Genomic DNA, 72,089 nt, shown 5'->3' with positions numbered 1-72,089 from the left:
TTTTTTGAGAGAGAGTGCGAATGAGGAAGAGGGGCAAAGGAGAGAGAGAGAGATAGAGAGAGAGAGAGAGAGAGGGAGAGAGAGAATCCCAAGCAGACTCCATGCCCAGTTCATAGCCTGACCTGGGGCTTGATCTCATGACCCTGAGATCATAACCTAAGCCAAAATCAAGAGTCAGATGCTTAACTGCCTGAACCACCCAGGTGCCCCTCTGTGAGTTTTTTGAAACTGTAGTTTAGTATCTGTCATTAATTTGGGGAAGTTTTAAATCATTATTTTTTCAAATATTCCTTTTGCCCCATTTTCTTTCTGTTCTTTCTGCTATTCCAGTTATGTGTATGTCACACTTAGTGATATTTTCCACAGTTCTAGTAAGTTTTTTTGGTTATTTACATTTGTGTTACCATTTCTGGTTTCCATTGACATATCTTCAAGTTCACTGATTTTTTTCTTCAGCTGTGTTGAGTCTAATGATGAATCTGTCAAAGGTATTCTTCATGTCTATCATTGTGTTTTTGATTCTGAGCATTTCCTTCTGATTTTTATAGTTTTTATCTCTCTGCTACCATTGCCTTCTGATTGTTGCATGCTGTCTTCTTTCCATTGATAGCTTTGCCATATTGATCATACTTATTTTAAATCCCTTATGTGATAATTCCAAGATCTGTGTTATATCTGAGTTTGATTTTCATGATTGCTTTGTGTCATCACACTATGTTTATATTTGCTTATGGGCATGTCTTTTAATATTTGTAGAAATCCAGACATATTTTATAGGGTGATAGATAAACTCCTTTCATATGAGAATTTATGTTACTTTATCAGTTGGGCTGTATTTAATATTTGATGTAGCTATAGGTATCAGAGGCTTCAAATTTCTATAGTGAAATTTTTTTAATTCCCTCTTATCTTTTGGGCTTCCCTTTGTACGGTCCTTAGAGAGTGTGTGTCTTGCAGTTCTTTAAACTGTAATCCATTGTTATTAATATATCGTTTGTTTCATCTTAGGATAAATGGGAGGAGGACATTCTCTAATATTCTAATTAAATGTCAGTCTTTTAGTGGGCCTGTGACTCAGGAATGTTGCCTTTAGAAGTGTTTTAGAACTGTCCCTCTTTGATATGTCAAACATTGCCCTTCCTCCAACCACTGTTCTCTTTTCTGATTCCAGCATTCCTGGTCTATTCCTTTAAGCACCTTCCTCTATTGGTGATGCAGTGTGTGTGTGTGTGTGTGTGTGTGTGTGTGTGTAAGAGAGAGAGAAAGAGAGAGACAAAGATAGAAACAGAGACAGAGACAGAGAGAGGAACGTTGGAGAAGCCCGGAGTAGGGCAGATGTCCCTTCTACTAACAAGGATAAGGCTTCAGAATTGCTTGTTGTTTGGGAGAAGGGTTTGTAAGGGTTTCAAGATATCTGCTCATCCCCTTCTCCTGTCAGGGCAGTGTTGGGAATTTTCCTGGATCACTTCAATGAGAATCTGGTGGAGTTTCTAGAGGAAAATTCTACAAAAGGATGGAAGTTCTTATTATGATTGCAGTCCCCAACAAATCCCCTTTTCAGCCTCTAACAAATCATCAAAATTATTATGTGAGTGTTCCTGCTGGCTTAGGGCATCCAGTGATTTCTTCTTCAGGAAAGCAAATCTTGACAGCTGTATATCTATGGATGCATCAGACTCTCCTGATCTTGTGATGATGTTTTGGTCTGCAATTTTAATTCCCAGATAGGTTCAAGAAAAGTCAACAGTTTTTTGTTTGTCCAGCTTTTTCTTACTGTAAGGAAAACCTCCAAGTGCTTTACATGTCTGAGTTGAATTGGAAAGATTTTGCTTTTTATAACACTCTACTCTGCTGACTTTCTTCCACTTACTCAGGCCATTATTTTCCAGCAATCACTTTTTTTTTTCACCTTAGCTTTTTTGGAGCCATGTGAAAGCTGTTATTCCTCCAGGTCCTGGCACTGGATCTCATCTTTATAGATAAGATCTATTTGGCCCAATATATTCACCTCCATGACTTCATCCACAACATATTGCAAAAAACTACTAAATTCCTATTTTCAACCCTGTCTGCCTTCCTCAACTCCAGACACATTGTTTCAGATTCATCTCAGCATCTTCATATTCCAAACTGAAGTTGTAATGTTACCCCCACTCCTCAGTCCCCCAAACACTTCTTCTTATATTTATTCCCTTAGTTTGCACCAAATATCTCCTACTCAGTTATCAAAATTGTACACAAGTCAATCTTCACATTTGAGCCCATATACCAAGTCAGTGGCCACACCCCAATCCATCACCACTACTGTTTCTCAGTAGATTTTACTCCAGGCCAAGGCAATAGTACGATGATATGCTTTTCTCACTAGTCTCCACCCCTCCTGCCTCGGCTCTGTAGTTATCTCACAATTCTACAATTTAGCTTATGTTCTTCTCCATAGTTATATTCTTCAGGCCTTCCTGTTGTCTTCCAAGATAATCTCTTTTATGAGGTTCTCCATTATCTGGCCTCCACTGCCCTGTTCCTCCCAAACACAGCTTCACATGCCCCTTATGGTCTGGTCTCATCAAGCTTCTGAAGCAGGGTATTTTCTTAAGCTTTTTACCTGCTTTACCCTCATCTGGTCAGCATCCTTCTCTCAAGGTAATGGCTACTAGTACTATTTCCTCAAGATTCAGCTGTCAAGTGGCTTCTTTATGAAAGTCTTCAGTGGCTTGTATCAGAAGACCCTCTTCTGTGCTCACAAATCACATAAGTGATATTCCTATTTATGCCCTCAGTAGTCTTTGAACATACTGAGGGCAGGGCCTGTCTGCTGGGCCCCAGAGTACATGCTCAATAAATATTTGCAGAATTAATGAAAAGGATGAATGAAAGAAAAAACTGTCATTGAAATCTCTTCCTCTGAAGGACCCAGGAAAGCAGCCCTCAAGTGAGATAGTGATGACAATGTGCTTGTAGCTTGGTCTACCACTTGCTCCCTTGGGCACCTTGTCTGTTGCCTTGGATGTGATCACAGCTCTGAAGCTTACTGTATAGCTAGGGATGCATTGACAGATGAATGATGAAGTTTAGTCTGATTTCCTAACTCTGAGGCCATAATCATGTGAATTCATTAGCTCTGTGCCACATCTGTGAACTGGGAAGGATGATAGTGATAACAGATTTCACAGCCATTCTTTTGATCTGGATAATAACAGGACATTTCCACAGAGTACTCACCCTATCCCTTTATGTGAAACATATGGAGAATGTCACCTAAAACTTGGACAAAGGAGAAATACTTTGATGGGTACATGCTCAGTACTTCCTGGGGTCATGTTAATTAACATTAATCAGAATGCCAGATTATAATACCAAAAATGGTCATTGTCTAAATGCTACAGGGAGAACTTTTGTAAGGAAAAAAAAAAAACACTTGATATCCAGGCACTGGTTGTATCTGAATAATAATAATTATGCAGAAAATTGTGGAGGGCAGGCAAAGGGAGGAAGAGGGTAAGATCAGGCTGCTGTGAGGTGAATGACCAGGTGTTCTGAGAAAGTGGTACCAGCTAAATATAAGAGAAAAAAACTGTTTAGATAGCACCCAAACATAACTATTTTGAGAGTCTATATGGAAATTTTGTGTTGGAAATGTTACTATATTTTAGGGAAGCAGAATAGCATACAGGTATTTTACAATATATTTATATACAGTGTTATGCTATATGCTTTGAAAGCATAGATTTGGGGTTCTCATTTGGACTTAATTCAGTCCTTACCATTGAGCAAGGTATTTAATGTCCCTGAGCCTCAGCTACTTGTGAAATGGAGATAATAACAATACCCACCTGATATGGTTATTATGAAGACTAAATTAGGTAACCCTTGTAAAGTTCTTAGAACAGTGCTTGTACATGTTATGCACATTAGAATCTTAAGTATTTACATCATCAACATCACCATCTTTATTTATTTGTCTTCAAACAAAAACCATCCTAATAAGTTTCATTCCTTTTTATAGGTCTGCATTGGGAGCTGAATATTGCGAATTTAATGCATCATATTAGGACATCTAATGTCCAAGTTTCACTTTGTAACCTACTCTAAGTTATACATTTTCCATTAATACTAATGCCTTAAGAAGAAAAAAAATTACTTATTTTATTCTTGCCGTCCATTTCCTATCATCTGTGGTATTGTCAAATATTTTTCTTCTTATAAGATTCATTATATGGAAAGAAAAATCTGGCACTCCAATTCTTGACAGCCATACTTTCTATGAAGAATATATGTTTGGTTTGTACACTTTTTGGCGGATATTAACTTTAGACATTTGTGATGAAGTTGAGGTTGTACCAAGCACCCTTAAGTCTCTACTACATAGCACGTCTAAGGCTAGATGAGAGAGCCAAGAATGATATGTTGTCGTTTTATACTTCATGGAGAGATGGTCCTATTCCTCTTTTGAACATATTGATTAAGAAAGAGAATAAGGGGTGCTGGGCTGGTTCAGTCAGTAGAGCATGTGACTCTTGATCTCAGGATCATGAGTTCAAGTCCCATGTTGGGCAAAGAGCCTACTTAAAAAGAATAAATAAATATATATTTTTTAAGAGAAAGAGAATAAGGGGTGATTTGAAATTTAGTGAGAAAATTTCTAGTGAGTTTTAGGTACACTAGTAGTCTCTTAATTCAAGGGCAAGTAATTCTTTTCAAAAGTATAATCTTTCTTCTGTAGCTGACTCTTACCTATCTTAAGAAATCTGCTTGATACTCTCTGTGTAATCCCTCCTTGGTATTAATGTTGTAGGATAGAGCACATAAGGTGCTGGTTGGGCTGTTTTGTACTTTTTTCTGGATATGATGCATGCTGTAAATTCTCTTCCTTTTAGAGGTGAATCAGACTGATCATTCTTTTTAGAGTATCTTTTGACAAGGTTGAGAGTCAAAGCACAAGCACACAAGCCTGGTGATGTGTGTGGATGCTCCTGTTATGAACATTGTCAGTCCTGTTACTTGACAGCTTATAGATAGAAAGACAGTTTTAGTTGAGTCTCATCAAGTCACTGCACTTGCTGATATTTCTGTTGTTATAGTTAATGGCAGTTTCATGGATTTTTGAATTTAAAAATGTTTTATATAAACATATAGACAAGAAGAGTAAAAATAATTGCTGTATATTCCCAGAAATACACTTTCTGAAGTCTTAACTTTTTAAATAAAATCATGTTAAGGAATTCCCATAGGGTAACTGAAAAATCCTGATACAAGCAGAACATAGTTTTAAATCAAATTTGATTTATAGTAGATAATAGAAACCAATACATGTACCAGGAAAGGAGACGTGCTGAGGAAGCAGTTCAGTCTTTTTTTTTTTCTCTCTCTCTCAAGGTATCTCATTTGATTGTGCTATTTTCAGAATGACATTCTGCTTAGAGCAGAGGAATTCAGATGAACCCAGATATAAGGCCTCATTCGGTGTGGCATGATACCCCTCTTCTTCACTTCATCACCTTGCAGCTATTGACAACCTTATCTTCTCTGTGGAAGGTAGTTATTTGTCAGAGAATGCCTAGTTCCTGATCTCCCTCTATACACTAATTTAAGAGATTATGACCACGAAATTCTTGTGAAAATTTTCAAGAGCTTTGGGGTGTTAAAGCTTAATTTAATCTCTTGATTCATTTCATTGAGTAAAAGTCGAGTACTATCCCATGGGTACACATTAGAATCAACTGGGGAGCTTTTAGAAAATATACATGGATTCACATCCCCACTTGAGGCATTCTAAGTCAGGGCCCAGACATCAATAGTTAATTTAAAAACAAAAAAACAAACAGCAACAACAACAACAAAACCTAAAACACCTCATCCAGGAGATTCTACTATAGTGTCAACATTGAGAACTCTGTAAGCTCAGAAGAGACATATGTACAACAGAGTTTTTAATGATGCCTTTCTAATTCCTAGACTTTGGCCCTATATAGTTCTTGAATCTGAGCATTTATTAAATATTTAAAATATTTAAATATAGAGTCCTTAAAAGTGCTTTTGCACAAAACTGTAGTCTCCAGAATGTGCTACATCTAAATAACCTCAAGGAATTATCTTAGAAACAATATCCTACAAAAATCAAGATGTACTTCCATGGTTACCAAATACTAAAAAATAAGAGATAAAGTGATCTGTTTAATTAGTTAAGATGATTTTCCTTTAAAACACTTTACATGAGATGAAGGATGATGTTTTTACTAGTTTTCTGAGAACAGATGTAAGCATGCAATATTCTGAGATTCAGATAGAACTGCACCTCCCAGGCTACCAAGAAATATCTTAAATCTAGAGATCTATTTCAGAGAATTTTTCAAGCTAAATGCATTTTTGCTAATAATATGCAAAATACATTTTATGCCCACAAGTAATGTGTTTAGCTTACCTACTTTCTTCTGTCCTCAATCATCTTTGCAGGAGTCTAACCACTGAGAAGGTAGAGGAGCATGACAGGCACTTGGTGACCACACTGAGAGGATATGGGCTCTATGCATTATCTCACAACCCATAGCGTGGATAATAACCTAGGTCTCCCTGGAATAGGAGAGCAACAGCTGGGCTCTAGTTCAGGAGCAGCTCATGCAGCACTCGTGAAATAATTCATGGACAGCTACTATAAATGAAATAAAACATATACAGGCAGAATGAAAAATGAGGGAATTTCTGTCACCTTGTAGGTTTCTGGGGTGAAGGACAATAGCTTTGTTCAATGCAATAATCTTTTCTTGGCTCTCTGCTTAACAACTATACTGACCGGGTGATGAGAATAATAATGCCAAAGCACAATGGAAGAAGAAATGGAGTTGAGTATAATCTTTTGAAGAGCTAGGGAAAACATTTTCCTTTGTCATCCATCTTTGAGCTACCAAGGGAGGAAGACCTCTCCTCACTGCCTTTCCTCCCCTCACTCATGTGCCTGGGTATTTATTAGTAGTCGCTTTTATGGCTGTGCAAGAGTTTGGGCACACATGTGAGAGGGTTTAGTTCTTTCTGCACCTTGGCCTTCCTGCCATAATAAACAGAAGTTTATTTTGTGTAAACTCACTAACTTCTTTTTAATGTGACATATCTACACGAATTGCAACAGGAGTTTTTAAGCCCACTCCTACAATTTTAAATAGAAATAATATTCTTCCTCTTACCAAATATTCATTGAGAGCCTATTATACACATCATACTGTTCTAAATACCAAAAACATTTTGCCATATAGAAAACCAAAAATCAAAAAAAACAAAGCCTTATAATTACAGTTGACCCTTGAATAACACGGGGCTTAGGAGCACTGACCCTCCACACAGTCAAAAAATCTGTGTATACATTTTGACTCCTCAAAAAGTTAAATAGTACCTACTGTTGACTGTAAGTCTTACCAATAACATAAACAGCCAATTAACACATGCATATTCTATATGCTACATGTATTAAATACTGTATTCTTACACCAAACTAAGCTAGAGAAAAGAAAATGTTATTAAGAAAAACATGATAAAATAAATTTACAATATAGTACTTATCTTTAAAAAATTGTGTTTAAGTGGGTGGCTCAGTCATTTAAGCGTATGACTACAGCTCAGGTCATGATCTTGTGGTTAGTGAGTTCAAGCCCCGCATCGGGCTCTGTGCTGCCAGCTTGGAGCCTGGAACCTGCTTCAGATTCTGTCTCCCTCTCTTTCTGTTCCTCTCCACTCACACTCTGTCTCTCTCTGTCTCTCAAAAATGAATGAACATTAAAAATTCTTTTAATTGTGTATAAGTGAAACTATGCAGTTCAAATCCATGTTGTTCAAGGGTCAACAGTACATAAGATTTACTTCATGGTTTCATGAAGTATAAATTATGTTTTTTCTTTGTCGGCCTTGTCAAGGTTTCTAGCTTCCTCCACCCTATCTTATTTGAAGCTGTTCACTTGTTACGCCATTCCATATTGAGCAGTCTAATCAATCCTTCATCTTTGCACAGCTATTACCACTCGACTCTACTCTTCATTTCTAAGGTTTTTTTTTTTTTTATTATTCATTGTTGACTAGCATCTCTGAACTGACTTTACAACAGAGGCATAATAGATGACTTGTGTCTGCTTCCAGATCTGTATCCTCTTCATTCTGACTTGTGAATGACAGACCATCTCTCTGAAAAATACCGGAGCCCTTTACAGCCAAAACCATATTCATATGTGATTACATAAACACATTTGGTAGGAAAACATAAAATCGATTCTTCAAGCTAGGCGGGAACCAGTAAGAGTCTGTGCTGGGAGCATTAAAAGAATAGTAAAGGTCATTTAGTCCAGTGATTGTCCAATGTCTGAGTTCTACAGAGCTTCTAGGAGTGATCACCCAACTTTATTGATTTATTCAGTTCTGTGCTGTGATTTGAGGTCATTTCAACTAACTTTAGTGAATACAATAGAGAATAAAAGTGAAGAAGAAAATGTTTCTTATGTGACTTTTATTTGATCACTTACATACTCTGGTATTTCCTGCAATTGTGATGGTTACCATCAGTCTCCTGATAGGAAACAAGTGGCATAGTGAAGGAAACTTTAATGAAACATCTATTCACTCAACATGAACAGAGTTATAGAAGATGACAAAGAATGGCGACACACTTCAAGTCCAGCAACAGTAAGGACTCCAAATTTCCCAGAGGCCTGCAGGGGCCACTGGGGAGAGGGACCACTAAATCTTATAAAAGTAACTTTAGCTTTAAGAGAAAGCCACAGCACATAAACTCCCAGAAAAGTGAAGTAGCCACTGCCAACCCAGAAGCCCAGTATGGAGGAGTCTAGTGCCATGATGGCACTCTCTCCCCATTCCCCACTCTCTTCAGCTCATCAAGAAGCCAGAAGATGAGGGTGTCCACAGTAGCTCTCCATAAATCAGCACATCCTGGACATGGATGGATGCAGAAAGTTGAAGGTGGACCTAGAAAAGCAAAAACAGAAAACCAGCATCATCCTCCACTTTTCTGTATCAACATCCAGTTATTTCTATGTTTGTATGAAAAACAAGTATTCCAGTCAGAGGAAAACAGTCCCATTAGTTACAGGATCATCATGGGGAGATATCAGTTCAGTCACACACAGCTCAAGCCTACAGTACACTGAGCAGTACAGTTAACTTCCTTAACTGCACGTAGTTTCAAGGGCATATGGAGTGCCAGATGAACAGTCTCAGTTTTATGCCACCAGGGCTAGGTTCTCTAGTGGAAGCCTCTCTCTCTCTCTCTCTCTCTCTCTCTCTTTAACACATGTTTTTATTTCTGTTTGCCTCCCCCTAGATTTTATTTAAATACTAGTTACATAATATATAGTGTAATATTGGTTTCAGGAGTAAAATTTAGTGATTCATCGCTTGCATATAACACCCAGCGCTCATCACAAGTGCCTTCCTCAATATCTAGCACCCATTTAGCCCATCCCCTTTATGGTTTGCTTCCTTCTTTCTTTTTTTTCCCCTCCCCATATGTTCATCAGTTTTGTTTCTTAAATTCCACATATGAGTAAAATAATGTTCTATTTGTCTTTCTTTGACTTATTTCATTTAGCATAATACACTCTAGCTCCACTCATGTCATTGCAAATGGCAAGATTTCATTATTTTTTGATAACTGAATAATATTTCATTGTGTGTGTGTATATATATCACATATTCTTTATGCATTCATTAGTCGATGGACACTTGGGCTCTTTCCATAATTTGGTTACTGTTGATAATGCTGCTATAAACATTGGGGTACATGTATCCCTTCAAAACTGTATGTGTGTATCCTTTGGGTAAATACCTAATGGTGCAATTACTGGATCATAAGGTAGTTCTATTTTTAATTTTTTGAGCAACCTCCATACTGTTTTCCAAAGTAGCAGCATCAGTTTGCATTCACATCAACAGTGTTAGAGGGTTCCCCTTTCTCTGCATCCTTACCAACATCTCTTGTTTCTTGTATTGTTGATTTTAGCCATTCTGACAGGTGTAAGGTGATATCTCATCATGGCTTTGATTTGTATTTCCCTGTATCTGTTAGCCATCTGTATGTCTTCTTTGGAAAAATACCTGTTCATGTCTTCTTCCCATTTCTTAACTGGATTACTTATTTTGGGGATGTTGATATGGATAAGTAACTTATAGATTTTGGATACTAACCTTTTATCAGATATGTCATTTGCAAATATATTCTCCCATTCTGTAGGCTGTCTTTTAATTTTGTTGTTTCCTTTGCTAGGAAGCATCTGTCTTTTGATCACCAGATCCTCTAAACTTTTCAAGCCTAGGAAAGTAGGGATAGACACAACAACTCCTGATATGTGCTATTTGGGGCGAAACTGACATATTCTCCTGTGGGTATACATCCCACAGACAGGTTTAAAAAAAGCAATACTTTCTACCTAAGATAAACCAAAAACGTGTATAGTTCTTGTCTCAGAATAAATAAAACCATAAGAATTTCCTACCAGTTGCTGACTCTCTAACAAAAATAAATTCAATCTTCATATCTAATAACTGAATGTATCTGAAGATATGCCATGCTTTTATGGATACGGTAATCATGTGAGAAAATCACTCTTTCTTCATCATAAACAGATTAAGTGTAAACTCATTAACCTTGACAGTTTTGTAGAAGTTTTTCCAATTTGAATGCCTGCTATAATTTGACTTGCTGAGTCTTCTGAAGTCTGACTTTCTTGCACTCTTCAGGGAAATCTCTATTTGCTTTTCTAAATGCTTTTATATTACACTCTTCTTTTCACATGCCCCTGGACATCTCAGTGACCTGTCAGGTTTTTAAAATTTTGGACAACTAATTTCTCAGCCTTGGTTATTCTTGGACCTCACCAGGGTTGTTTATTACATTCTACTTTCAAGATCCATTTAGCATGATAACATCACTCACTATAATGAACTAGTGTGATGTTCTATGGATCATTAACATAATCAAGGTCTCTCCAAACAATATGTTGAAAGAAAATAAGAAAGCAAATATAGCCAGGGGTTAAAACAAACAAACCAAAAGGTGCATTGTTGTCCTTATCATGTGAAGCAAACTGCATGAAATAATTGTCTTTGCTGGTAAGATTTAGAATATTAATTCATTAGCTACATAGTAGGTTCCAGGTACTACAATGATTTACTCTAGTTAAAATATTATCCTGAGCAATATCATTATCCGAGTAAATATTCAATAGACCTTAGTCATTTTCTAAGATCCTTCCAATTTTTGCACAAGAAAACTAAATGAGATGTACTAAAACTCACAAACCCTTTATCTTTCAGAAGCTGTATAGTGCCATTAATCTCTGATATTGCCCCAGGAATATGGTTTTGCTTTGTTAAGTGACTTAGAGAACAAGCATTCTAGGGGCTTTCCTCTATCTGGATTTTCCTACCTAAATAAGCATTATATAAATCAGGAAGCCAATGTGGAGACTCTGCATGTTACTAAGTATAAGTATTCCTAGTTATATTCTAAGACTTAGAAAATTACTACAAAGTGTGTCCACATTACCACAAGATCCAATATGAATTGAATTCAAGCCAAGTACATTTCACTTATATTATATATGGTACACACTCCAAGTGATGGATCACAGTGGCTTTCCAGGGATCTTAGAGCTAGAATGTGAATGTTTTCCTTTCCTTAATAGGCAATGATTCTGGCAAATAACTCCAGTAAACTGGCAAATAACTCAGCATGACCTTCTGGGGAAGGCTTAGAAGAAGGTACACAGTACATACCTGGAGCTGTGTGGCCAGGTCCATCCTCAAAATGAACCAGCATACTCCTCAATCTAAGAACCTCAATTATGTGAACTGGCCTTAGGTCCAATCACTAAGAAGAAAAGTCTATAAGTCTCCATAAGGCAACTGGTGTCAGGTTTCTGCCCAGTAGGCTTAGAGTTTTTCTGCCTTGAAAATTTTTAATCAACATGGTAGTCTGTTTTATTTTTAAGAAATCCATGGTCAATTCAAATATCATATGATTTCACTCATATGAGAACTTTAAGATACAAAACTGATGAACATAAGGGAAGGGAAGCAAAAATAATATAAAAACAGGAAGGGGGACAAAACATAAGAGACTCTTAAATATGGAGAACAAGCAGAGGGTTACTGGAGGGGTCATGGGAAGAGGGATGAGCTAAATGGGTAAGGGACATTAAGGAATATACTCCTGAAATCATTGTTGCACTATATGCTAACTAACTTGGATGTAAGTCGAAAAAATAATTTAAATTAAAAAAAAAAATCCATGGTCAATCAACCATAACCACAGTTATGTGGGTCAAAACAGTTATTCAGAGAACTGTTGTGTCCTTCAATCCCCACTACCATTCTAACAACAGTGGGATAAAAATTATAGCAGAGCATGACCCGAAGAACTACAAGAGATAGACTCTCTTTAGGGAGAAGCACAAAGGGAGACAAAATGGTGAGACAAAAACAGCATATCTCTAAAGGAATTGAACCAGAGGCCTCTTGTGCACTGAGGGTAATCGTAGTAATAACAAACTTCAAACCCAGACCAACCTCTGACTAAATTAATGCAAAATTTCATACACTTCAATTATACTTCTGGGTATGCATCCAAAAGAATTGAAAGCAGAATCTTGAAGAAACATTTACACACCTATGTTCATAGAAACATTATTTATTATAGCCAAGAGATGGAAGCAACATAGATGTCTGTCAATAGATAAATGGATCAAGAAAATGTGGTATATTCATTCAATGAAATACAATACAACAATAAAAAAGAAGGAAACTTGATCACATGCTACAATATCAGATGAACATTGAAGACACTGTGAAGGGAAATAACCAGTCATAAAAGGACAAATACTGTATGATTCCATTATATGAGGTATCTAAAGTAGTCATATTCATAGGTATAAAAAATAGAATGGAGGTTACCAGAAATTGGGGATAGGGAGTAAAGGGGAGTTGTTGTTTAATGGGAACAGAGTTTCAATTCTTCACAATGAAAAAGTTCTGGAGATCTGTTTCAAAATAATGTAAATATAGTTAACACTACTGCACTGTACAGTATAAATGGTTAAGATGGTAAAATTTATGATATGCTTTTTTTAACCACATTTTTAAAGAGCTTACACTAAATGCTTAGCAGAAGAAAGTGCATGCTCATCTCCAGGCATGAAAACTACCTCAATATCTAATACCCTATAAAATGTCTGACATTCAATAAAAATTTGCAGAATAAAAAGAGAAGAAAAAAGTCTGATGAGACAAAGCAATCAGAAACAAATCCATATATGACACAGATGTAGGGACTATCAGGGAATTTAAAATAATTATTATTAATGAAAAAAATAGAGAACATTTAAGATCCAAGAGGTCTTCAGGAGAATGAAAAGATATGAAAAAGAATTTAAAAAACACAGCTACAGATATGGAAAATATCTTCAATAGGCTTATAATCACATTCAACACAGTAGACCAAAGAATCAGTAAACAGAGAGAGTGCGATAAAAATTACTAAAGGCAAAGAGAAAAAAGGAGTAAAAGAAACAAAACAACAAATAATGAGCAACCAAAAATAAACAAACTAAAACCTATTAGCCAACAAAAAACAGAACAGAGAGTTCAAGAGATATGCGAGATATCATATGAGTAGCTGGAAATTCCAGTAAGAAAAGAGAGATTGGGTCAGTGAAAGAGTTGAAAAATAATGATTGAAAATTTTCTAAAATTAAGGATACATACCAAAACACTGGAGAGAAACACACACACACTGCACATAATCTAAAAGGGAACCAGGATAAAAATGAAAATAAACTTCTCATAAAAAATCACACAAACAAGAAAATAAATGGAATAATATGTTTAAAGTGTAAAATGCCAAAAGGAAAATAACCTGTCTGTGGGGAATAAGTTTAGGAATTCCCTGAGTCTGAGCAGATGGGTTAACAAGGCAGAAAGAATTAGAAAGCCATAGGATGTATGCACAAGTTTGGGTAAACAAGATTAAGTAAATAAGCTTAGGTAAACGGGGTAAAAGCCCCCAGTATAGGACAAGTGGGGCAAAGGTCCCCAGTATAGGACAAGTGGAGCAAAGGCCCTCAGTATAGGACAAACGTATAGGAATAGGGAATGTCAGAATGAAAACATCCAAGATGAGGCAAACAAGGTTAGGTATTGGGGCGGAAATGCCCCCCAACACAGTACAAGAGCACAAAGCTGCTTCCACAGGAAGGAAGGACCAAATTAGGTAAACAGGTAAATAGGGTTATAGAGGCAGCAGGGCAAAGTTGCCCAGAGCAGAGCTAATTAACAAAAGAAAGGTGCCTTGTTGACCCTGAGGTAGCATGCTCTATCTTTCTTGTCTCCTAGGTCAGTTTAGGTAAACAGAGGTGGAGCCTCATGTTTGCTGTAAGCAACCTTCCATCCAGCACTACAATCTTGTTTTGTATTGACCCAAACCCCTAACACCACGTATCTCCAAAACCTCCTTTTCCCCAGGCCCATGAGTTAATGTTCACTGTTTCATTGTCTCTCTGTGCATGCCCATGATGCTTGTAAGCCTTATGATCCTAATAAAAACGGAGTAAGGAGTCTTAGGGCTCTTGTCTCCTCCCTGACATCAACCTCCCTCTCATTTTTAATCCTGCATCCCGCTTTCTTGCTGGACAAGAGAGAACATGAGACCCAGGGTCTATGGTACCTGTCAGTCCAGAACTATTGGTATATTTTGGTATTATCCTTTAAGAATGAAGAAATACGTGGGGCAACTGGCTGGCTCAGTTAGCTGGGCATCTGATTTCTTATGTCATGATCTCAAATTTCATGAGTTCCAGCCCTGAACCAGGTCTCTGCTGTCAGTACAGAGTCCACTTTGGATCTGATTCTCTGCCCCCCTCCCTCCCCCATCTCCCATTTCTCTCTCTCAAAAATAAACATTTTTATCAAAAAAAAAAGAATGAGGAAATATGAAATGACATCACAGTTGACTAGAAATTCTATGAGATTTGAAAAAAGTATAGGGATGTACAATTACAGTAGACAAAATATCAGTAAGGTTATATATAGATGACCAGAAACATTATCCATCAATCTGATCTAATTGACATTATAAAAAAATCCACCTAGTAATGTCAGATGATACATGAAACATACACCAAGGCATAGCACATCCCAGACCATAACAAAAAAAGTTAACAAATTTATAAATATAGAAATCACGCAAAGTACATTTTTAACCCCCTAAAAATTTAAACTGGAAATCAGTAAAAGAAGATATCTGACAAATCCCAATATTTTGGAAATTAAAAAATGCTAAAGTTAACCCATAGGCTAAAAGGAAGTCTGAAGAGAAAATGGAAGTAATATTTTGAAATAAAAGTGAAAAACAAAAATATCACCAAAATATTAGCAAACTGGATTCAACAATGTTTAAAAGAATTACACACCATGACCAAGTGGAATTTATTCCAGATATACAAGGCTGATATGTCATTTGAAAAACAATTAATATCATACATCACATCAGCAGGTTAAAGATGAAAAATAATATGATTATGTGAATAGATGCAGAATAGACATAGATAAAATCCAACACACATTCATGATGAAAATTCTCAGCAAACTAAGGAATAGAGGGAAACTTTCTCAAAGGTAAAAAATTTATCTAAAAAAATCCTACAGCTAATATCATTCTTAATGGTCAGAAGCTAGAGGCTTTCTTGCTAAGGGCAGGAACAAAGCAATGATGTCCTTTCTCAACTCTCCTGTTCAATAGACTACTGGAAGACCTAGACAATGCAATAAGACAAGAAAAGGATTGCAAACAAATAAATAAATAAAACCATCTTTTTTTACATATGACATAACTGCCTATATTGATTGTATAATCAACAGAATCAACAACAGAAAAACTAGAACTAGCAAGTGATTGTAGCAAGGTGGTAGGATATGAGGTTAATATACAAAAATCTATTGTTTCTTATATATCAGCAATGAACAATTAGAATTTGAAATTTAAAATGCAATACAATTTACATTGGTACTCCCTCAAAAGAAATAGGTATAAATCTAACAAAATTTATATAAGACACATATATCAATATATGTGCAAGACCTCCATGAGAAAAAACAAAAATATAAAGAAATAAAGAAAAGTTAAATAAATAGATATTCTACATGTATGAATGAGAAGACAATCTTGTCAAGATGTTAGCTCTTTCCAACAGGATCTGTAAGTTCAATGTAATCACAATAAAAATCATATCAAGTTATTTTGTGGGTATCAACAAGATGATTCTAAAGTTTATACAGAGAGGCAAAAGATCCACAAAAGCCAATACAATATTTAAGGAGTACTGATTCTACACAACTTCAAGACTTACTATAAAGCTACAGTAATCAGGATAATGTGGTTTTAGTGAAACAACAGATAAATACATCAATGAAACAGAATAGAGAGCTCCCCTAAAGACTCTCAAAAATATGGCCTGACAAAGGAACAAAATCAATTCAATGGAGAAAAAAACATCTTTCAGCAAATTAACATCCACATTAAAAAAAAAAAAAACAGACCTTACACCTTTCACAAAAATTAACTTAAAATGGATCATAGGCCTACATGTAAAATATAAAACTATTAAACTACTAGAAGATAACAAAGGAGAAAATCTAGGTAACCTTGGATTTGATGATGAACTTTTAGATAGAACACCAAAAACACGATACATGGAGGAAAAATCTGATGAGTTAGGAGCACCTGGATGGCTCAGTCAGTTAAGCATCTGACTTTGGCTCAGGTAATGATTTAGTGGTTTGTGAGTTCGAGCCCCACATTGGGCTCTGTGCTGACAGCTCAGAGCCTGAAGCCTGCTTCAGATTATGTGTCTCCCTCTCTCTGCTCCTCCCCTGCTCTCTCTCTCTCTCTCTCTCAAAAATAAATAAACATTAAAATTTTTTTAAGAAAAATTTGGTGAGTTAGACTTCATCAAAATTTTAAAAAATTATGCATTTCAAAAATATTATTAAAAAATAAGAAACCACAGATTTAGAGAAAATATTTGCAAAATGCATATCTGATAAAGGGCTGGATTCCAAAATAACAAAAACTCTTAAAACTCAACAATAAGAAAATAATCCATTTTTTAAAATGGATAAAAGATCTGAATAGACCTCTCACCAAAGAAGATACACAGATGGCAAGTAAGCACATGAAAAGATGCTCAACATCATGTGTCATTAAATAATTGCAAATTAAAACAACAAAGAGATAACACTATACACATATTGGAATTTATGAAATTGAAAACACCGACAACACCAAATGCTGGCAAAAATATGGAGTAACAAGAATTCTCATTCAGTGCTGGTGGGAATGCAAAATAGTACAGCTACTTTGGAAGACAGTTTGGAGGTTTCTTACAAAGTCAAACATATGCTTACCATATGATACAGCAATTACACTCCTAGGTATTTACCCAAATGAGTTGAAAACTTATGTTCACACAAAAACATGCACATGAATATTTTTAGCAGTTTCATTCATAACTGCCCAAATTGCAAGCAATCAAGATATTCTTTAATAAGTGAATGGATAAACTGTGGTACATCTATAAAATGGGATAAAAACAAATGAGGTGTAAAACCACAAAAAGACATGAAAAGAACTTAAATATATATTATTAAGTAAAAGAAGCCAATCTGAAAAGGCTACATATGATCCCAATTATATGTCTTTCTGAAAGGGCAAAACTACAGAGATGGTGAAATTTAGTAGTTGCCATGGGTTATGGGGAAGAGATATATGAATAGGCAGAGCACAGAGGATTTTCATGACAGTAAAACTATCTTGTATGGCTCTGCAATGGTGGATTCTTGTCATTATACATCTGTCAAAACCCACAGAATGTATAACACAAAGAGTTAATCCTTATGCAAATTATTTACCTTAAGAATATATCAACATTGGTCAATTGTAACAAATGTGTCACACAGATTTAGAGAAAATATTTGCCAGATGTTAATAGTAGTGTAAACTCTATATGTGTACCACAGATATGAGAGGTAAACTGGAATTCTCTGAATCATCACTCAATATTACTGTAAACCTAAAATTGTTCTAAATATTAAAGTATATTAATTTAAAAGAAGAAAAAAGAGAATGAAAAGAAAACATCAAAATTTAGGAAATACAGATAATTTAGTAAATACACATTCTGTAGTGTTACAGAACCAGGCTGGCAGAAAAACCAAGTGGCACTCAGAGATCTTGGTGATCGGAGATTTATTTAACACCCATGGGCTCAGAGGAGACCACTTCTCCAAAGATCTGAGCAACGAATAAGTGGGGAGGGTAATTTATTGTTGTCAGCTTCCATATCTGTGGGGGTTTTTGCACGTGCAGCACACCAAGGAAGAAGAACCCAGAAGATGGGTCTCTAAGCTAGAGACCAGAGCTTGTTTTAGTCCTATCAGCCATCTTTGGTGTACTTTATTTACTTCTCCAACATTCCCCCCAACTTTGATGCCTTTTTAAAAAAACTTTTAGTAGGCATCACCTTTCAGTTTTACAGGTTGGTACTCTTGGAGGGCTAAGATACGTGCAGTACTTTGGCGAGCAACATTGTTTTCAATAAAATGTACCACAACATTCAGTATATAGGGGCAGATGGATACAAGTAAAATTATGGAGGGAGGGCCCTGTCAGGGCAGGAAGCCAGGATGCCCAATCCATGAGATCCCATTCTTTCCATTGATTGATACTTTCTTGTTGTCTACATTGAATTCTTTCCTTGAGTTCCTTAACCTTAGTTGTAAGTATTCCTGACTGGTTTATGAAATAGCAACATTCCTCCCCCAGAAAGATGCAAGTCCCTCATTTTTCTGAAGTGAGGAGGTCAAGGGCTCACCTATTTTGGAGGGTCATTGCTGCCAGAGAGTTTATTTGGCTTTATAAGGTTACCAGAGAAACTGCCACCTGTTCCACATCTTCATTTAGCTCTTGAGATAGTCTATGGTACAGTCCTATGAATGAACCTACGCCCCCTATTCCAGTTCCTATTTCTGTTGCAATTCCTGTTCCTATCAGAACGGGTAGCAGGATTGCCCCTTTAGCCCAGGACTTGGGGCTAAAGGCTGTTAGGAACCGATCTTCAGTGTATACGGATATCTCTGGGGTTAGAAAGATGGAATAACATATCTGAGTCCAATTGGCCTCTAAGCATTGGTAGGCCGAATTAGAACACAGATAGAACACCCCAGAGGTTGAATATAGGGTTGTATTAATCTTAAAGTTATATTTCTTCCGCATAGAGAAGGGCTATTCATACCTTCAGGGACTGTACAGATTAGATTGTTGGCATTTATGAGACAGATTCCAGTGGCCAGTGGTCCAATTAAGACAGAGGTGTTGGTTTTGAGATTTTTCAGGAGCTTCCAGGTCAAAGAGTTGGGAGTGGCTGAGGGGCAAGCAGATCCAGCAGGTTTGGGTGTGATTATCTATTTTATGGAAGACTTGTAGAGTAGTGTTGGCCCAATGCCAGAGTGGGAGATTGGTAAGCATCTGATTGAAGGCTGAAAGGTTCAAACCCTGGTAGGCTGCTGGGGGAGTAGTCGCCTGTATGGCTTGTATTACCCTATCCTGGGTATCCTTTATAACATTTTGAAGGACCCTGTCTTGCACCCTTCCCCCGTCAGAGATCCCCCATTGAGGAAGGTAAGTGTAGCAAGCGTGCTTCCCTCTCTGGAGGCCCTTGTTGTGACATGGATTCCTGACATTTTGGGTTATCTCTACTGTCCAATACTTAGTCCTTGGGGCACCAGGTGACTGGCAGAGAGTGTGTGTTTTTCCCTTGTAGCAATCTTTGTGGAGGGAGGTGAAGGCGCTGAATGTTCTTGACACCGTTATTGTCATATAACAATCCTGGGGGCAAAGTGGGTAAGCAGCTGTTGTGAGGGTGAGAGAGGTTATCATAATATACAGACAACACTTAAAAATCCTCCCATCCAGAGGAGGTGTGTGAGACACAGCATGCATCTTTTGCCCCATGTATAGTTTGTTGGTGCAGTCTTTATCAGCCCAACAGTAAGAAGTAAGATCAGGGATATGACACAAGTAAGGGGCAAGGACTGGCAGAGTTGCATCCAAATCCCTGGGCTATGTTCACATATTGATTCCCCAGGCTTCTGCTGTTCGCAGGCCAGCCAGCTTCCAGGTTGTGGCTGGAGCAGGACTGGAGGTATCAGGGCCCAGTTTCCCTTTTGAGGGTCAGTTTAAGTGGGTTGACTGGATCTGGATCACTTTGCCAGGTTGTGGGTTCTTCTGAGTTGGCCTTCTTAACTCTGGAGTGATGGACCCATGGGGTGATACCTGAAACTTTTAAGCACTGTAGAAGTTGCTAGAATAACAGTATGAGGCCCAGTCCACCGTGGTCTAAGAGGTTCCCTCTTCCAATCTTTGACCCATACAGAGTCTCCTGGCTGAAAGGGGTTAACGGGGATCCCTAAGGAAATTGGGGCCTTCTCTATGGTGTCTCTCTGTAACTTCTTTAGGACTGCCCCCAAGGTCTGGAGCTATTCTCTTATTCCCTTGTCTCCAATCTGGGGGTAGGTCTCCTTGGAGTTACATGGGGGGGGGTGGCTAAATGGGGGGTTTCTCATATAATAACTCAAAAGGGGAGAATCCCAGTGCCCAAGGCATGCATTGGGCATGCAGGAAGGCCAGCGGTAGTAAATCTGGCCATGGGAGATTAGTCTCTTGGTGGAACTTAGCCAGGGTTTCCTTGAGGGTGTGATTCATCTTCTCTACTTTCCCTGAGCTCTGGGGTTGGTAAGCAGTATGCAGTTTCCAGGTAATGTTGAAGGACTTTGTCAGGGTTTGTATTATATCTGCCACAAATGCAGGTCCATTATCACTGTGTATGGTTAAGAGTAGACCAAACCCAGGCACAGTCTCCCGTAGAAGGGCTTTGGCACCTCGTGACTTCATTCCATTCTGGTCAGGAATGCTTCGACCCATCCTGAATATGTACAGATTATTACAAGAAGATACCTGAACCCTTTATTTGGTTGTATGTCGGTAAAGTCCACCTCTAAGTCTTCAAAAGGGGTGGCCCCCATCTTTTGTGTGCCAGGCAGGGGCTATGGGGCAGACCAAGCATTGTTTTTGGCAAACGTTACACATTGTTCACCCACAGCTCAGCATAATGCTGGCAGCTGGCTGTTATAGTAGTTCTTTTAGAGGGGGGCCTCTGGTGAAGTTTTCCCTAGGTCGTGAGTTGGTGATATTCTTTCATTAGGTGTTTCCCCGTAGATGACGAGACAAAGGTGTGTCCATTTGGCATAACCCACCATCCCTCTTCGCTTAGTGTTCCCCCTTCTGTTGAGGCCCAATTTCTTTCTTTGTGTACTGGGGTGGAGAGGCTTCCCTCTGGGGCACAAGAGTCATACTGTAGGTAGGAGCTTTGCCTGGGTCATGACAGACGGCCGCTCTGGCTGTTTTGTGGGCCAGGTGATTTCCTCAAGTTATGGGGTCGTCTCCTTTCTGATGTCCCTTACAGTGTAGTAATTTATGTTGTCAGCTTCCATATCTGTGGGGGGTTTTCACGCATGCAACAAACAAAGGAAGAACCCAGAGGAGGGGGTCTCTAAGCTAGAGACCAGAGCTTGTTTTAGTCCCGTTGGCCATCTTTGGCATACTTTATTCAACAGTAGGAGGAAATTTATAACATGAAATTCTTCTATTAGAAAAATTAGCAACTTCATATTCCACAAAGACAAACTAGAAATGAGAGAAGGAGAAAATTAAAGCTAAAATAAACAGAAAGAATGAAATAAGACAAATTAGAGCAAGTCAATACATTTGATAACAGAAAATGGAAAAACAATAAGGAAAATTATCATAGTTGGTTCTAAAAGAGATCAATACAATGAATATACCTCTAGTGAGGATCACGGAGATAAAGGAAGGTAAACACAAATTACCAATGTAATGAAATAAACAGGCAACCTCAATACTGATCCTACAGGTATTAAAAAAATAACAGAGTCCTGGAGCGTCTGGGTGGCTCAAACAGTTAAGCATCCAACTTCTGCTCGGGTCTTGATCTTGTGATTCCTGAGTTAGAGACTCACGTTGAGCTCTGTGCTGACAGATCAGAGTCTGGATCCTGCTTCAGATTCTGTGCCTCCCTCTTTCTCTGCTCCTCTCCTGCTCATGCTCTGTCTGTATCTCTCTCTAAACAATAAATAAACATTAAAAAAATAACAGAATCCCACAAACATCATTGTGACCCTAAATTTGAAAACTTTTGTGATATAGACCAATTCCTTGGGAGCCTCAAATTACAAAACTCACTCAAAAAGAAATAGATAACCTGAAAACCTCTATAATTATTAAATAAATTGAATTTGTAGATAAAATCTTTGCCCAAAAATATAAAAAAGCAAAAGTCTCTGTCCAAATAGTTGACCAAGATGACCAATAAATTGATAAAAAAAATTGTGGCATATAATACAATGGAATATCATTCAGCAATAAAAACAAATGAGCTGGCAGAAAAACAGACACTCGGATCAATGGAACAGAATAGAGAACCCAGAAATGGACCCACAAACATATGGCCAACTAATCTTTGACAAAGAAGGAAGGAATATCCAATGGAATAAAGACAGTCTCTTCAGCAAGTGGTGCTGGGAAAACTGGACAGCGACATGCAGAAAAATGAACATGGACCACTTTCTTACACCATACACAAAAATAAACTCAAAATGGATGAAAGACCTAAATGTAAGACAGGAAGCCATCAAAATCCTCAAGGAGAAAGCTGGCAAAAACCTCTTTGATCTTGGCCACAGCAACTTCTTACTCAACACGTCTCCAGAGGCAAGGGAAACAAAAGGAAAAATGAACTATTGGGACTGCATCAAAATAAAATGCTTCTGCACAGTGAAGGAAACAATCAGCAAAACTAAAAGGCAACCAGTAGAATGGGATAAGATACTTGCAAACTACGTATGAGATAAAGGGTTAGTATCCAAAATCTATAAAGAACTTATCAAACTCAACACCCAAAAAACAAATAATCCAGTGAAGAAATGGGCAGAAGACATGAATGGAAACTTTTCCAAAGGAGACATCCAGATGGCTAACAGACACATGAAACAATGCTCAACATCACTCATCATCAGGGAAATACAAATCAAAACCACAATGAGATACCACCTCACACCTAACATTAACAACTCAGGCAACAACAGATGTTGGTGAGGATGTGGAGAAAAAGGATCTCTTTTGCATTGCTGGTGGGGATGCAAGCTGGTGCAGCCACTCCGGAAAACAGTATTGAGGTTCCTCAAAAAACTAAAAACAGAACTACCCTACGACCCAGTAATTGCACTACTAGGTATTTTTCCAAGTGATACAGGTATGCTGTTTTGAAGGGACACATGCACCCCAATGCTTATAGCAGCACTATCAACAATAGCCAAAGTATGGAAAGAGCCCAGTGTCCATAAATGGATGAATGGATAAAGAAGATGTGATACACACACACACACACACACACACACACACACACACACAATGGAGTATTACTTGGCAATCAAAAAAAATGAAATCTTGCCATTTACAACTACGTGGATGGAACTGGAGAGTATTATGCTAAGCGAGATTAGTCAGGGAAAGACAAATATCATATGACTTCACTCATATGAGGACTTTAAGACACAGAACAGATGAATATAAGGGAAGGGAAGCAAAAACAATATAAAAACAGGGAAGGGGACAAAACATAAGAAACTCTTACATATGGAGAACAAACAGAAGGTTACTGGAGGGATTGTGGAAGGGGGAATGGGCTAAATGGGTAAATATCATTATGGAATCTACTCCTGAAATAATTGTTGCACTATATGGTAACGAATTTGGATGTAAATTTAAAACAAATTTTTAAAATTTTAAACATTTTAAAAAATAAAAATAAATAAAAATGAATTGTGAATTAGAAAAAATAAAAAGGACCACAACTTAATGATAAAAAGTTAAATTTACCAGAAAAGTGTAACAATTCAACTCTTGCATTCCTTTAAAATTAAAGCCTAAAATATTTAGGAATATTTGCTAGAGCTACAAGGAGAGATTGATAAACCAACCATTAAAGTGTCTGTGAGTTAAAAAATAAATAAATAAAATAAGCTACTGAATCACATAATTAGTATTAAATAAGTTGGACCATAAATGAATTTATAAGTATTGGATCAATATTAAGTTGTGCAAAGTGAAAGAAGCAAGACCCAATAGGCTACACGGTTCCATGTATATAACTCATTTAAAAAAAAAAAAAAACAAAACAAAATCACAGGGGGTTGCCAATGATTGATGAAGGTGTGGTTGACTTTAAAGGGAACACACATGGATATTCAGGGTAATGGAACAGTTTTATATGGCACTATGATGGTAGATACATGAATCCATGAATTTGTTAAGACTCATAGAAGTGAATGAAATGCTACAGAGTGAACTTATTTGCATGCTAATATCAAATAAATCATTAAGGATTTGGGAAATCCCAAGGCAGGATGCCCAGTATAATAAAGAAATCTACTGTATTATAAATGTATGCATAGTCTTATTAAATTGAGTGTGGCAAGGTGTGCCTGGGTGGCTCAGTTGGGTGTGTCCAACTCTTGATTTTGGCTCAGGCTCACAGTTCCTAAGATCGAGCCCCCATGAAGCTGTGCACTGACAGCAGGGATCCTGCTTGGGATTCTCTCTTTCTTTTTCCTCTCTCTCTCTCTCTCTGTGTCTCTCTCTGTCTCTGTCTCTGTCTCTCTCTCTCTCTCCCCCTCTCTCAAAAACAAACAAACAAACATTTAAATTGAATGTGGCAAAAATAGCTTGACCTTAAGTAACTTTGGAAAATTGTTTTGACTAAATATGATAAGGTTAAAGACAAAACAAACAAACAAAAAAACACACACACAAAAGGAAAAACAACAAAACAAACCTGTATGTAAAAAGTTACACTAGTGGGTTTGAGTTAAGAATCATGAATTAAGAAAAAAAAAAAGAATCATGAATTAAAGTTGCATGTACAATGGATTTAAATAAATAACTAAATTGTAGAAAATGAAAACTAGGTTTTTTTGTTGTCAGATATAAAGTTAATAATATGTAAGGAGAGGGAAAGATAGAATAAACCCTAGATGCTGAGCTGGAATTACCATGAACTCATGTTAATTTTTATCTATGTATCACTTTTATAGGTAGGTAGGTCAGGGTAGGTAGGTAGGTAGGTAGGTAGACAGAAATGCATTATGTGTAAATGGATAATATATATATATATATATTTTTTTTTCTAGCTACCCACTGAGAGGGTTTAGAAGCAGTAACAAGCCTACAGTAATGACATACCCAGCACCCAGATCTCGTTTTCAATTTCATTCTCCAACAAATAGAACCAGGTTTACTAAGAGAAATGGTTGATTCTAGGCTTGCAGAAGGGAAATTCAAACAGGTTTAGTGCATCTTGAAATGCCAGAAAGTAATTTTGGAAGTACTTTAAAAAATGTTAGATATAAAAAGGATATATAGACCATCCTAAAACAGCTGCCAATAGTCAAAGCTGGCACATTTTGAACAATACTATAAATAATGAAAATATTGAGTTATAATCCAAAGAAAAAATCCATGAATCCATAATGATATAAATAAATAGCTGAATAATAAATAAATGTGAGAAGGTACAAATCTTTCTTGCAAAAGAATTCCAAATAATATACAAATACTTTCCTTTCCAAAAGTAGAAACTTAATTCCTCTCCTCTTGGGTTTGGGTTAGACTTAGTGACTCTCTCCCAAACAAGAAAGTATGAAAAGGAAAAAAAAAAAATTGACAACATTATAGTGGAGAAACTTCATCAATACTACCTTAACCAAGTTATATAGGTTAATATCATCAATAATGAGTCAGTTACTATCTGGTATCCCCTGACATGATGTGATGAGAAGGGCACTTTACTTTTGTGGTATCCTTCCCCAAAGTCCTTAACCCTAGTCTAATCATTAAATCATCAGACAAATCCAAATGGAGGAACACATTACAAAATACTTGCCTAAATACCCAAGTACTCTCTAATATAGTCAAGATCATGGGGGGTGGGGTGGGGAAAGAATAAGACACTATCATAGATCAGAGGAGACAAAGGAGAATAAATGCAACACGGATTGGATCTGAAAGCAGAGCAAAACAAGAGAGAAAAAAAACTAGCTAAATTCCAGTGAAGTCTGTAGTTAGTTAATAGTACTGTGTAATGTTAATTTCTTAGTTTTGGCAAATTTGCCACAGATATATATAATGCTAATATTAAAGAAAGCTGGGTGAAGCATATATGAGAACTCTCTGTACTATCTTTGCAAATTTTCAGTAAATCTAAAAGTACTCCAAAATAAATAGGCTTTTCTTTTTAAAATCACCCTAATTGTCAATCCATCCTCCAACTTTTTAGTTCCATCATCTGGCGTCTACCATTCCAGAATCATATTATTCTAACTATGAGCAGGGAATCCAGTATCCAGTATAGTGCCTTCTACTATTAATTTCTGATTACAGAGGGCAGACATCAAAGAATTTTTCAGGTATACTAGTACCATCTACACCAATTAATTCTTTGTATCTTGGTGAAAAGAGTGTCTTCCAGGTCCTCTGTGTAGCTATTTAAAGAATGGCTGAGTAGTTAGCACATAAGAGATCCACTCCAACATGCCCATTTCCTGAACTCTAGAGGCTGCGGGGAAACTTTTGACTTCTCAGTCTCATTAATTGTGGGCAACAGTTGAATGCAGCTTTTAATTACACAACTTAGCATACTGGTAATATCATTCCACATGGGTAAGCCAACAAATTACATCCATGTGAACACATCTGTGTTAATAATTTCAGTTCAATCTCATCTCAAATTTTGTCCATTTTGTTATAATATTCTTAAAATTCACTCTCATGCATGTTTCCTCTTGCAGATAAAAATTGGTAAGTTTTTGCAGCTTTTTTGGTATTTTTATTATCTTTCTAAAAATGACTAGTTCTCTGACTGGCTTTCCTGGGATCTAATGCCCACTATGGATCTGGATGCCATGGGGAGAGCTGAGAAAAATTAACATCTCCTTCTGAGGCAATTGCCTTAGATACAGTCATTGAAAAGACTTTTTCCTGAAGAGAATAGGTCCCTTCACTTGAGGGTGGGAGAGGAGGGTCAGGAGGAAAGTTCACATGGAATGTGGGGTCAAAATGCTCAGCTCGATCTCTGGGCAAATTCTAACCCCTGCATTAGTTACTTATTGCTGTATAACCAGATTACTGCAGAACTACTGGCTTAAAACAACACAAATCTAATGTGTTTTTCGTGTCAGAAGTGTGGGCATCAATCTGCTAACATCTCTGCCTCAGGGTCTCACAAGCTGCAAGCAAGATGTCAGCAGGGGCTGCTCTCTCATCTGAGGCTCAAATAGGAAAGGATCTGGTTCCAAGATCATGTGGTTGTTGACAGTATTTCTTATAGCTGTCACACTAAGAGCCTCAGTCTCTTTATGGTTGTATGTTAGAGACCACCTTCAGCTCTATTCCACATGGTCCTCTCCATGTGGTAGCTCACAATATGGCAGCTCACTTCTGCAAAGTCACAGAGAGTGAGAGAGATTCTCCTAGCAAGACAAATTACATCCTATGAAATGTAATCACATGGATCCCATCACCTTTGCCATCTTCCAGTGTTTTGAAGCAAGTCACAGTTACTACTCACACACAAAGGTAGTGGATTATATAAGAGTGTGAATACTGGGAGGCAGTGATCATGAAAGCCACTATAGCAACTGTCCAGCACAATCTCCATCCCTCATCTTAGACCCTCATCTTCTCCACCAGTACCCTGATCTTAATATAAGGGACTTGGCAAGGTTGTATATTTAGGTGGAAGTAGAAGTCTTGTGCATTATGGGTAAGGATGTAAATTGGTGCAGCCACAGTGTGGAGATACCTCAAAAATTAAAAATAAAACTACCATATGACCCACCAATCTCACTTCTAGGTATGTATCTGAAGGAAACAAAATCATTATCTCAAAGAGATATGTAAACTCTCATGTTCATTACAGCATTATATTTAACAGCTTAGATGTGGAAATAACCCAAGTGTCCATCTAGAGATGAATGACCAAATAAAATGTCATATATGTATACAATGGAATACTATTCAAACATGGAAAAGAAGGACATCCTGGCATTTGCAGCAACATGAATGGAACTTGAGGACATTATGTTAAGTGAAATAAGTCAAAGAAAGACAAATACCTTATGATGTCACTTATATGCAAAATATAAATATAAAAGAAACTTACAGATACAGAGAACAGTTTGGTTGCCAGATGTGGGGTTGAGAGGTAGGGGGAATGGGTAAAGGTGATCAAAGGTACAAATGTCCTGTTATAAGATAGATAAGTTCTGGAATGTAAATGAGTTCTGGGATGGTGACTGTAGTTAACAATACTGTATTGTATATTTGAAAGTTGCTAATTGCAACTATGTGAGCAATGATCATTTTGAAATATATACATATATCCACTCATTATGCTTCATGCCTAATGCAATGTTATATGTCAATTATATCTCAATAAACCAGGGGAAAAGTCATCACCAACCAACAAATCCCTCCCACAATAGGTAACTAACTAACTAATTAAATGGAACTGCAACTCTACAACTAATAGAACCAGGACTTGTTTTTCACATCTTCCCTGCAGTAAAGAAAGTAAAGATGTTACTCACTCATACAGATTTGCAGATTTGTCTATGCATGTTTTGAGTTGGGGACATCACACCTTCAAATTCCCCTTTTCCCTTTGTACACTCTCTCGGTCCACCTAGAACAGCCACATAACTCCACAACATTATAATCACCCTTGTTGCCATAGTAACTAAGTTTCACAGCCACTTGACTGCTCAATGCCTTGCTTTCATCATTCTTGATACTTATAATTAAACACATATTGGATTGTGCAAAATCCTTTTATGTCTGAAACTTTGTTTCTCTTTTCCACTACTGAAAATTAAATGTAGATTTATCATAAAACACAATAACTCAAGAAAATTAGTACCTGTGAAAATTTCACTTTCTTAACAAAAAGAGTAAACACCTGCAGTTTTATTGATGTGGAATGACATCCAGCCATTGTATGCTACAGTTTTTCCCATGAACAATGGGAAAGATCTTTTAATTCTCAAAACAAGTGCAACTACCTACATTCCAGAGTAAATCAAGTATTTTTATTCCTTCCCACAATGTCTCTAAGAAACAGTAGCAATCTTATAAAGGAAATAATCTCTACTTTCTTCCATGGGTCACCAGGTTGGACCCAAGAGGGAAAAGCATGAAAAGAGAGAAAGCAAACTTGGATTTCTGTGAACTTTTGTGTATAGGGCCATTGTTTGTAGTCCATAAAGTGACACAGCAACAAAAGGTTGAAGCACATTTTCAGCCTTGGGCAGAGGAGAAATGATAGAAGGCAGAGCAGTATCATTACCTGAAGCTGTCAGAAAGTGGAAGCATGGAAGTCAGAGTGGGGAAATACTTCATCAGGCCAGAAAGGCCAAGGGATGCTCCACAGAGAAGTTGGGCATTGAGCCAGAAGACAAGAAGTAAATAAAAATAAAACCTGGTTGGGGCGCCTGGGTGGCTCAGTCGGGTAAGCTTCTGACTTCGGCTCAGGTCATTATCTCACGGTTTGTGAGTTGGAGCCCCGCGTTGGGCTCTGTGCTGACAGCTCAGAGCCTGGAGCCTGTTTCAGATTCTGTGTCTCCTTCTCTCTCTGACCCTCCCCCATTCCTGCTCTGTCTCTCTCTGTCTCAAAAATAAATAAACGTTAAAAAAATTTAAAAAAATAAAAATAAAACCTGGTTACTAGAAATCAAGAAGATCATGAATCAGGAGATCTAGGTACTAACCCCCCAGCACTACACTGTTAGCAGTGCTTCACTTTTCTGGGTGTCAGAGCAAGTCTATAGCTAAATGGGGTATTCCGCCATTCCCTTTCCAAGCCATCATTTTACATACATGGCTTAAATGACCCCAGTTGAATGTGTCATGGATACCACAATTTTTATTTCTCTTTTTGTCTAATAGTTTTTCCAACATTGTCAAATAAAGAGACAGCATGCCCAGAAAAGATGATATTCTCTTTGTCATTGTACATGGTGTTCAATCATGGCCTCACTTTTCATCTTGCTTTATGTTCTGTGGAGTTGAATCAATAAACCATCTCTTATTGTGAATAGTCCACCTGATGAAGTATAAACTAATTCAAACTTAGAATCTGATCTATTTTAAACACTTAAAATAGTTAAGTGGGCTGTTAGATATTCCAATCTCAGAACTAAGATGTGTTTATAAAAATAATTTCTCTAGGGTGCCTGGGTGGCTCAGTCTGGTAAGCAGCCATCTCTTGATTTCCCCTCAGGATATCATCTCAACGTTCGTGAGTTTGAGCCCCACATGGGGCTCTGCGCTGACATTGGGCTCTGCTCTGAGCCCCACATCAGATCCTCAGTCCCCCGGTCTCTCTCTCTCTGAAAAATAAATAAATGTTAAAAAAAAATAGTTTCTCTCGATAGTGGCTGTTTGGTTCTGAAACAAGTCAGTACTTATTTTGTCTACTCCACCAACCCATTTCAGGCATGTGCTCTGAATCAGTAGGTTGTCCCCCAACCCCACCTCCATGGCAATTGGTGTTTCAGGTAGTAACAGCAGCACTCTCAAGGAACACAAAACCCCTTTTCCAGCTTCAGAAATTATTTCTGAAATTCTAGGCCATAGGTGAGTTGGCATTTGCCACTAAGTTATTTTGCTGTTACTTAGTTTGTAAGACTGATATATATTGGATGAATCGGTTTATCCAAAACCAAGTAAAACCTAAAACCTTTATCTAAGGAAAGATCCAGAGGTAAGGAGTGGTACCAACCTCTTACTTAGTGGACTTCCCACCTCTCTGAAAGGGGTATACCCATCAATGGCTTTTGGGGATTCTCTGGTGACAGGGAAAGCTGACTGGGAGGCTGCTGCCACCATGCCTGTTTCCATGTGGGGTTTACACAAGAATGTTCAAGCCTATATTATTATCTACAGTTTAAAGGCCTATATCAAATGATTCCATGAAACAGGAATTACCATCACCCCACATCATCAGTGAGAAAATAATGGTCCCAATATGAAATAACTTTCACAGGTTACAGGCAGAGGAGTAGGGCTGGGGCCCAGATGCAAACTGGAGTCTGACTTTCCGGGACACAAATAACTGTGGTCCAGCTGACAATCCTGAGGGCACTGTCCATCTGACAGCCCCAAATTTAGCACCCAGCCTATTGCCCCAAGAGCCTGTGACTCTGCCTTTTGATTCTCTTGCAAGTACCAAGAGGTTCAATGTAAACCAGAAACTTGGGAGTCATTTTTATTGCCCCCTCCCCTTCACTCCTTACAAACAAGGAATTAGCAAATTCTGCTGATTTTTCTCCCTTAATAGTCACCACTATAGTATTTGCCACTTTAATATTTTGTTTAAAGGCAATGTTAAGCACAGACTTTGGATTGAGATTATCTTTTTTCAAATTGAGAATAAACTTTATTCAAACTACTCATCCAAAAAAATATACTCGGTACATATGGTAATGTAGCAAAAAACTTGTGCTCGTAAGCCTTTGAAATATTCAAGTAATCTCCAATGATGCTGATCAGGAAATTCCTTTATTGGTGGGAAGAAATTACTTCTGTCTCCAGAACTATATCACCTGGGAATATTCTGAGTCTCCTTTCTTTTTTTTTATTTTTTTAATTAAAAAAATTTTTTTGATGTTTATTAATTTTTGAAAGAGAGAGAGACAGAGCACAAGAAGGGGTGGGGCAGAGAGAGAGAGGGGGACACAGAATCTGAAGCAGTCTCCGGGCTCTAAGCTGTCAGCACACAGCCCAACGCGGGGCTTGAACTCATGCGCTGGGAAATCATGACCTGAGCCGAAGTCATAGGCTCAACTGACTGAACCACCCAGGTGCCCCAGAGTCTCCTTTCAATGATGTCTCTAAATGTGTGATATTGGGTGAGGCACTTTTCTTCTCTGTGCTTCAATTTTCTTACCTTTAAAAAGGTGAGCTACTCCATAGCATTGTGTGAAGATTAATATATGTAAAATTCTTAGAATAGTACACACAAAAATTGAGCCTTAAATATACATTTGCTGCTGTTACTGTGTGGTCATGCATGACTTCTGGAAAGTGTGTTCTTTCTATATTCAGAATGTGATTCAAAATCAAGATTTCTTCAGGAATTTTTCTGAAAAATGATACCCAGGCAATTCAAGAGCATAGGAGTATATTGCCTATAATCCTGTGCACTTGGCTGGGAAGGTAACACGAAGCCTCAGTGACACAGACTATGTGGATAAACCAGGTTTGCAGAAGACAGGAGCTCAAAAGAGTTGCCTAGAATAGAGGCTGAAGAGCCCCAAGAGATACAGCACAGCAGAGACAGACAGCACAGGGAGAAGAGAAGATAGGCTGGACTAAAAAGCATCTAGCCAGGATAGAAGTTCTGAAGAACCAATGCCTACTTTAATAGGAGAAGCTGGCCTCAGTTTCTCTAAAACGGATTTTGACAAGAGTTGTCCAACAGGATATCAGGAGCCTGCTTAAGTACTTCAGAAAAGGGCCAAGACTTTAGTAGGACACTGGATGTTGAAACAGGAGAAGAGTCTGGTAAGAAGTATATGACTTAGAGGACATGCAGGGGCCAGGGCTCATTCACAGTTTCCAGGGCATCAGGAAAATGGCAATAAGGATATTGTGGACCTCTGAGATGCATCTTTGCCTGGTCAGACTGAACTCTGGAGTCAGGTTGTTCTTCCTGCTCCTTTCCCTGGGACGTGGCCCCTAGACCCCAGTTTGCTAAACCTGCCCTACAGCACTAGCTGTTCTCTCTCTGACTTCTCCATTCACTCCACTGCACTGAGTTCTGTCAGTTCTATGGCCTATCATGGCCATGCAACCACAGAAAGGCCTAAGATTTCAAGACATTGTAAGCCATGAGTTTCCATAATCTCATTTGTCCTTATGGTATGAGTAAAGATAGAGCATCCCTTCATGCTGAAAACTAAAAAGTAAGGTTAAAGATGATATTACCAGGTAGAATATCCACAGCCAGACTGGCTGCCAGGGTCTATAAGGTGAGGGTTAGTTGTACAGCCAGCTTTGCTGAGCTCATGCTTAGAATGAAAGCACTTCTTTGCAGGTTAGGGAATAGAGGAGAAGCAATCTGGAAAGACAAAGCACCCTAAATTTCCTCTCTATATATAACTATATATTAGGGGAAGGCAATTTGATGGCATTTATTAAAACTTTAAAAATTTATAACGTGCAGAACATAAGCACCCTGCCAGTAGGAACTTGACTTTCTTCACTGCTCTACACTGCTATGAACTCCAGAATCTAGAACAGTAGGTTCAAAATCTTTTACTTCAAAATATTTGTAGAATGGACTTAAACTTATGACTCAACCATTCTACTTGTTAGAATTTAGTTACACTATTCAGCTTTTGCAATGGTATTGAATGTCCCTAATATCCCAGAGTAGTATAATAAGAAATCTCTCTTTCTCTGTTACCACCACTTGGGAATGTGGGTCAGCTCTGGTCTTCTCTGCATGTGCTCCCATTATGGAGTCATAGATGGAGGAAAGCAGACCTTATCTCAGATATGCTGTTCCTGAGGCAAAGGGAGAAAGAGCAACAGGTGGAGCTGAACTACACCATCCGAAGCAGAGTGTCCCTTCTGATGTGGTGCTCACAGGTCCAAAGCCAATAATGGGACAGGGAATGTGCTTTGCTTGCTTGGAGACATGACAAGGGCAGGATAGATATGATGCAGTGTGAATCAGTAGAACACAATCGTAGGGAAACCCAGACAAACAAGTAGGCTTGTCCCAGGGTGTTTTTAGCATCTTGTTTGTGAAAAAAAAAAAAAAAAAAAAAAAGTTGTAAAATACTATCAATGATTGAATGGATAAGGCATACTAGAGAATATACTATAGCAGTTGTGCATGATAAGGAAGATTTTTATAGAATGAACAACCCCCCAAAACATACTAGTGAAAATAAACCCCTGCAAAATGATATATAAAATAGCAAACAGCACAAAATACTATTTTTATTTGGTACATTCATGTGTCTACATGCCTTTAAGAAGTATGGCAATATGATAGACCTATTTTTAACTTTTTGAAGCACTTTCATACTGTTTTCCATAGTAGCTGAACCAATTTACATTCCCATCAACAGTGCACAAGTGTTCTCTTTTCTCCACATCCTGGCCAGCACTTATTATCCCTTATCTTCTTGATGATAGCCATTATAACAGGATGAAGTAATACATCATTGTGGTTTTGACCTGCATTTTCCTGATGATTACTGATGTTGAACATCTTTTCATGTACCTGTTGACCAAATGAAATATTATTCAGCCATGAAAAGAAAGGACATCGTGCTGTTTGTGATAACATGTATAGAACATGAGGACATTATGTTAAGTGAGGTAAGTCAGAAAGAAAAAGATAAGTACTGAATAATATCACTTGTATGTGGAATTTTAAAAAGCCAAATATGTAAAAACAGACAAAGGAAAATGGTGGTTATTAAGATATGGGGGGAGGGTAGGACAGACATTGAAGGGTGCAAACTTGCAACAAGTACTAAATAAGCCCTAGAGACTTAATGCACAGTATTGTATTATAATCATCAAACTTGCTGAGAGACTAGAATTTAATTCTTCCAACCATTAAAAAAATGATAATTAATATGGTAGGTGTTAATTATGGCTAGTCTCAATCACATTACAACATATAAATGTATCAAATTAAGATGTTGTGCACCTTAAATTTACACAATGTTATGTGTCAAATATATTTCAACTAAAAACAAAAGTAAAGGGGTGGGTTAAATGGGAAAGGGGTATTAAAGAGGGCACTTTTGGGGATGAATACTGAGTGTCATATGTAAGAGATGAATCACTTGATTCTACTCCTGAAACCAAGACTACACTGTATGTTAATTAACTTGAAAATAAACTTAAAAAAAAAAAGTATGACAAGATGTTACCAAATGGATAGATGTTGGCAGGGTAAAAAGTGAGTGAGTGTGGGGTGGGAAGATACACCAGGATACACCTGCTATTCTTTTCATGTGAGGGGGTTTGCTTAAACTTTTATGCCCAAGAGGATAAGAAAAACTGACTTTTATGGCAAATACCTCTTCCTCTACTTAGACAAGAAGAGCAACTTAAACAAAAAATGGTCCAATACTAAAGCCAACTCCTATGATAATATTTCCTTTCAAAGTGAGCCTGAAATTGGTTGGCTAAATTTCATTTAGAGAAATGTTATAATTTCTGGTAATGGTTTGTTTTTTTATTTTTTTCATGGAAAGAATCTTGAGTTGAGCCCCAAAGACTGTGTTGGTGCCACTGGTTCATTCTACTCGGTAACCAGGACTCTAATGAAAGCTTTGAACCACTGTCCTCCAGATGCTAGATCATCTGTGTTAATTCTGCCACCTTTGATTTTTAAGGAAAAAAAAAAAGAGAAAGCAAAGCATGTAACACTTTCTATCTTCAATGAACTCTGGTTGAACCTGACAGATGTTGGAGCTTTTCATTTTCTCCTCAAGCAAGGCTCAATGGAGATTATGTTACCAGGGTAATCGCCATCACTCTGTTTGCTCTATTAATCTACCCCCTCTAAATGTTGATTCTAGATATATAAATGTGGCCTTAGTGTCCATTTTTCCACAGATTTACCAGCTTGGGTTTTCATTTTGCAATTTTACTAATATCAGTCCTCTAAAGGAAAATAGAAAGAAAGAAAATCTTCAACTGCTGTGGCTGTAAATCACATACTTGGAAAAATAATTTTACTTATTCTTTGGGTTGCTTCAACATGAGGCTATTATTCTAACTAAACACTTCTCAGGATGTCTGGGATTTGGAATCACACATACCATTGTTCATCCACTTTCTAACAGGGAAAAAATATCTGGACTTCTGTGAGCCTCTGTTTCTACCCCTGTAGTACAGAGATAATTACTACCTTACACAATGTCATTAGGAAGATAAAATAAAATTAGGTAAGTTAAGTACTAGGCTACTGTCTTCAAAACAAGATATGTTCCCTGGAAATTTAATCAATGGTATTGTGGTTGCATTATATGGTGATAGATGGTAGCTATACTTGTGGTGAGTATAGATAGCATCAGTATAGAGTTGTTGGATCACTATATTGGATATCTGAAACTATGTAACATTGTGTGCAAACTATACTTCAAATAATAATAATTTTAAAAAGGCATGTTCTCTTAATATTAGTTCCTGAGATTCTGTCTCTGATTATGTATGGGAAGATTGGTTATACTAACATGAAGTAACTTACTCCCTCTCATTTGCTACAAAGTGAGTGCAGTATTCCCCAAGAAAAAGTAGAGGAATACTTGCTCCACTTAACAAGGAGGAAAGTGTTCTGGCAGGGAAGCAGACCCTTCTCAAACCAACATTACTCTACACACTGTAGCTTGATTTCAGTCACCACAGACCTCAGGGCAGTCCTCCATCCAGCCTGCTGAACCTTCAGTGTAGGTCAGTCCCTGGACTTGAGGCTGAAAATCTGGCATAACATAGGACAAGAGGAATTCAAAACACGTGAACTTAGTGAGACATTTTACCTTTCAGAGTCTTAATCTTCTTATATGGACAATTGGGGGGGTGGGTAAGATAGATGACCTTTGAGATTCCTTCTGGGGGTACACACAGACAAATAATGACTCTGGGGTTCTAATCTGCTGTTAATATACATAACACAAGTAGTCAGTAGGTGCAGAGTAACTGGATGGTGACTCACCAATGATGGATTCCTGGTTTCCTGGATCTGTTTCTTTCTGGGATCTGTCTCTCAGGAAATCATAGTTGCTTTACTGATTCCCAAATACTCTTCTGCAGACATTTGCTTTCTGGTATGAAAAAAAAAAAAAAATGGAGTGACTTATACTGATTAGGTTTACCTTGTTAGAACTCTGAAAGACAAACTGACAAGGAATGGTAGATTCACTGTGCTTACTGTTTAATAACCCTGGCTGCTGTTATTGTTGTTTTGGCTAACTCTAGACAGAGTACTAGATTTCAACCACCTTGTCTGAGACCATGCAGAAAAAAGCACCAATATGTTTTGAGCATCCACAATGGACCCAGTGTTACATGGAAAGCTTCATATATCATTAATATATATTTATTTTATAGTGATATCAGTGTATTAAAAATAAAGCAAAACAAATAAATAAGACTCCAGCTGTGAAAATTAATAAAGAGAAACCAAAAAAGTAGATTCAGGATGCTAGACAGGAAGGCTACTAGGGGGAGCCATACCATTCAATGCTAATCACAAGAAGAATTGTCAACTACAGACCCAACAGAAGATTCCTTAACAAGAAAGAATGATCAATTATAGGCCACCCAGGGAAAGTACATTGCATCTTCTACAAGAATTTACCCCTGCAACTTAGCCAATGAGAAACCTTCACCACCCCGAACTCTTGCTTTTCTCCAAAGGACTTTCACTCAAAACAACTCCTCTCAACTTCCTCCTTCTCTATAAAATAATGTTCCTCTCTTTTTTTGTTGTTGTTGGACTGACTTACGATTTTGCTGTGACTTGCTAGCCATGGATTGTAATTTTCTGCTTTTCTCAAATAAACCAATCTTTTGCTAGTAAAATAATTGGCAGTTTTATTTTTTTTAACATTTGTTCATTTTTGAGAGATTGTGAGTGAGGGAGGGGCAGAGAGAGAGAAAGAATCTGAAGCAGGCTCTAGGCTCTGAGCTGTCAGCAACAGAGCCCAACGCGGGGCTCGAATTCGTGGACTGCAAGATCATGACTTGAGCTGAAGTCAGATGCCTAACCCACTGAGCCACTCAGGCGTCCCAGTGGCAGTTTTATTTTTAAGGTTGACATCATACATTCTTAAGTCTAGTTAACTTGTGTTCAGATTCTGACTTTTCTCCTTACTTACTGTGTCACCTTGATTAAGCTATTCAGCCTGGTGAGACTCAGATTTTTTATCAGTAAAGTAATAATAACCACCATTTTTTCAAAATTCTGTGTGAATTAAAAATATTATCTGTAGGGGCACCTGGGTGGTTCAGTTGGTTAAGTGTCCAACACTTGATTTCAGCTCAGGTCATGATCTCACAGTTTATGGATTTAAATCCTTTGTCTGGTTCTGTGTTGACAGTGGAGCCTGCTTTGGATTCTCTCTCCCTCTCTCTCTCTCTGCCCCTACCCCATGCTTGCTCGTGCTTTCTCTCCCCCCTCTCTAAAAACAAATTAATAAACTTGAAAAAAATAGTACCTGTAAACCAAAGCACACAATGGGTTTCCTTCAGCAGTGGCTATTGGTACCATTACTGACTGACACATGGAATATAGATGCCATATGTCACATCTCTGCTTTCTGTACTCTTTTTGTGAAAGCAAGGGATGAGTTTCTCAAAGTCTGTTTCCTTATGTTTAAAAAGGATTAACGGGGGGAGGACCTGGAAGACGGTGGCATAGGAGGACGCTGGGCTCACTGTGCATCCTGCTGATCACTTAGATTCCACCTACACCTGCCTAAATAACCCAGAAAACGGTCAGAGGATTAGCAGAACGGAGTCTCCGGAGCCAAGCGCAGACGAGAGGCCCACGGAAGAGGGTAGGAAGGGCAGCGAGGCGGTGCGCACTCCACAGACTGGCGGGAGGGAGCCGGGCGGAGGGGCGGCTCGCCAGCCAAGCAGAGCCCCCGAGTCTGGCTGGCAAAAGCGGAGGGGCCGGAGGGACTGTGTTCCGACAGCAAGCGAGACTTAGCCTCTGGGAGGTCATAAGTTAACAGCTCTGCTCGGAAAGCGGGAAAGCTGGAGGACAAAAGGAGGGAGAGCTGCTAAGCCCCCGGACAACAGAGCTCAGTTTGGTGGGGAACAAAGGCGCTCGCCAGCGCCATCTCCCCCGCCCATCCCCCAGCCAAAATCCCAAAGGGAACCAGTTCCTGCCAAGGAACTTGCTCACTCAGCACAAACACCCAACTCTGTGCTTCTGCGGATCCAAACCTCCGGCAGTGGATCTGACTCCTGCCTGTTGCCACAGGGCCCCTCCTGAAGTGGATCACCTAAGGAGAAGGGAGCTAAGCCTGCCCCTCCTGCCCCATGCAGCTTGCCTACCCACCCCAGCTAATACGCCAGATCCCCAGCACCACAAGCCTGGCAGTGTGCAAGTAGTCCAGACTGCCAGGCCACCCCACAGTGAATCCCGCCCCTAGGAGAGGGGAAGAGAAGGTACACACCTGTCTGACTGTGGCCCCAGCGGTGAGCTGGGGGAAGACATCAGGTCTGACTGCAGCCCCACCCACCAACTCCAGTTATACACCACAGCACAGGGGAAGTGCCCTGCAGGTCCTCACCACTCCAGGGACTATCAAAAATGACCAAACGGAAGAATTCCCCTCAGAAGAATCTTCAGGAAATAACAACAGCTAATGAACTGATGAAAAAGGATTTAAATAATATAACAGAAAGTGAATTTAGAATAATAGTCATAAAATTAATCGCTGGGCTTGAAAACAGTATACAGGACAGCAGAGAATCTCTTGCTACAGAGATCAAGTGACTAAGGAACAGTCACCAGGAGCTGAAAAGCGCTTTAAATGAAATGCAAAACAAAATGGAAACGACGACGGCTCGGATTGAAGAGGCAGAGGAGAGAATAGGTGAACTAGAAGATAAAGTTATGGAAAAAGAGGAAGCTGAGAGAAAGAGAGATAAAAAAATCCAGGAGTATGAGGGGAAAATTAGAGAACTAAGTGATACACTAAAAAGAAATAATATATGCATAATTGGTATCCCAGAGGAGGAAGAGAGAGGGAAAGGTGCTGAAGGGGTACTTGAAGAAATTATAGCTGAGAACTTCCCTGAACTGGGGAAGGAAAAAGGCATTGAAATCCAAGAGGCACAGAGAACTCCCTTCAGACGTAACTTGAATCGATCTTCTGCACGACATATCATAGTGAAACTGGCAAAATACAAGGATAAAGAGAAAATTCTGAAAGCAGCAAGGGATAAACGTGCCCTCACATAAAAAGGGAGACCTATAAGACTCGTGACTGATCTCTCTTTTGAAACTTGGCAGGCCAGAAGGAATGGCACGATATCTACAGTGTGCTAAACAGGAAAAATATGCAGCCGAGAATCCTTTATCCAGCAAGTCTGTCATTTAGAATAGAAGGAGAGATAAAGGTCTTCCCAAACAAACAAAAACTGAAGGAATTTGTCACCACTAAACCAGCCCTACAAGAGATCCTAAGGGGGATCCTGTGAGACAAAGTACCAGAGACATCGCTACAAGCATAAAACATACAGACATCACAATGACTCTAAACCCGTATCTTTCTATAATAACACTGAATGTAAATGGATTAAATGCGCCAACCAAAAGACATAGGGTATCAGAATGGATAAAAAAACAAGACCCATCTATTTGCTGTCTACAAGAGACTCATTTTAGATCTGAGGACACCGTTAGATTGAGAGTGAGGGGATGGAGAACTATTTATCATGCTACTGGAAGCCAAAAGAAAGCTGGAGTAGCCATACTTATATCAGACAAACCAGACTTTAAATTAAAGGCTGTAACAAAAGATGAAGAAGGGCATTATATAATAATTACAGGGTCTATCCATCAGGAAGAGCTAACAATTATAAATGTCTATGCGCCAAATACCGGAGCCCCCAAATACATAAGACAATTACTCATAAACATAAGCAACCTTATTGATAAGAATGTGGTCATTGCAGGGGACTTTAACACCCCACTTACAGAAATGGATAGATCATCTAGACACACGGTCAATAAAGAAACAAGGGCCCTGAATGATACATTGGATCAGATGGACTTGACAGATATATTTAGAACTCTGCATCCCAAAGCAACACAATATACTTTCTTCTCCAGTGCACATGGAACCTTCTCCAAGATAGATCATATACTGGGTCACAAAATAGCCCTTCAAAAGTTTACAAGAATTGAAATCATACCATGCATACTTTCAGACCACAATGCTATGAAGCTTGAAATCAACCACAGGAAAAAGTCTGGAAAACCTCCAAAAGCATGAAGGTTAAAGAACACCCTACCAACGAATGAGTGGGTCAACCAGGCAATTAGAGAAGAAATTAAAAAATATATGGAAACAAACGAAAATGAAAATACAACAATCCAAACGCTTTGGGATGCAACGAAGGCAGTCCTGAGAGGAAAATACATTGCAATCCAACCCTATCTCAAGAAACAAGAAAAATCCCAAATACAAAATCTAACAGCACACCTAAAGGAATAGAAGCAGAACAGCAAAGGCAGCCTAAACCCAGCAGAAGAAGAGAAATAATAAAGATCAGAGCAGAAATAAACAATATAGAATCTAAAAAAACTGTAGAGCAGATCAACGAAACCAAGAGTTGGTTTTTTGAAAAAATAAACAAAATTGACAAACCTCTAGCCAGGCTTCTCAAAAAGAAAAGGGAGATGACCCAAATAGATAAAATCATGAATGAAAATGGAATTATTACAACCAATCCCTCAGAGATACAAACAATTATCAGGGAATACTATGAAAAATTATATGCCAACAAATTGGACAACCTGGAAGAAATGGACAAATTCCTAAACACCCACACTCTTCCAAAACTCAATCAGGAAGATTGAGTTCCAGGAAGATTGAGATTGAACAGACCCATAACCAGCGAAGAAATTGAATCGGTTATCAAAAATCTCCCAACAAATAAGAGTCCAGGACAAGATGGCTTCCCAGGGGAGTTCTACCAGACGTTTAAAGCAGGGATAATACCTATCCTTCTCAAGCTATTCCAAGAAATAGAAAGGGAAGGAAAACTTCCAGACTCATTCTATGAAGCCAGTATTACTTTGATTCCTAAGCCAGACAGAGACCCAGTAAAAAAAGAGAACTACAGGCCAATATCCCTGATGAATATGGATGCAAAAATTCTCAATAAGATACTAGCAAATTGAATTCAACAGCATATAAAAAGAATTATTCACCATGATCAAGTGGGATTCATTCCTGGGATGCAGGTCTGGTTCAACATTCGCAAATCAATCAACGTGATACATCACATTAACAAAAAAAAAAAGAGAAGAACCATATGATCCTGTCAATCGATGCAGAAAAGGCCTTTGACAAAATCCAGCACTCTTTCTTAATAAAAACCCTTGAGAAAGTCGGGATAGAAGGAACATACTTAAAGATCATAAAAGCCATTTATGAAAAGCCCACAGCTAACATCATCCTCAATGGGGAAAAACTAAGAGCTTTTTCCCTGAGATCAGGAACACGACAGGGATGCCCACTTTCACCGCTGTTGTTTAACATAGTGCCGGAAGTTCTAGCATCAACAATCAGACAACAAAAGGAAATCAAAGGCATCAAAATTGGCAAAGATGAAGTCAAGCTTTCGCTTTTTGCAGATGACATGATATTATACATGGAAAACCAGATAGACTCCACCAAAAGTCTGCTAGAACTGATACATGAATTCAGCAAAGTTGCAGGATACAAAATCAATGTACAGAAATCAGTTGCATTCTTATACACTAACAATGAAGCAACAGAAAGACAAATAAAGAAACTGATCCCATTCCCAATTGCACCAAGAAGCATAAAATACCTAGGAATAAATCTAACCAAAGATGTAAAAGATCTGTATGCTGAAAACTCTAGAAAGCTTATGAAGGTAATTGAAGAAGATATAAAGAAATGGAAAGACATTCCCTGCTCATGGATTGGAAGAATAAATATTGTGAAAATGTCAATACTACCCAAAGCTATCTCCACATTCAATGCAATCCCAATCAAAATTGCACCAGCATTCTTCTCGAAACTAGAACAAGCCATCCTAAAGTTCATATGGAACCACAAAAGGCCCCCAATAGCCAAAGTAATTTTGAAGAAGAAGACCAAAGCAGGAGGCATCACAATCCCAGACTTTAGCCTCTACTACAAAGCTGTAATCATCAAGACAGCATGGTATTGGCACAAAAACAGACACATAGACCAATGGAATAGAATAGAAACCCCAGAACTAGACCCACAAACGTTTGGCCAACTCATCTTTGACAAAGCAGGAAAGAACATCCAATGGAAAAAAGACAGTCTCATTAACAAATGGTGCTGGGAGAACTGGACAGCAACATGCAGAAGGTTGAAACTAGACCACTTTCTCACACCATTCACAAAAATAAACTCAAAATGGATAAAGGACCTGAATGTGAGACAGGAAACCATCAAAACCTTAGAGGAGAAAGCAGGAAAAGACCTCTCTGACCTCAACCGTAGCAATCTCTTACTGGACACATCCCCAAAGGCAAGGGAATTAAAAGCAAAAGTGAATTACTGGGACCTTATGAAGATTAAAAGCTTCTGCACTGCAAAGGAAACAACCAACAAAACTAAAAGGCAACCAACGGAATGGGAAAAGATATTTGCAAATGATATATCGGACAAAGGGCTAGTATCCAAAATCTATAAAGAGCTCATCAAACTCCACACCCGAAAAACAAATAACCCAGTGAAGAAATGGGCAGAAAACATGAATAGACACGTCTCTAAAGAAGACATCCGGATAGCCATCAGGCACATGAAAAGATGTTCAACGTCGCTCCTTATCAGGGAAATACAAATCAAAACCACACTCAGATATCACCTCATGCCAGTCAGAGTGGCCAAAATGAAGAAATCAGGAGACTATAGATGCTGGAGAGGATGTGGAGAAACGGGAACCCTCTTGCACTGTTGGTGGGAATGCAAATTGGTGCAGCCGCTCTGGAAAACAGTGTGGAGGTTCCTCAGAAAATTAAAAAGAGACCTACCCTATGGCCCAGCAATAGCACTGCTAGGAATTTACCCAAGGGGTACAGGAGTACTGATGCATAGGGGCACTTGTACCCCAATGTTTATAGCAGCACTCTCAACAATAGCCAAATTATGGAAAGAGCCTAAATGTCCATCAACTGATGAATGGATAAAGAAATTTTGGTTTATATACACAATGGAATACTACGTGGCAATGAGAAAGATGAAATATGGCCTTTTGTAGCAACGTGGATGGAACTGGAGAGTGTGATGCTAAGTGAAATAAGCCATACAGAGAAAGACAGATACCATATGGTTTCACTCTTATGTGGATCCTAAGAAACTTAACAGAAACCCATGGGGGAAGGGAAGGAAAAAAAAAAAAAGAGGTTAGAGTGGGAGAGAGCCAAAACATAAGAGACTGGTAAAAACTGAGAACAAACTGAGGGTTGATGGGGGGTGGGAGGGAGGGCAGGGTGGGTGATGGGTATTGAGGAGGGCACCTTTTGGGATGAGCAGTGGGTGTTGTATGGAAACCAATTTGACAATAAATTTCATATATTAAAAAAAATAGAAAGGATTAACGGTAGTGTATACTTCTCAGGGTTGATGCAAAATGCATTTGGCAGAGTGAGTCCTGGAAAATAATTAGTACTCAGTAAATAATTGCTACTTTCCTCTACATTTTCTATTATGTGCAATAGTGTTATATTGAGAACAATCTCTTTCAGTTGACCCATATCATTCTCTGAATAATTTGTGTTCAATTCAATGCTCGAAATAGGCCAAAAGTTAGAAGGCAATCCATGATATCAGAGGTTGTGCTGGGAGTTTCAAACACCCTTTCTGACCCTGCTGACATTTCATGTGCAACAGGAAAAATATTGCACATGTTTTTGTCTACAGAAAAACAGCAAACTTACATTTGCCTCTGATTTCTTCCAGGCAGGACTCAGTAGATCTTGTTTGCCATACAGAGAACCAGGTATCAGAGGATAACATGAAAGCCAGGTGTATGACAAAATGAGATCTAGATTGCATTTCAAAAGTGGCTCTGAGATGGAAGGACTTTTTAAAGAACAGGTGTTTGGAGCCTCCCTCCCCCACCCCCCACCTTCCATATTTCTACTATGAACTTTTCCTCTGAGATTAAAAAGCAACAGGCTTGCAAGAGGCTTTTCTTTCCATTTTCTGTGCTATTTTGGTGCTATTTTTCTAGTATTCAGCCCTGCAGTTTTTTTCTCCCAGCCTTCACGCTTTTTTGACTGAAAGTTATTATCACTCTTCTGTGTTTGGAACTGGTCCCTAGGAAGCTCAGATTCTCGCATTTTCATTTCTAATCTAGGCTATGTGTTCTCACCTTTTGACTGTCTGCTTCTGACTTAACTTTTCACTTACATCTACTTAGGCAATTGGGTTTTATTTTTTTAATCAGTGGACTTATTTCATTAGGCAGTTTTAGGTTCATAGAAAAACTGAGCAGATACTGCACAGAGTTACCATTTATCCCCTCTTCCAGAATTCAGTTCCCCTACTATTATTTTTTAACAGATTTATTGAGGTATAATTGATATACCGAAAGATGTATATATTTAATGTATAGAATTTAATGAATTTGGACATATGCATATGCATGGAACCATCATCACAATCAAGGTAATAAACATATCCATCACCTCCAAAAATTATCTTTGTGCTCCTTTGTGTTTGTTTATGTGTGTGGGGAGTTATAAGAGCACTTAACGTGAGATTACCTTCATAACCAATTTGTAAGTGTGCAACACAGGATTGTCAACTACAGGCACATTGTACAGCAGATCTGTAGAACTTACTCATCTTGGCATAACTAGTTCCTTTATTGAATACATTTTATTTTAAAACATTGCCTTCCACTGCTCTGTCAGTGATAAAAGCTAAAATACTTGGGCTCCATTCCCATAAGGTACATTTCACATCTTGGTTTCCTTGAGATTCTTCCTACAAGGACTATTTAAGAATGAAATAGTGCTTTCTGAGTGACAAGTGCTAGAAGAGTAGAGATCATATATCGGATGCTTCTGACTGAGACATTTTGTTTAATCTTTCCTTACAAGCTTTACCTTTGGTGTCATCTCACCTTTACAAGTTTATATTTGTTAAGAGAAGAATGACATCAAAGCAAAGCCTGAGACAAAAGTTAGGCATTACTACTTAGATAGTAGAATTCCAGGGAAGTATGAGTGAGCACAAAAGCAGCAAGACAAGGAAGGAGAGACAACCAGCCACCTGGTCCATGCAACCTTGTCGGTTCATCTCCTGAAAGGCAATGTGATTGCCTACCTCTCAGGGCAGCTGAAACAGGGAAAGTAAAGAAGAAGAATATATTGACTGATCTTTACCTCCTACTGGTTGGAAGATCATCCTTATAGTATTTTGGTATTCCTGCATTTCCAGTTGCATAGACGTGGGTACAAAGCATATCCTATGGAATCTTATGCCTCAATACCAATAAGCAAACCTATGGCGGGTGATGAAAAGTGACGAGTAAGGCAGGAGGCAAGGTGCTATTGGGTTATGCCTACATGGAGCTGGCTGCCTCATTGTTCCAGTGAAGCTGGAATAATGCAGAAGGAAGCTAGAGGCAGAGGGACTGAGAGAATCTAAAGTAGCAGAGTAGGGTAGGTGGTGATATTTGGGCTGTCGATGATGGAGACTATAAATCACAGAAAGGAATAGTGTTTTCACAACAACAGTGTGGCTGAAGCACAGCCATATTCATATTCCATATTTTGACAGCCACAATAAAACTACATAACTAAGTATGCAGTCTACCTAATAAAGAGTGCTTTGATTCAATAGAAATTTAATGAAGTTTTGGTTCAAGATGGAGATGTAGGAGGCTCCTGCACTCATTTCCTCCCTCTGACCATTGAAACTACAACTACACACAGAAGAATACCCTCTGAAAGAAATCTAGAAACTAGCTGAGTGACCCCTACACATCTGGTGAACAAGAAAAAAAAAACACATCGAACTGGATAGGAGAGGTAGACACAATCTCATCACAGCCCCACCCTGGGGATGGAAATATGATAGGAAGGGAAATCTCAATTCCCATCTTCTCCCCAAATAGCAAAGGATTTAGACCCCAAATCCAGCACTCCAACTTTTAAGACTTCCACCTGAAGGATAAAACCCCAAAATATCTCGGTCTGAAAGCCAATGGAGCTTGTGTCCATGAGACCCATTGACTACAACATAGAAATAGTTCTTATGGGTTATTGAGGACTCACTGTTCTGATTTTTTTTTTTAATTAGTGTTGGCATTTTAATTTTAATTTTATTTTATTTTAAATTTACATCCAAGTTAGTAGGCATATAGTGTAAAAATGATTTCAGGAGTAGATTCCTTAATGCTCTTTACCCATTTAGCCCATCCCCCCTCCAACAACCCCTCCAGTAAAGCTCAGTTTGTTCTCCATATTTACGAGTCTCTTCTGTTTTGTCCTTCTCCCTGTTTTTATATTATTTTTATTTCCCTTCCCTTATGTTCATCTGTTTTGTCTCTTAAAGTCCACATATGAGTGAAATCATATGATTTTTGTCTTTCTATGACTGACTTATTTCACTTAGCATAATACCCTCCAGTTCCATCCACGTAGTTGGCAAGATTTCATTCTTTATGACTGCTGAGTAATACTCCATTGTGTGTGTGCATATATATATATATATATATATACACCACATCTTCTTTATCCATTCATCCATCGGTGGACATATGGGCTCTTTCCATACTTTGCCTATTGTTGGTAGCGCTGCTATAAACATGGGGTGCATGTGTACCTTCAAAACAGCACACCTATATCCCATGGGTAAATGTCTAGTAGTACAATTGCTGGGTCGTAGGGTAGTTCTATTTTTAGTTTTTTGAGAAACCTCCACACTGTTTTCCAGAGTGGCTGCACCAGCTTGCATTCCCACCAAGAATGCAAAAGAGATCCTCTTTCTCCACATCCTCACCAACATCTGTTGTTGCCCGAGTTGTTAATGTTAGCCATTCTGACAGGTGTGAGGTGGTATCTCATTGTGGTTTTGATTTGTATTTCCCTGATGATGAGTGATGTTGAGAGGACTCACTGTTCTAATTTAATACATATTAAGGGGCCTGTTGCAATTCTTTCCAGAGACTGATGAGGCTAACATGTATCATTTTTGTGTTTTCCCTCTGCTCAGCTCCAGATCACTGAAGTCTCCTCAAAGAGAGCTTGTGAGCATGTCTAGTGCCTAGTTTTGGCAGCCTACATCTCTTAAGCCCCTGACTCTGGTGGCCAGCAGAACTTTGGTTCACAGGTGCCACAAGACTGTATCAAACAAAGAAATGGTTCTGAACCAGCTATCTCACAGAGCTCAGCATAGAGACAGTAGTCAAAAACCTTCATCCCCCAGTCATTCCCTAAAACAAGATTATTTGCATATAACAATAAAGAGTGCTTGAAAATAACAACCAGATTCCTCTAATCACTGTCATCATAACTCTAGGAAATGGAGCAGGAAGATGGGCCAATTGTGGATATTTCATCTGACTACCTTAGAAGCTTAAGATGATGAAATTGAACCACAAAACACAAACATTCTTTGAGGCCAGGAGTTTTTCCTTCTCTTTTTTTCATCACCATATTCATGACCTGGCATACAGTAGTCAATAAATATTTATTGAATGACTAAATGACTAAAATGTAAATAATATGTACACAGGATCATAATAGGAAGCTACATTTCTCAGTGGAAAAGGTTAGACTTTGCTGGGTGAGGAAGAAAGAAAGCTCTTCTGGTAAGAAGCCAAGCAGAACACTAGGAGACCAGGAAAACCCACACACTCCACCAGAGTTGATGGTATAAGCAAGACTCGTAAACCCCTAGAGGCAGGAGTAATTTCCTTAAGAATGGGTGGGCAAGAGAACTGGAGGGTTGACTCTTCCAGGTGGTTATACAAATACCATTAACCTACTATATATTAGTCCACATGCCAATGGCAGAAAACACTCTTCTCAAATGTACACAATTCATTTCACCAAGATGGACCATATTTTGGGATACAAAACAAAAATTAAAAGAATAGAAATTATATAAAGTGTCATATCATAATAAAATTAAGCTAGAAATCAGTGAAAGTATCTTAAAAACTTTCAAATATTTAAAATAACTCAAGAAAAAAAGATGAAGTCTTAAGGGAATATTTTTTTAAATAAAGAAAAATGAAAACACAACATGTCAAAATTTGTGGGGTATCCTTTAAGCACTACTTAGATGGAAATTTATAGTATTAAATAAACATGATAGAAATTAAGAAAGTTCTCAAGTCAATTATCTAAATACATACCTTAAGAAACTACTGGGCAAAAAAAAAAATAATTCAAAAGCTTGCAAAATGAAACAAATTATAAAAATATGTGAGCAGAAATCAGTAAAAGTGAAACATAAATGTAGAAAAGCAATGAAACTAAAAGCTGCTTCTTTAAAAAATTTTAAAAATTGATGAAACTCTAGCCAGTCTGACAGGGGAAAAAGAAAAACACACTTCCAATATTAGAAATGAAAAACTAGACATATATACTGACTTCATAGATATTAACAGGATAAACAGGCCTTAAGTTCAATAAACTTAATAAATTCTATGGCCCTAAATTCAATAAATAAGACAAAATGTACTAATTCTTCAAAGACAAAAATTTATCAAAACTTACTAAAAAAATAATATGAATAGCTCTATATCTATTTTCTAATTGAATTTTCAGTTAAATATGTGCTTCTCTTCCTAAAGGGAAAAAAACAAAACAAAACGAAAACTTCAGGTCCATATGAGTTCACTAACAAATTCTTCCAAGCATTCAAGAAAGAGACAATATATATTCTACATAATCTTTTCTAGAATATAGAAAACACCTCCCAACCTATTTTATAAGGCTAATATTACCCTAATCCCAAAACTGGACACAAAAATAACAAGAAGAAAAACAAAAGACCAAAATCCCGCATGATCATAGATGTAAAAATCTTCAATAAAGTGTTATTAGGAAATTGAATACAGAATATATAAAAAGGATAACATATCACTGCCATGTAGGGCTCATGCCAGAATGCAAGACTGGCTCAATATTTGAAAATCAATCAATATAATTCACTAGATTAACAGACTAACTAGAAAAACCATATGATCTTCTCAATTGATACAGAAAAAGCATTAAAATTCAATATCCATTTATTGATAAAAACTCTAAGCAAATGCAATTAAACCAAATCTTCTTAACCTGATAAATAGTATTCACAGAAGAAACCCTACAGCTTAATCATGCTTAATGGTAAAGGAGGCAATATCTCCACCCACTCTTCAGCATCAGGAACAACCTTGTCCTGATAGTCACAACCAATGAATCAGGGGAGTTGGAGGAGAAGAAGAAGAAAAAAAAAAAATCTCAATTCCCAGGCAACATGATTTACATAGAAAATTCAAAAGAATCTACAAAATCAGTTTATAACTAATAGTTTAGCAAGTTCATCTTTATACATGATCAAAATACAAAAGTTGTCTGTATTCCTAAGTAAATCTGTGGCAACAATGACAATCGGGACTTGAAATGATAAAAAAATAAATATAAAACAAAATAAAAAAACAGGCATTTCTAGTAGTCATTTCCACTGCATGCACATAAGCACACATACAGAAAAAAACACACAGGTACAAATCTAACAGAAAAAGTGCAGGAGCTGTATGCTGAAAACTGCAAAACACTGATAAAAGAAAATAAAGGTTTTTGTTTGTGGGTTTTTTTTTTAGTTCTAAATGAAGAGGCATATCATGTTTATGGATTACAATATTCCATTTTTTTAAGACATTAATTATGCATGAGGCCCCTGTTTGGCTCAGACATACCACTAAATACCTATTAGAAGGGCAAAACAAACAAACAAGGACAATACCAAATATTTGCAATGATGCAGGACACCAGGAAATCTCATTCATCACTGGTGGAAATGCAAAATGAGACCGCCAATTTGGAAAACTGCTTGTTATAAAATAAAACCATACACTTATTAAAAAATCAAGCAATCCTACTCCTGGGTGTTTATCCAAGTGAATTGAAAGACTTTGCTCAACAAAATCCTGTATGCAAATGTTTATGACAGCTTTTTTTTTCATAATAGCTGGAACTATAAATAGGCAAGATACCCTTTCACTTGTAATGGATAAACAAACTGCCAAATAGTCATAAAATGTAATAATGCTCAGCAATAAATAGTAATGGGCTACTGATTCACTTAAGAACATGGATGAATCTTGGGGTGCCTGGGTGGCTCAATCAGTTAAGCGTCAGACTCTTGGTTTTGGCTCAGGTCATGATCTCATGGTTCACGAGTTTGAGCCCCATGTTGCAGCGCTCTGTGCTGACAGCTGCAGAGCCTTCTTGAGATTCTCTGTCTCCTTCTCTCTCTCTGCCCCTCCTGGTTCACTCTCTATATTTTTCTCTCTCTCAAAATAAATAAACATTTTAAGAAATGAACTTTAAATGCATTTTGCTAAGTGAAAGAAGCCAGACCCAAAAGGCACCTCACCCTCATCATCTATTTGAATATCACTGGGAGGGGGTCTGGGAACTTGAATTTTCTAGCCAGTTTTCAGGTGATGATGATCCTTCTGATTTTAGGCCACATGTAAATAGCTCTGTTCAAGTATGCATCTGCCCCAGACTTTACTAGTCAACAGTCCCCACAGACAGATCTATAAGCGGAAGGAACCAGATTGCAACAAAAGGAAAAAACAAAGGTGCATGGGAGTAGGAGATGTAACTGCAAAAATGTAACATTGTTAACCACTTCTTTTACAATATATTTTATCTTTTGGTTTACTTAACTATATCTGTGAATAGACCAGGAGTATGGAAAAAAAAAAAAATGTTTTCTTCGGTTTTACATCGTCATGGCTTAGTACAATTATAATCAAGTCGTAGAAACTAAATATCTATGTTAACCTGTGAATAAAATCACAAAATTAGAGACCTCTTTGTTTACTACTTTGTAACCTTGGGAAACTTACCCAACTTCTCTCTTTATCCAACCATAAAATGTGAATAATAACAGTAATAAGGTTAAAAAGAGTTAATACATGTAAATTGCAAAGAATAGTGCCTGACTCTTAGCAAGTACTAAATAAATGTTAGTTGTTGTTATTTCACTGTGTGGAATAGCATAAAATGTGGTTGTGTGTCAGTACATGCCTAATTATCTTGGAAGGAAAAACCTATCTACTGCTTTGTTGCTAGGGAAATACAAATTTCAGCAACAGCCTGATAGAATAAAACACTTCCAGTGGGTATTCTTAACTTCCATGCTACTAGAAGTAATTGTAATTGATAATTTTTTCTCCTCCCAAAGTTTCTATTTTTGAAATGATATACAAACACAACATTTTTAAAATCCTTTTCTTTCTCTTTATTTTAGCAATCAAAATCTCCTCAAATAAGTGTAAAAGGCATAATAGTGTTTCATTAACCTCATGTATGGAAAAAGACAGTTATTTTTTCTCCATTGGAAGTTATACTAGCTTAAAATATAGTTTACAGCTATAATCTTCTTTACTTATCCAAATATAAGCACAAAATGAAAAGCATTTTATTAAAGTGGTAAAAAATATCAAGTCCTATTACACTCATTTTTTTATTAGAAATAATAGGACATCCCAAATATACAGCAGATTAGCAAGAGTATGTAGTAGTAAGTAAGTAAGAGTAAGTAAGAGTAGTAAGAATAATGTAATTATTCTTAAGTAATTACATTCAATTTTGTAGCTATTAGCATAGATTTTATTGGCATAATCCAAACCACACTACCCTGGCACTCTACAGTATAATAGCCACCAGCCACATCTGGCTACTTAAACTAAAATTAAATTAAATAAAAAATTTAGTTCCCTAATCACACAATCCACAATTCAAGTGCTCAATAACAGAGCAGATATAGAACATTCCATCACCATGGAAAGTTCTATTGCAGAGTGCAATTATTGCATTAACCAGTTGTCAACCAGAAATATTGGGTTTTATCTCTGTGCTCTTTTGAGGACTGTTTTAGAGTGATTAGTATTTTTTTTTCTATAATGCTTTCTATCTTTATAGATGACACAGTTGATGAACTGAAAAGTTTCCTTGTGGGGTCCATGAGTAGCTCTGAATGTGCAGAAAGCTGGTCACAACAGACAGCTTCAGTTCACTGTAGGCCCCTGGGGTAGAACTCAATTAAAAATAACTTTGCACCTGCTCATTTGCTGAACACAACTAAGTGAGGGAAATGTGCTTCTGCACCATTCCCATACTCCACTCACCCAGACAGTCACTCTCTCCCCTCTACCTACACCACGCACCTGGTCTGCTTTCCCTAAAAAGGTATGGGAGACAAACTGTGCCACGTTGTTGAAATGTCGAATCTTTGAATTATACTGGATGCTTCTTCAACTCAGCCAGTATCTTTTTCAGGAAATTAAAACACCAACTTAGTAAGTTTCAGCTCATTTTCAGAAATGACCTACCTTGATCAGGCCCCAGGTACTATAGTATGTTGAGGACACAGGACTGGATGAGGCTGTGGACATTTTGCAATTGAAACACAAACCTGGATCAGAAAAGGTGGGGATTTTGAACTGCCAGAATGTAACATGAGCATATGAGATAAGAGAGGGAGGGATTAATGGCAAAGTGGTTTCTAAAGGGCCATGAAAAGCCACCAAGGCAAACTTCCCACAGGGCCAAGGCAGCAGCAGACATCAGGCTTGTCAGCAAGCTTCTACACTGGGCTTTCCTCTACAGTGAGCAACACAATAAAGTGGTGTGTGGATGGATGGATCTGAGGGTGATGTTCAGTATGACAAGTGGAGAAACCATCAGGTTACAATAGTCTATCTGAAATACAGGTACTGGCTCTGCAGCTGCTTCATTGCTGCAAGACCCTGAGGCATCCAGTTCAGCCTCTGGAATACCCTGGAACTCTGACACACAATGCATTACTGAGAAGCAGGTGGTCAGTTAGGTGGCATCTCCCTGTCCTATGTTCCATACAAGTCTTTCTGGATGTATGGATAAAAATGGAGATTCTTTTAAAATATATGTAAAGACAGGAAACAAATATGCATTGCTCAGAGGTGAGCACACAACAGCACTGACCAAATGATACCCTCACTCTCCCAGAATAGCATCCCAAACCTAGGACTTTACCCAGGCTTTCAAGAAAGCTGATTTCATGATGTCCAATAAAGTCAAAGCCCTCATGTGCACAGGACTACTTCAGGAACAATCTCAAGGGAGGTGAAGTTGGAGGCTGCTTAGCTGAGTGTGGATTCAGGATATGACTAGTTTATTACAGGGCTCAAATACATACTGGAGTCTTGATCTGATAATCCGCAGGTCTTTATTATTTAAGAGATATAGTCTGACTTTGAACCTATTGCATAGACACCTGTCATAATGCCCTAGGACCCAGAGAGCCCCTGTTTGTTCATCTCTTAAGAGAATATTCATGTTTCACTTCATTTACTTGACTTCCTGTTCACCATGGGAAAGACTCTTTTGCTTTTAATATTTTTTTCAATATTTATTTATTTATTTAGAGAAGGGGGCAGAAAGAGAGAGAGAATCCTAAGCAAGCTCAGTGCTGTCAGTGCAGAGCCCAACATGGGAATCAATCTCACAAACCATGAGATCATCATCTCAGCTGAAATCCAGAGTCAGACGCTTAACCAACTGAGCCACCTATGCGGCCCTCACCATGGGAAAGACTCTTGATCCAGTCTCTAGGGAACTCCCTGACTTGCTATCCATTTGGGGACAGACTGATGCCTGCTTTCTGATTCCACTGGAGAAATGAATTGATACACCTGGAGTTATTCAGCAATACTTTGGACATAGTCCTACTTACAAATGCTTATTTAATGTGAGTAACCATTAAAGACATTAGCCGTCCCTAAAGACAGAGATTTTATTCCTGTCATTGTGTTTTGATTGTATACCAATCAGGGAAGCATAAGAAATGTGAGGGGTGCAGAGCCTGCCCCCTGCTTCAGCTTCAGGCTAACCCTCTGGGTATCCTTAGCAGTTCTCCCAGCCCACCTGGCCAGTAGTGGGGGCATATATTTCTGCTTGCATGAACAACCTGAGGAACATAGCCTATTTTAACTGTGGCCACCTGATAATAAATGTTCTGCCATAATAATAAAATAATGAGACATAAAAAAAGAGAAAAAAAGTGCTCAATAATGAAAAGGAAGCAATAGCAAAGTCTTCCTTTATCTTTGAGATAATAACCTCACAGCAAGTCCATCCTTCTTCCAACAATTCTGTCCTCCTGTCCCTCATGAGGAATGTGTTCTCATTCTCCTTAGTTTATACAGAGCCCCAGGCAGCAGATCTTCAGCTTGTCTGCACACTTAAAAGAACTCCCTTTCCACACATCCTTGTCTCTCTTGAAAACCCCCACTGAAAACCCCACCCCATAGACTAATTGGCTTGAGTGAGTCAGGGAAGGGGAGGATTCTCACTACCTGGGTGTTCTGCATGGGACCTTCCTGTTAAAATATGGGTTACACACCCAGAAATTCTGAGGGACATTGGAGCTTCTTTTTTCAGATTTCTCTGTTTATTCCTAAATGATCCTTGTGGTATGCAAAATAACAGTCCCCAAAGATGTCTAAGTACTAATGCCTGGAATCCATGACTATTTTAACTTACATGGAAAAGAATTTTATAGATATGGTTAAGGATCTTGGGATAATTATTCTGGATTATCTAGGGAGCCCAATCTAATCACAAAAGTCCTTATAAATTACAGAAAGAAGTGGGGGAGTCCAGATCAAGGAGGAGATGTGATCAAAACATGATTTGGAGTGATTTGGGACCATAAACCTAGGAATGTGAGTAACCTTTAGACCCTGGAAAAGACAAAGAATGTATTCTTTCCTAGAGCCTCCAGAAGGAAGGCAGGCCCAACAATGCCTTCATTTTAGGGCTTCTGACCTCCAGAATGAATAGATTCATCTTCTTTTAAGCCACTATTTGTGTGGCAATTTGTTACAGCAGGAATAGGAAGCTAATATGATGTTAGAAACTAAAAGGCAACCAACGGAATGGGAAAAGATATTTGCAAATGACATATCGGACAAAGGGCTAGTATCCAAAATCTATAAAGAGCTCACCAAACTCCACACCCGAAAAACAAATAACCCAGTGAAGAATTGGGCAGAAAACATGAATAGACACTTCTCTAAAGAAGACATCCGGATGGCCAACAGGCACATGAAAAGATGTTCAACGTCGCTCCTTATCAGGGAAATACAAATCAAAACCACACTCAGATATCACCTCGCGCCAGTCAGAGTGGCCAAAATGAAGAAATCAGGAGACTATAGATGCTGGAGAGGATGTGGAGAAACGGGAACCCTCTTGCACTGTTGGTGGGAATGCAAATTGGTGCAGCCGCTCTGGAAAGCAGTGTGGAGGTTCCTCAGAAAATTAAAAAGAGACCTACCCTATGACCCAGCAATAGCACTGCTAAGAATTTATCCAAGGGATACAGGAGTACTGATGCATAGGGGCACTTGTACCCCAATGTTTATAGCAGCACTCTCAACAATAGCCAAATTATGGAAAGAGCCTAAATGTCCATCAACTGATGAATGGATAAAGAAATTGTGGTTTATGTACACAATGGAATACTATGTGGCAATGAGAAAGAATGAAATATGGCCTTTTGTAGCAATGTGGATGGAACTGGAGAGTGTGATGCTAAGTGAAATAAGCCATACAGAGAAAGACAGATACCATATGGTTTCACTCTTATGTGGATCCTGAGAAACTTAACAGAAACCCATGGGGGAGGGGAAGAAAAAAAAAAAAGAGGTTAGAGTGGGAGAGAGTCAAAGCATAAGAGACTGTTAAAAACTGAGAACAAACTGAGGGTTGATGGGGGTTGGGAGGGAGGGGAGGGTGGGTGATGGGTATTGAGGAGGGCACCTTTTGGGATGAGCACTGGGTGTTGTATGGAAACCAATTTGACAATAAATTTCATATATTAAAGAAAAAAAGAAATGTTTGGTTTGGGTACATAGCAATATTATGAATAATAAGAATCTATATAAATTGCTTATTCATTGTGTCCATTTGCCACACACTGAAACTATCATACAAATCATTAAATATTTAGTATATAGACCTTATTTTGTTTTTTTTTTTAATTATAATGTTAAACTTTGCATGGATAAGTCACAAGGCTTGATGATACAGCAAAGCTGTACATGATACTGAATTGAGAGCCAGAAGATCCTGATTCTAGTGCTGTCACTGTCACTTAAGTGTGACCTGTGACATTTCTGAGCCTTCTAGTTTTAACAGTTCTTAACTAAAATTAAATTTTTAATTCAGTCTGAGTAGAGAGTGAAAAAGAAAAAAAAAAGCAGAAACAAAAAGAGCCCTCAGCTTTGTTGCTTGTGGTTCATACCAAGAGGTAATCAAATAAAAACTTTTGTTTTCATTAAAAAAAAAATTAGTATCAAAGAAATCTTTTTTTAAATTGAATTTTAGTTAACATATACAGCAGTATTGGTTTCAGGAGTAGAATTCAGTGATTTATCAATTAGATACACCACCGAGTGTTCATTATAGGTACCCTCCTTAGTACCCATCACCCATCTAGTCCATTTCCCACCCACCTCCCTCCATCAACCCTCAGTTTGTTCTCTATGGTTAAAAGTCCCTTGTGGTTTGTTTCCCCCTCTTCTCTTTTTCTCTTCCTTCCCATATATTCATCTGTTTCTTAAATTCTACCTATTAGTGAAATCATGCAGTATTTTCTTTCTCTGATTGACATATTTTGCTTAGCATAATACATTCTAGCTCCATCCATGTCATTGCAAGTGGCAAGATTTCTTTCTTTTGGATGGGTGAGCAATATTCCATTGTACATACATACCACATCTTTTTTGTCCATTCATCAGTCGATGGACATTTGGGCTGTGTCCATAGTTTGGCTATTGTTAATAATGGTGCTCTAAACACTGAGGAGCATTTAACCCTTAGAATCATTATTTTTGCATCCTTTGGGTAAATAACTAGTAGTGCAATTGTGGGATCATAGGGTAGTTCTATTTTTAACTTTTGGAGGAACCTCCACCACAGTTTTCCAAAGTGGCTTCACCAGTTCACCAGGAGTCTGGATGTCTCCTTTGGAAATGTGTCTATTCATGTTTTCTACCCATTTCTTCACTGGATTATTTGTTTTTTGGGTGTTGAGTTTGGTAAGTTCTTTATAAATTTTGGATACTAATTTTTTATCAGATATATCATTTGCAAATATTTTCTCACATTCTGTAGGCTGCCTTTTAGTTTTGTGGATTGTTTTCTTTGCTGTGCAGAAGCTTTTTTTCTTGATGAAGCCCCAATAGTTCATGTTTGCTTTTGTTCCCTTTGCCTTCTTTGATGTGTTTCATTCTTCTGCATTCATTGCCTAGCTTTCTCAGCATCATTTGTTGAAGAGAGTACCTTTTTTTCATTAGATATTCTTTCCTTCTTTATTGAAGATAAGTTGACCATATTGTTGTGGGTCCTTTTCTGGGTTTTCTATTCTGTTCCATTGATCTATGTATCTATCTATTTTTGTGCCAGTACCATACTGTCTTGATGACTACAGCATTGTAATATAGCTTGGAATCTGGAATCATGATGCTTCCAGTTTTGTTTTTCTTTTTCAGAATTGCTTTGGCTATTCAGGATCTTTTGCGGTTCCAAACAAATTTTAGGATTGTTTGTTCTAGCTCTGTGAAGCAACTTTTGTTTGTAAATACCAAATTGCAAATTTCCCAATTGTCACTGGGGAAAATAAAAGTACATGTAGCATTGTGTACTGATAAAAGCATACTAGTGAAACCTCAGGACGCACTATCAGAACCAGTAAGGCAGAGAAGTACAAGGGAACCTCAATGCTGCCTTATTTCCAAACTCTTCACACCTCAAATATGCTCTTAAAATCTCTGCCAAAGAGAATTAGAAATATGTGAATTTTCCCTATTAAAGAAAAAAAAAGGAAAGAAGGAAGGAAGGAGGAAAAAGAAAAGCTTTATTTTGAGTCCTCCATTCCTCTCTCACTACACTTAGTTCACCCAAGGCAAAAAATAGTGATCTAATTCATTACATCCTGGACAATGGCTGTAAACAGAGGTTAAGGTGCCAGACCAACATCAGCAATTGCTCTCAGTACAGCATCTAACCCCTGAGTCCATATGTACACTGACAGCTGACCTTAACCCTTGGAAATGACAGTATCAAAATCTGACAGATCCATCACTGTCTTTCATCTCCCTGGCCACAATAATTGCTGGAAGGACTCAAGTTGGCCCTATTAAAAGTGCCCCTAGGATTTCTAAATGGAAGCCAGGAAACATGTACATCCTTTCCTCTTTGGCAGTGACTTGTAAGGAAGTTAACACAAATGTGTAAGCACCATGCCTCACTTTCAAAGAAAATGTAGAAGGAGATGAGCCAGGCAAGAGGTATGGAGCCCCTGCTTTCAGTTACCCATCAACTAAAACCCTGCATTTTCTGCATCCACAGTCAATAAATCTGCTTTTTGACAGGCTACATTCTGTCTTCACCACCTGTACAATCCGAAGAATTTAAGCTATCACTGAATCAGCCCCAGTGAATGAAAGACATCAAGATTTTAAGGTATCAGTATAGTATTCCTCTTCACCAAGTTTTTTTTTTTTGTTTTTTTGTTTGTTTGTTTTGTTTTGCCTGTAGTGGCAATAATGTCATACACACCACCTGGCAAACAGCTCCCAGGGCCTATGACTTTGGAACAAATAACTCATCATAAAGATCAGCTGTGGGATCAGGTCAATAATAACCTCTTGAGCCCACCAACACTAGGGTACAATGATGTCCTCAAGAGCCAGCCTCAATTGGGGTCAAAGATTCACATGTTATTTGCCTTGCTCTGCTGAATATATTCTGTATATTCACTTTTACTGGAGATCAGGAAGATACAAGTGGTTTATCTGGAACAAGATTCAGGTATGACCAACTTCCTTAGAAAAAAATATTATAATAATCTATTAATTTATCTAATAGCAACACATTTCATTATGCTTTTCCTAGAAGACTGGGAATTTAGCATGCAATTATTTTTTCTCCATATCCCTCACTTTTCCATGTCTCTGTCAATAAAATAGACAGAGTTAGAATTGGAGATAATTTCTAATATTTCAAAGAAAGCCTTAATGTAAAAGTATGGGAAAATTTCCAACCCAGGAGTTCCTTTTGCAAGAAATAGATTTACAACTGAGGACATGCCATCTAAAGATATTTTAGACAGAAAGGCTGTGACATATCTTCAGTTATTTTAATGCTTCTCTATCTGAACCACAAAGATAGAACCAGAGGAGTTGTAGTGGTCTGTTCTTAGTAAACTTGTCACCAAAGAAAAGACAAAGTTCACCATCACATAAACCCACAACTGAAGAGCCACTTACTGGGACTTATCTTGACTTAGCTGTTAGAATGCTTAGAGTCTGTATGTTTGGAAAGTTCCCAGATGTACTTCTAGAATGAAGCAATAAATGAAGCTACTTAAATGACTAGGAAACTGGTGTTGATTAAAGGATTGTATAGACATGCTGGCACAAGTTCAGAAGTAATTCAGATTACTTATTTGTACTTCTTCACTATCCCACTGCTACTCATTCTGACTTAGGAGAAAGGGGTTAAAGGGGAAGTCAGAGCCCATCCTTGTGCTTCTCTCCTCTCTCCTGGGAACCTGCCATGCCGGACCATCAGAGTGTGCACTCAGGAAATTCTTATTTGAATGTGCACTTTCTGCTTCATGCTGTGTCCTTACAGATTTAGCAGCTCCAATATTAGACAAATGAGGCTGGACAGAGCCTTAGCACACAACATAGCTGGCATTCAACAGCTCAACTGTAAAGGAAGATGCATTTTGTCCACTCCAGTAAACAAAGTGGCACACCAATGGCAGTAGGCTAGGCTAGGCAAGAGGAAAATGCCAGGAACAGAAACTCAGGCTCTTTTAGTAACCTAGTCCTTAAAGAAATGACTTTTCCTATTACTTTATTTCTCATTTTTAGGGACTGCTTTCAATTTGGAAGAAAAGGACCCAGAGGAGCTGAGAAAGTGGCACAGCACAAAGCAAATAAACATCACCTTAGCCAGTGAGTCATGGCCTCTACTGCTGTGGCTCACCTGACTAGGATCTGAGACTTTCCACAGATCTCCCTTTGCAATTCATGATGTAAAAAAAAATACATACCTTAGAAAGTATGAGCTAGAATCCCATAAGATTCCAGGATTTCTTTCAGCTTCTTACAATATGGGTACAGGCAGAAGATTTGACCTTCCCTCTCCTGGGTCACTGGGGGACCAACTCTCTTCTGCACTTACTACTCTATAGACATAAATGCAGGCTACATTCAATTTAAGGTGATTTATTATTTCCTTGTAAATGATAATGATTAGTTTTAAAAGAAAAATTCTAATGGATTCCAGATTTTCCCTTGGTGACCTTATTTTGCAGTTCATTATGTGAAAAGGAAACATATCACCCATCATTTCATTTGCAATGATATCTCAGTAACATTACCCCACTTCATAAAAGTGTTGTGAGAAACTGATAAAATATAAAGTGTGTTTCAATTATTTATGTTTCCTGGAGCTATAAGTTGTCCAAGTTAAAAATAAGGAATGATATGTTTGGGCCAAATATTATTAGGCAGTGTATTGACTTAATATCCATCTAATGAAGGAAAAAAATAGGATCCTAATCCCTGAGTAAGGACCACTGAGAAGCAGCCTCCTGTTAGGGGCAAGAGCTTCAAGATACTTGGCTGCATTATTAGTAGGAAACAAAACCCAATGTGGCAACACTAAAATGTTAAAACTTGGCCCAGTTGCTTGTTCCTGAACCATCTGTGGTTCCGCAGTGTTCTCTCCAATAGGAGGAATGATCCTTATGTTAGAATGAGGTTTCCAAATACCTTGGAATGCATCTGTAGTACTCCATTTCCTTTTGGACAAGAACAGGGGATGGGGATATTCTTGTCACCCAGCCTGAAGAAATTGATAAACTAAGGGAAGAAAATACTGAGGGCTGAGTTTATGAAGCTGGCTCCAGTAACCAATTGATTCTGTTTTTGTACATTTAGAAATAATATGGAAGACAGGCTTTGAAACATGATTCATACCAAAAGAATATTTAAAGGTTTAAAACCTGTGCTAACAAGTTGTTTATAAGTTTAAGCTGCCCCTCCTGTTAACAACATGAGATAATTTCACAGTTTCTTTAGATCACTCCACAAAATACAGACTAAAGTGGATTTAATAGTCCAGTGAATTGACAATTAACAAAAAATATGCAATTTTCTAACATATGAAATTTTAGGCAAAGTTTTTGTTTTGTTTTGTTTTGTTTTGTTTTGTTTTTCTATGGACTTGAAATTACTGTAAGACATGTGACCAACAGTATTAACCCCAGCAATGTAAATGAGAAAGACATTTATATTCAATGTCATGAGGAAATTTTGGGGAAAATGGTATGTATTTCTTGATATCCCTTCCCTCTGTGACTTGTTACAGTCAAGTTTGTGTCTAATTTAGTATCTTAACTGAGGGGAGAAGACTTCTATGATTTATTCTTAAAGTAAATGACCAATGTGTTAACCCATAAAATATCAATCAGAATATGTCACGATCTTTGCAATTTTGGCTGGCACCTAAATAAATACATTATTAAACCAAGGAAGAGATTTTGTAAAACAATTTTTCTGTAAGCCCACTTTCTTCTCAGACCCTTAGATTCAGTCTGTTTCATGTGCCTATACGTGTACTTGGGCACAGATGATATGAAGAATTATGAATGGTGAGTATTTTTATAAGTAGGTATCATCATAAGTCGTCAAAATAGGCACAAAATGGAATTATTTCTGGAAAAATAGCCAATAGAAAGGGTTGAAAATTAAGTAGGAAATTCACTCCACTCAGCAGAGAGAACTGTATTTACACAAGCTGTTCCTTCTGGTGCTATAGTCAGGCTGAGCTGAAGCAGTTTACCAAACTCTTATCATTTGATCAAAGAATTAATTAATTTTTATTTTAAGAACAATAATACTTGGTTAATTATTCCTCTCAATATAAAAAATGATCTATTTTTTTAAAAGACATAGTAGATAGTAGAGGGAAACAGAGGTAGCATGCCTAAAGGTGGTGGCAGCAACACCCATGGGTCTATCTTAATCCATTCAGGCTGTTACAACAGAAAATCATAAACTGAATGGCTTATAAATAGTACACATTAATATCTCACAGTTCTGGAGTCAAAGAATTCTAAAATCAAGGCACTGGAAGACTCAGCGTCTGCTGAGAGCCTGCTTCCTTGTTCATAGACAGCCATCTTTTCATTATGACCTCACATGTTGGAAGAAGCCAGCTAGCTTTCTGGAATCTCCTTTATAAGGTCACAAATCTCCTTTATGCTGGTTTCTCTTTCATGAGCTACCAGTGCTCAAAGACCTCACTTCCAAATACCATCACGCTGAGGATTAGGATTTATCATAAAAAATTTTGCTTGGACACAAGCATTCAGTCTATAGCAAGATCCTCATCCTCCTGTGCTTGAAGGCCTGGAGCACCCTTGAAAGACTGACACAGGGCACATCTCTGATTCAGTGCCACCTGTTCTCTGTTCCTAGGCAAAGTCTGTAAAAACTCTGTCAAAGATAACCAAGCATGGCTATGATTTTTGTCTAAATTTACACATTTACCACTGTCATTTTCAACCTCCAATTGTGTGCCCCTTTCCCTCATTAGGGTGACCCCAGTATTCAGAATATTGAGCCTTCTAAGTAACTTAAGCTCTTCCTTTTATGGAAATAAATAGGAAGGCATCTGATAATAGTTATTTATATGTATTGCTTGATTACTTCATTACAATTTAGATTAGATTAGACTAGATTAGATTAGGTACAAATGTTAAAAAAGCATTTAGATTTGGGCGCTCTTTCTCTCTCAACTGTGGAATAAGATTTTGTCATCACTGGTTAAAGGGGTGTCAATTATTTATAAGAAAATAATATATTCAAATGTTCAAATATGTTGAAGAGCACAAAAATTCTTTCCTTATTATCCAAGTAGAACTAAAAATAAATCTTTAAAACATAATAGAAAATTATGATTTTTTTAAGCTTCTTCTCCAAAAATTCCTCTGTTTTCCTACTGAGGGTGAGTAAGAGATAGGCTCCTGGGTATGTAGTATCAGGAGTTGCATGGAGTAGGGAGGTTTGTGAACCAACAAGTTGACCTGTCCATGTGTGTGACAGTAGCTTTATAGATCCAATCCTACCCTCCCTTTATGCCAAGATTTCTAAATGATGTTCTTTCTGATACATTTTAACAGTTTGTTTTATGTCTTGGAACTCATTCATCAATTCACTCATTCATTCAGTGGATGTCAGTTAAGTGTCCATCATATGCCAGACAGTATTCTGGGTACTTGTGAAACATCACTGAATAAAACAAATGAAAACCATTTCTACCTTCATGAAGGTTATATTTTAGCATAGAATAGGCAGACAGTAATAGTAAATAGAGTATATTAGTAGACAAGGGCTAAGGAAAAATGTAGGCAGTGTAATGTGTTCAGGGTTCTCAGAACATGGGGACAAGCATATTTAAATAGGCTGGTCAAAAAAAAAAATACTTTGGTCCAGGTTGGGTCTCATTGGAAGGGAATATTGAGGAAGGACTTGAGGAAGTCAAGGGATTTGTCCATATGAACATCAGCAGGATGGGTGCCCAAGCTGCACAAAGGCTCTGTAACCAAGAGTGCTCACTGTGTTTAAGGAACATTAAGGAGGCTCAAATGGCTGGAACCCAGGGAGCCAGGTAAAGACAAACAGGAGATTTTGGAGATCTATAAGGGGCTAAGACAGATATGACCTTGTCAGTCACTGTAAGGACTTTAGCTTTTACTCTGAATGGAATCAAGAGGCATTGGAAGGTTTTGAGTATGGTCAACATGATCTTTTTAAAAAATGTTTTTATTTATTTATTTATTTTGAGAGAGAGAGAGAGAGCAGGGGAGGGGCAGAAAGAGAGGGAGAGAGGCAGAATCCCAAGCAGGCTCCACACTATCGGTGCAGAGCCAGATGCAGGGCTTAATCTTACAAACCATGAGATTGTGACCTGAGCCAAAATCAAGAGTGGGACGCTTAACTGACTGAGCCACCTAGGTGCCCTTAATTTTTTTAATTTTTTTTTAATGTTTATTTATGTTTGAGACAGAGGGAGACAGAACATGAGTTGGGGAGGGGCATAGAGAGAGGGAGACACAGAATCTGAAACAGGGTCCGGGCTCTGAGCTGTCAGTACAGAGCCTGATGCGGGGCTCCAACCCACGAACCGTGAGATCATGACCTGAGCCAAAGTCGGACGCTTAACTGACTGAGCCACCCAGGCGCCCCAACTTTTTTTTTTTTTTTTTTTTTTTAATCATCACCCTGGGTATTGGATCTGGAGCTCAGGAAAGAGGACTGAGCTGAAGGTATAATTCAGATTCATTAACATATGTATGGCATTTAATACCAGAACAATGGAAGAGATCATGTCAAGAGTGAGAGAGAAGTGGTCCATGGACTGAGCTTGGAAATCTCCAGTTTGAAAAGGTCAGAATGAAGAAGAGGAATTATCAGAAAAGTCTGAAAAGGTGCAGCCAGTAAAGTAGGAAGAAAACTGGGCAAGTATGATCTCCTAGAAGACAGATGAAAATCTTTTCAATGGAGAAAAAGAAACAAGACTTAATGTGTGATTACTTTTACAGTTCAACTGCTTACCTTTTTCACATTGACCCAATGAATGATTGTCTTTTTTAGTGCTCTAAAGTTTGTATACCTCTTCCATACACTGTATAATTTTATACTCAAACAGTACGAGGTAAGGCATCAGGTATTAGGTTCACTGTTTTCCAGATGTAAAATCCAAGGTGTAGAAAGAGTGACTGGCTTTCAATTCCCCAATTTCATACTAGAATAAGGGAAAGAGCCAGAATTAAGACAAAGTCTTCCAAGTCTAGTCCAGTGTTCTTTCTTCTACCATATGGCACTGGGAAACCTGACTACATTGTTTTGGGTCCATTTAAGATTAGCCTATGAGTTGTTGTGGATTGAGGTGCCTAAGAGATTTCTAACCCTAAGGGCATTTGGGCTAAATTCCTCTGTAAATTCTAAGTGTCTACTTTGTTATTCTGCTTGCCTGAAGGGCCTCTACTCTTTCAATGCTTATAAAATGTCCATGAACACACAAATAAGTTTAAAATGTTAACTGAAACTTCCAGGTAGTAAGTGCTAAACGCATCCCTGCAGAACAAGGCTGATCTTGACCCACAAGGGGTTGAGTGGAAGCTTTTTTCCTGGCCAGACTACACTTGTTCAAATATAGACTCTACCTAGTACTGTGTACTGGATTGGAGGAAACTTACTTAAATCTGTACCCCAAAATTCTCATCTGTAAAATGGAATAATGATAATAATAATAAATGGAAATTCATAGAAGTTTGAAATAGTGAGAACTGATACAGTATATATATTTAGAATGGATCTAGTGCAAAAAAAGCACTCAATAAATTTTAGGTCTTGTCATTTCTGTTTCCCTACAGTTAATTAGTTCCCTATGCAAAGTTTGTATTCAGTGTCTCATAAAAGATCAAATAAGGGAATAAATGAGCAAAAGGTTGATCAAATGGTATTGTTGCAATACTTTACAGAAAATCAAGAGATACACTTCGTGCCACTTGTGTCCAAACCACCTGAGAGAAAGGAATTCATATAAGGAGAGTTTACTCGTGCTCAGTCTTGAAGCAAGGATGACAAGCCCCAAAAGGGAAGGGAAGGTGGAAGATGGAGCAGGTAGAAATCATGTTTGAGCATCCATAAATCCATAAATGCTGAACACGTGAAACCTGTCTTATAGTTCTGCCTCTGCTAACACACATGGGAGATATATCTGGAGGTCATTGAAACTTGGGACAGAAAGGGTGTGAAGAAATTAATCCATGAGTCTCAAAATATAAGTTAAGTGATTTGATTTAGCTTCCTTCCACAATCCCCAGAAGAAAAAAAAATGCCCTTTCTCTGTACACAAAATAAGTACAAGTGTAGGAAAGAAGTAAAACAAACAAACAAATAAAAAAAATCCAACAGAGTGGGATATTTATCAGTGAGATAAGGGGAGAAAATGCACTTTGGTATAATGTAAATTAGATAATCACTCCTGAAAACTCTGAGGGGTGATTATTTTATCAGTTAATAGCAGTGCCATTTTTGTTTCTGATAAAGATTCTTATTTCATTCTTGTTGTATTTCTACACCCAAAGCATAGCTTTGGAGAAATAGGAAACTATATTTCCATTCAAGCTCTATCATCTCCTGTTAGATAATTTTATTCTTTTAAAAATAAATCTCCTGGGTCCCACTTTTGTTATCTACAATATGGGATATTATCCCAATTAAGAGAATTATTTTGAGGATATAAATATGAAGTCTGTGAAACAACCCAGAAATGTACCTTCCTAATTTAAAGTCGTGGTGTCAAGATTTCCTTCACTTCCTTTAATGAATAGCAAATCTGATTTTTATGTTTTAAGTTCTAGCCCAAATATTAAATAAATAAATAAATAAATATTACAAACCTTTCTGAACTTTTCTAGTTAAGTTCAGTCTTACCCTCTATGCACTCAGTACATTTCTTTCCTTTATTATAACATTTATTAAGTTGAATTAAAATTATTCATGTGTCTGTATATAAGGTGAAGTACATAGTGTAAGCTATAGAACTTAGCTATGAATGATTAAGTGGAAAAAAGTGGATAATTAATTCATAGAATTTGTTCCTTCTTGAAGCTCTATTAAAAAGAAAGAAGGGCTCCTGGGTGGCTCAGGTCATGATCTCAGGGCTCATGAGTTCGAGCCCCATGTAGGGCTCTGTGTTGACAGCTCAGAGCCTGGAACCTGCTTTGGACTCCAGGTTTTCCTCTCTCTCTGCCCCTATCCTGCTCGTGCTCTGTTTCTCTCTCTCTCTCAGAAATAAATAAACATTGAAAAAATTTTAAAAAGGAGCAAGGAATGAGTTTTAAAGGAATAAACTCATAAATCCAAAAGAATAAAAGAAGAGAAATAAGCAATAAAAATTGGAAAGTCTAAAGGTATTAAAAGAGTGATAATTGACTTATACGATCTGAGAAGTGTTCATTAAAATGCAGCAGAGAGACTCAAGAAAACCTCCAGATCTCTTCCCCATCTCAATAGATAAAACATAAGCAATAGGCTTTGGAGGGCATTAGAAGTTTCTTTTCTGGGGAAGATGACAAGTTCCAAAAGGAGGTAGGGGGACAAAAGCTAAAGATACTGGTGATTTGGGACTTCTTTATATAATGCCCTAGTCATAATACCACAAAATAAAACTTACAGTCAAGAGCTCTAATTCAAAGAGAATTGCTACCTAGCTTTTTATTGCCCTAGTCTCAAATACAGGTAGACAGTCAAGGATCATCCTGTATCTGCGGAAGTTCTCTCACATGAAAGAGATCAAAGCAAAGATGGAGCACCTGGGTGGCTCAGTTGGTTAAGCATCTGACTTCTGCTCAGGTCATGATCTCATGGTTCGTGGGTTGAAGCCCCATGTTGGGCTCTGTGCAGACACACTCAGCGTCTGGAGTCTGCTTCCAATTCAGTCTTCCTCTCTCTCTGCCATCCCCTGCTCATGCTCTGTCTCTCTCGAAAATAAAATAAAAAACATTTAAAAAAACAGAAAAAGCAACTTTGAGAAAATAGAGATTATGCATAGCACAGAGATGAAAACTTCTAAAAATGAGTTAGCAACAATACCTTCAGAGGAGTAAGAAAAAATATACTTGTGAAAACAAGAGTGCTATAAATAAAAGAACAGAGTGCTATAAATAAAAGAGGAGCAGGACATTCAGAGGGAAAAATAATCCTCTTAGATATTAAAAATGTGTTGCAAATATTAAAAATTAAATGGATGGATTGAAATATAAAGTGGAGAAAATCTCTCAAAAATTAAAGTCAAAGACTTCTAATAGAAAGTAAAAGAAAAAAGTATATAAGAATATTAAAGTCATTCTAGAAAGTCTAACAGTCAAATTAAAGCAACTCCAAAAATAGAAGAAATGAATACAATGAGGATATATTATCTAGATATATTTAAAGACCTCTTTTAGGATTTTAAGCATATATTTTCAGACTGAAAGATTATATGACTTTCTGAAAAATGGGGCAAAAATAGATCTGCCTCAAGATACAATCTAAGAATGCTAGTGTGAGGTATATATAGAAATATATATATATATCTATATATATCTATATATATATATATATATAGATATATATAGATATATATACTGGTCTCTGCCCCAGGTTATGGACCAAGAACTCCTAAAACCCTTGTAATTTCCTAAGTGATAAGAACACTAACAGCATATTTTGTTTTAATGAGGGGACTCTGGGTGGGATCCTGGGTGGCTCCTGGATGAGAGCTTGTCATCAGAAAGGCCAAAACATAATTAGAAGCTTGGAATTTAAGCTCCCCCACCCCACTTCTCTAGAGAAAGGAGAGGGACTGGAAATGAAATTAATAATTGATCATGCCTGCATGACGAAGCCTCCATAAAAATTCCAAAAATACGGGGTTCAGTGTGCCTCCAGGTAAGGGAACACATCAATGCATTGGGAGGGTGATGCACCACAACTCCACAGGGACAAAACTCCTGCACTTGGGACCCCCCCCCCCCACACACACACACAACCTCCCAGACCTCACCCTGTGTATCTCTTCATCTGACTATTCTTCTGTGTTCTTTATCATATCCTTTAATAAACTGATAAACATAAGTATTCTGCAAGCCACTATAGAAAATTAGTTGAACCAAAATAGGGGAGCATGGGAACCTCAGCTTTGTAATGGATCAGTCAGAAGCACTGGTGACAACCTGGACTTGTGACTGACACTTAAAGTTGGGGGTAGTCTTGTGAGGCTGAGCCCTTAACCTGTGGGATCTGATGCTACTTCCAGCTAGATGGTGTCAGGATTGATTTAACTTATAAGACATCCAGCTGGTGTCATAGATTATTTGGTGAGAGGGAAAAAAAAAAACAAACAAACACATATTCGGTGACCAGAAGTGTCAGAGGTGAAGTGTTCTGTATGAGTAATAAAAGAAGACACTTATGTTTTCTAATATAACTGGGGATAAGGAGAAGATTCTAAAAGCTTCTAGAGAAAAGCAAGGCAAAAACAAAATTAAAAATCAAATTTTCTTAAGTCTTCTCAACATTTAAACTACAAAAAATGATTGAACATTACCTTGAAAATTCTGAAGAATGACTAACCTTAATAAAAATTCTATACTCGACAGAAATATAAATTATGAGTGAAAATAAACAACAATTTAAAGTATTCAAAATTTCAAAAAATTATCTATTAATCTTCTCTCCAAAAGTTATTGAAGGATATAACTCCCCCAAATGAGAAAACAAAACACAAAAAGAGAAAGACAATGAGATCCAAGGAACAGGAGATCCCAAGGATGATGGCCAAGGGCAACTCAATATGATAGCTGTGTACCAGGCCTCTTGAAAAAGGAACAAATCTAGATTGCAGCTTGCAGAAAGCTCAAGAAGAAATGCCTCCAAAAAAGGTAAAATTGGTAGAATATATATTTAAGGAAATTTAGATAACTAGGGGAAGATTAGGGATAAATTAGTGATGATGGAATCTAAGCAAACAATAACAAAAATATGATTATTAATCTCATAAAAGAAAAAACTCAAGAAAGTATAGGTTAGTATGTACTATAGGTTTCAGCTCTGAAACACTGAATGCCAATCTAACCCAAAATATGGTTATGCATTGAATATATTTAACCATATTGAAATGATAGATGAATGATATGCATGCATATGTGCATGGAGGTGGTAAAAGGGAGGTTAAGTCAGTGGTGACTTCTAAAACTAAAAAAAAAAAAAATTAAGAAGTAGCAATACAAACATGGTATCTAGAATTATGGAAGTAAATGCCAAAATGATAATGACGATGATGATGATGATAACTAAAAACGTTGAAAATCTCTGAGCATCTGAAAATTGGGATGGAGTATCAACTGGTTAGGAGGATGCTGGCTTTCAAACGTAGCTACAGAGAATGATTTGACTCTTTAAAGTATGTTCATACACACCTTTGATTAAAATTAAAGGAAACTGATGGGTACCTGGGTGGCTCAGTCTGTTAAACATCAGACTCTTGGTTTCAGCTCAGGTCATCATCTTGCAGTTTTGTGAGTTCAAGCCCCATGTCAGGCTCCGTGCTGATAGTGCAGAGCCTGCTTGGGATTCTCTCTTTCCACCCATCTCTCTCTGTCCTTCCCCTACTTGTGCTATCTCTGTCTCTCTCAAAATAAATAAATAAACTTAAAAAAATAAAGGAAACAGAAAATGAGGCTATTGAACCATTTGGAATGCTAAAGAAACAGGCTTGGAACTATCTGGAGCTACACTGCCAGGGCCAGTGTCTCAAATCAAACATAAAGACTATACAACACTGCCATCACATCCAGATCATAGACTACTGCTTTCACCACTGACATTGTGGTGGGAAAGACCATTGTGGTGGGAAAGAAACAAGTGGAACAATTAGCCGTAAACTAGAGGAAATACACAGACTTTTCTAGACATAAGCTTATGTATTTAAGGGGGGGGGGGGGACAAAAAGGAATACTAAAACACAAGGGTTTAAATGTCCAGAATAAGCAAATCTACAGAGATGGAAAGTAGATTAGTGGCCACCTAGAACTGGGAAGCTCTGGAGCATGACTGTTAATGGTTGTGAGGTTTCTTTGCTGCTGATGAAAATATTCTAAAATTAGATTATACTAATGGCTGCTTAACTATGGTTGTACAACTCTGTAAATATACT

General features: G+C 37.8%; 1 long non-coding RNA gene across 1 annotated transcript; it reads right to left on the bottom strand.

The window, feature by feature from the left end:
- Positions 1 to 22,046: 22,046 nt before the first annotated feature.
- On the bottom strand, positions 22,047 to 63,489 carry LOC109258146 (uncharacterized). The gene is made up of 3 exons (XR_002076208.2): positions 63,415 to 63,489; positions 36,981 to 37,089; positions 22,047 to 22,243 (listed from the first exon to the last, which is right to left on the bottom strand). It is a non-coding gene; the product is annotated as an uncharacterized LOC109258146 (long non-coding RNA).
- Positions 63,490 to 72,089: the final 8,600 nt, after the last annotated feature.

This window comes from Panthera pardus, unplaced genomic scaffold (genome assembly GCF_024362965.1).
Source record: "Panthera pardus isolate Hobbes unplaced genomic scaffold, ASM2436296v1 HiC_scaffold_24, whole genome shotgun sequence".
NCBI classification, from domain to species: Eukaryota; Metazoa; Chordata; class Mammalia; order Carnivora; family Felidae; genus Panthera; species Panthera pardus.
Note: the sequence above shows the minus strand (reverse complement) of the source record. Positions and strands in the feature narration are given on the sequence as shown.